Raw genomic sequence first — 72,089 nt, 5'->3', positions numbered from 1 at the left:
AACATGTCCATACCACAATTCATAAGGAGTCTTGTTTCTTATAGCATTAGATGGACATCTATTCTTTATATATGCAGCACATAGAACAGCATCAACCCAAAACATTATCTTTACATTTTTGAAGAAAAGCATGGATCGTACCATATTCAAGATTGTTCTATTCATTCTTTCAGCTACACCATTCTGTTGGGGATTATAAGGCACAGTTGTTTGATGTTTGATCCCATGTTGGCGAAGATAGTTTTCAAATTCATTTGATGTATATTCTTTTCCATTATCAATGCGAATAGACCCAATATGAGATTGTGCATCATTTTCAATCCATTTATGAAAATGCTTGAATGTTTGAAAAGCATCAGATTTGCTCTTCAATAAATAAACCCAACACATTTTGGTGTAATCATCAATAAATGTCATGATATATTTATTTCCATTTGTAGAAGGAACAGGCATTGGACCACATAAATCTGAATGAATGAGTTCAAGCTTCCTATGTGCTCTTGAATGTGAATCATGAAAAGACTGTTTGCTATGCTTTCCTAGAATGCAAGCATCACATTGCTTATGTTTCCTAGGAATTGTAGGCAAACCAGCAACACCATTTTTCTTCCATAAGTGGAGACTGTCATAGTTTAAATGTCCAAATCTAGCATGCCATAATAAACTTGATGGAAGTGTACCTTCTTCATGATGAGAAATATATTAGAAATGTTGTGCATGACCAGAGGTTCCTTGCAGTTTGAGAAGCCTTTCTTCTTCTATTCCCCTCATGACAAGTGAGTGGTCAGATGCTTTTCTTACCTCAAGCTTGCCATCAAACATATGAATGGAGTGACCTTGCTGGCGGATGTGGACCAAGGACAACAAGTTTCTCTTGAGCTGTGGGAGATATAGAACATGATCCAGAAGAAAGTCTGGAAGACCAGGCAGTTTAAGCCTGATTGTGCCAAGCCCTGATGGCTTGATTTTTGACTGATCTGCAAAGTATACTGCTCCATCAACATTATCAGTGAAATCTTCAAAAAAATCTTTTCTATGAGTCATATGACAGGTTGCTCCTGAATCAAGCAACCAATCATTTTTCGAAGAAGCAAGTGAAGCATTAAGCAAATCTTCATTTACTCCAATGTTACATTGTGCCTCAATATAGTGAACGGATTCAGGTGCTTTACCTTTGTTTGTATCATTAGTTTTTCCTTTCTGCTGGTTTCTTTTCTGCTCAATTTTGTCCCATGGTAGCTTGCATGTAGAAGCATCATGTGATCCATTTCGTTTGCAGCGAATGCAATGTAAGTCTGCCTTTTCTGCTTGAGAATGTCTGCCCCCCTGCCTCTGAAGTATCTTCCTCTTCCTCTTCATCCACCTTTTCCTCTTGTAGAATCTTGAGCAGGATGCTTTTCTTTATGAGCAAGGCACATAGTCTCTTCAGAAGATTCAGGAGTTGTCTTCTTTCCAAAGGCTTTCTGTCTTTCAGCAAACTTTTTCACAAGAGAGTCAAAGGTTATATCTTTAAGATTTCCATTTGCTTGTAAAGACTCAAGATAATTGGAGTAGGTAGGATAGAGTGCCTTGAGAAAAGCAATAAGAGGGATATCCAGCTCAACCTTAGTGGATTTAATATCATGCATTATAGACTTTACTTCAGATGCAAGAGCAAGAGGATCATTATTTTTCAGTTCAAGAGTGAAGAGTTTAATCATGAGCTGAACAACTTCAAGTGCAGAATGTGAGTCATAGAGTTCTTTCAGCTTTTGTAAAGCTTCAAAGGTAGTCGAATATGATGAAATATGGCGACTTACTTCTTCATTTACAGATGCTGCAATTAATGCATAGGCTTTGTTGTTCTTGTTTTCCCAAATGACGAGCTCTTTGTCTGATGTAGGCTGCACTGGGTCATTGTCTCCTTCTCCGACACACATTCCTTTCCAAAACTCATTGAAGATGAGGGTGTGTTTTATCATCCGGGACCATTCAGGATAGTTCTCCTTGCCAGTGAGAACTATTCGTACCATAGAGATGATTGAATGCATTCTGTAAAAAAATACTTCTGCTGATAAAAAAACTTTTGCTGATAAAAAGAACTTCTGCTGATAAAAAACTTTCGCTGATAAAAAACTTCTGCTGATAAAAAAAAACTTTCTCTGATAAAAAACTTCTGCTGATAAAAAAAAACTTTCTGCTGATATACAATGAAGTTGTACTCAAGAGGGCAACTCAAAAGATTTCAAATCCACAATGTGACCCCTATAAATCCATCATTGTATAAATTCACCTTACATAAACCTCATATAAGTTTCATATAAGTCCATCATATAACCCTCATAAAACTTCACCTTATAAATCTTATATAAATCTCATAAAACTTCACCTATAAATATCATGGTCATGCGCACTCTTTGAACTGTAATTTACAGCGGTCAACTTCGGCAAAGCATTAAACCAAGTTATGGGTGAACCAAGTTATGGAGGCCAGCGCACAAAACTTATTTTAAATTCGAACTTATTTGAATCAGGCAGCAAGCGTATTTATTGGAAAACTTCAAAATATATGTCAGCAGCATTTATTTGAAACAGGTATTCGATACCATTCTCAACGGAGCAGACTGAAACAAATTGTTTCCATCTCTACTGACCGGAAAAAACTCGATGAATCTGCGATTTCAAAATAAATAAATTCAACTTCTCGATCTCTGTCAAAGATAAAAATTTTCGAATGATGAAGCAATCCCTGAAGAGGAAGGGAATAGAGTTAGCTTGATTAAGCCCGGGGCCCCATGGGGATGATATCCCGCTTCCGAGATTGAACAGTGCGACGATGGGCTGTTGAGGGTTCAGCACCGTTTCTCAGCTTCTGTAAGACGAACTGTCTTCTCCTTTGTTGTTCGATTATTGTGCCAGTATGCCCAATAATCAAATCTAAATACATATACCGTTTTCTTGCTTTTATACCTTGTGATTTCTGTATTTTACAATGGGATTTAACAGAAGTTGACTTGTTTTGAAGTATGGAATAAACTGTACAAAAGCTACGAACCAACATAACCCATTTTCTTTGAAGTACGGAATAAACTGTACAGAAGCTATGAACCAATATAACCCATTTTCTATGATCACTATCCACGCACATTCAGAACTGCATGTGAGAGCATGACAACAACTTGCAGATACGGATAGAAGAACTTACTATACCACCATGCGTTTGCTGATGCTGAATATACGATTTCTGTGTGTCAATGTGAGGGACAGCGTTCAATACCACCATACACAGTCAATTCAACAGCGTTCCAATTGAACAGTGTTTCAATGGAATGGTGCGAATGGGCGCCATAATGGAGATTCGAACCTTGACTGTTCAATTTCAGATGCGGTCAGGCCTATGCATGTCAGAGACAAGCGTTATGGACAGAGCACAGTGGCAGAGGCAGATTATTTCAGAACATAAGGGAATAAAGCAGAGGCAGAGGCAGAGGTCAGGACAGAGGAGTTACAAGGAGCATAATAGCTAAAACAAGGAGCTGGCTCTGATACCATGTCAGGCCAGGAGTAACTCCAGTTTGGTAGAAAACTCAGAAAAATTGATTCAATTTATTACATTAGGTAGCTATTGTTATATACAAGAATGTGACTGCTCAGTTCATCTTCTGATGACTGTTCACATTCCAGGTTCACCCAATCACAGAGGATTAGGTGTCAACACAGCCTTCATGTTATGAGCATGACCATGGCATCCTATCGGTTCTAGGTGGTCAACCACCCAATATGTGTCCCTGTAGACACCCATTTGCATAGAAGAATGAAATAGAAAATGATCATTCATGAACTATCAAAGATTGGAGTCATACATCCCAATAAGATCCCTTCCTCACTAACCATGGTCTTGGTATTTGAGAATGAATTTAGTTGGTGCACGTGCCTTCGATTTTGGGCTCCCAACCAGTGGATCACCAAAGACAAATTTTCCAAACTGGTTATCAACGATCTCTTAGATGAGCTTGATGGAGAAGAGTTCTTCGTTGAACTGGACCTTTACTTAGGATACCACCAAACACAGATGAAGGAAATGGACATCCCTAAAACAACCTTTCACACACATTAACGCCATTATGATTTTTTAGTGATGCCCTTTTGACTTTGTAGTGCTTCATCCACCTTTAGTAGCCTTAGGAACAAGATTTTATGACCCTTCCCGTGCAATTTTGTGCTTACATTCTTTAATGATAGCTTGAACTACAACAAAACTTCGGACTCCCATGTGGAAAATGTTGATACACCCTGTAACTCCTTGAAGGCCACCAGTTGATCCTTACACATTCTGGTAAAGAAGTCTTTGGGGCTTCAAAGGTTAAATACTTCTGTCACACAATCAACGAGAAGGCCCCACAAGTGGACCAAAAGAAAGTTGTAGCTACATAGGATTAGCAACAAACTAAGACTCATACGAGCTTACACGACTTCCTGGGACTAACATGCTACTAAAGCAAGTTTTTGAATAACTATGATAACCACCTTAACAATCGTGCTAAAAACAAATGCGTATGTATGGAATAACATTGCCGAGCAGACCTTTTTAGCTTTAGAGTAAGTTGCAAGCACTACACCCATTTTAGTAGTGCCTGATTTCACTAAGAATTTTGTCTTGGAATGCGGTGCATCACATAGGGGTCGGGGAGCTATGTTGACATAGTTGACATAAATTTGAGTGAATCCGTTTGTGAGAAAGAGATGATGGCCATATTTCATGTAGTTGAGACTTGGAACCCATATTTTATTAGGAGGTGTTTCCAAATCAAGATCATCATCATAGTTTGAAGTATTTTTGGACCATACATTATCATGCATGGGGCAAAACAAATCGGTCACTAAGATGGACTGGTATGATTATGAGATCGTGTACAATAAAGGAAATGTGAATCCATCCCACAACAGCAGAGTGAGCAGCACACCCCTGGGAAAGGGATAAGTGGCAACAAACAAATACATGGATCAGAAGGCTTTGATTCTGACAAAGAACTCTCCTTTTTGGAAATCGTCGATACAAGGGTTATATTTTGTCGGTTCAATCTCCTTTTCACTTGTATATGCTATTTTGCAATTATGTTTCTACAAACAACATGTTCATCAATCAATTTCAAGGGTTGAGGATTATTACAAGCACACTAGTTTAGGTCAACAATTTTAATAGGGATGCCATCCAGGAATATGTGGAAGCATCTCTTCGATCTTCCAACGAGTTATACGCATACATGTATGTATGTATATAACCTTGTCAGCACAGTGGATAGTTTCTCTCTCTCTATCTCTCTAGACGCAAACACACACATCTAGCCACAATAATGTTTTCCTAACCATTCCTGGTATGCATGTTTTTTAGTATATTATTGAACTTATTCTTTATATAATTACTTGAGAAATGTGTTTGGCTCGCCACTTTCATCACCGCCAAGGCACTGGGATATTCTCGTGAATTTTTGGCACATTCCAGCAATGAAACATCCTGCACAACATCCATTTTCCTGGGAATCGATGTGATTTTTCAAGAAGAACATTCGTTGGAAGCTCTAATTCTTCTTCAGAAATCTATGTTGGAGAAGCAATGGCGCATTTCTCTTGATTTAACCAAATTAAGAGAGTTTAGCTCTTCAGAGCACAATGAGAAAGTGGAAGTTGTTTGTTGAGGGAAACCATTTGTTCGGTAGCATCGACTAGCTACAAGAAGCAAATCAACTCAAAATTTGGTTCAAATAGAATACCTCGATCAAAAAATAAATGAAAGAAAGCAAGAATGTGTGTCTCAAAGTGGAAGTTGTCTGTTGAAGGAAACCATCTGCTCGGTAGCATCGACTAGCTACAAGAAGCAAATCAACTCAGAATTTGGTTCAAATAAAATACCTCGATCAGAAAATAAATGAAAGAAAGCAAGAACGTGTGTCTCTGAAAGTAGAATCACTACAACATTAGATGTCGAATTATATGAAGAGCATGCTAAATAAATATTTTTTTACATAGGAACAGGTTGTATGCCTTTCAAACGTAATACAAACTAGCCTTTCTTTAAAGATACACACATCAAGGTTTGTCGATATTTCTGAACCTACTCTGTATAGTTAGGATTACTTGTGCACTACCTTGAAAATAAAGATAAATTTGGATAGGAGAATTGCAAACTTGAAGTTTAAGTTGGAATCTGTCAGTCCCTGTTGTTCTTCATCTATTCATTTATAGGTCCTACAGCTTTTTCTTTTCTTTTTTTATAAGTTTGGCAATGGTGAGGCGACATCATGGTCATGTCCAAGATTAACACCTAAATAGGGTGGGGAATTGAATCAGTGACTTAACATCTAGGATTGCCTTAACAGTGCACCCAATCACCATTTATCCAATACCTCATGGACATGGGTCTTCCTACTTAGTCAGACTTTGTCCAACTTTAAACCATCTAAATTGGTGTATGTAATGGTTTTGTGCAATTTGATCATTAACTATTCAGAGTCCACATTAGGACCAAGAAAGCTAAAAAATGTTTAAGCTATACTCAAGTAGGATGTATTATTGTCAATGGTCACATTTTCTGCCTCCATCGACTAGCTGCAAGAAGCAAATCAACTCAAGATTTGGTTCAAATAAAATACCTCGATCAGAAAATAACTGAAAGAAAGCAAGAATGTGTGTCTCAAAGTGGAAGTTGTCTGTTGAGGGAAACCATCTGCTCGGTAGCATCGACTAGCTGCAAGAAGCAAATCAACTCAAAATTTGGTTCAAATAAAATACCTCGATCAAAAAATAACTGAAAGAAAGCAAGAACGTGTGTCTATGAAAGTAGAATCGCTACAACATTAGATAACGGATTATATGAAGAGCATGCTAAATAAAGATTTTCTTACACATGAACAAGTTGTATGCCTTTCAAACGTAATACAAACTAGCCTTTCTTTAAAGATACACACATCAAGGTTTGTCGATATTTCTGAACCCACTTTGTATAGTTAGGATTACTTGTGCACTCCCTTGAAAATAAAGATAAATTTGGGTAGGAGAATTACAAACTTGAAGCTTAAATTGGAATCTATGAGTCCCTGTTGTTCTTCATTTATTCATTTACAGGTCCTACTACCTCTTCTTTTTTTTGTAAGTTTGGTAATGGTGAGGTGATATCATGGTCATGTCCAAGATTAACACATAAATAGGGTGGGGAATTGAATCAGTGACTTAACATTTAGGAGTGCCTTAACAACGCACCCAATCACCGTCTATCCAATACCCCGTCGACACAGGTCATACTATTTAGTCAAACTTGGTCCAACTTTAACCATCTAAATTGATGTATGCAATGGTTTTGTGCAATTTGATCATTAACTATTCAGTCGAAACTAGGACGAAGAAAGCTAAAAATTGTTTAAGCTATACTCAAGTAGGATGTATTCTTGTCAGTTGTCACATTTTCTGCCTCCATAAAGAGGAAAACTTGTTATTTTCAGTGCAGCTAAAAGGAACAATTAATCACTCGTTGATTTATAGCTTCATAGGTCTAAACCTTTCTTCTTCCTTCAAAGAATTTGGACACTAATCATATTCAATTAACCCTATAGTTATAAGGAAACTATCTTTCAACAATGCAGTATGAAAATGGAAAGCCCCAATCCGTGAATTGGAAATTAAAGAAAGATTTTGAAATGGTTTTGATGCAAAAAGAAGATATCAACTGTAACCATGAGAATTATAGGATTTTGAAATGATTGTAACACAAACAGTTAATATCAAAGTATAACATGTAATTAAAGGTTCTTCTAAAAATGGCTAACAAGATGGAACCACTTGTACAAGGCCATTGTACCTTTGGAAATTGGTCAAGGATTTTGGTGATGTTGTATAAAAACTTCGCAGAATCATACATTTGTCAAAAGGCACATGTACAGTTCTACAGTGGCACTAAAACCAAATCCATGGACGAGTTGTAAGTCCTCGAGAATGAAGGAATCAACAATGGAATTGTAGAATATGAGTGACATGAAATGTGGTCTGTGAGACAAGTATCATGAACATGAAACGATAGTGTGAAAATATTTTCATGTTTTGAATCACTATATTAGGAGCTAAATATATGTAATAAATGAGTTTAACTAAAGGAAAAACAATTTGGTATAAGGGAGAATGATTTTTTCATGAAATAGATGGTTATTCTATACAAGTTTTGGGGCCTTATGAAAGTGCAAGATGATATATAGCCTCCTAAAATTGTAAACTCTTTGTCTCGTTGACCATTTGGCTTTGCGGATGTTTAATAAAATATTTTCTATTCTATTCTTCCCAATGGATATTTAATATTTGTAGAATTAATTGTGCATTATGATCACAAACTTTTACAATGCCAAAGGAGATGTTCAATTTTGGTTCATCTTCTACAAATCCTAACCATTAACTATGGTAACCTTGTTATAGAAAAGGCCTTAAAATTACTATTTTTTATAACTTTTACCAAAATTTACATTGAAAAACTTAGAAAACAATGCATATAATAATGCATATTTGCAATACACACAAATAGAGAGAGTAGAGAGAAGGTTGCCCTTACAACCTTAAAAGGAATCACCCATGTGGACCCATATAACATAAACCAAGAATAATCCATCTGGATCAACATAAGGTAAGCCTTGTGAGTATGCATGTCTCATGCCCACAAAATTTAGAGGGGTTGGATGAGCCCTACACGTTTCAAAAGGATGAGTCCTACAGTCTACATATATGGAAGACGTGAGGATTAGCAGAGCACAAATGATTGAACTTTTTTTGGAATTAAACTCTACATGTTTTCTCCTTTTAAATTTACTACTAAAAATTTGCATGGCTTTTCCTGCTAAATTTACAGATAAAACTCTTGTTCAGAAGAGCATCAAGTGCATCCATCATTACAAAACATATTCAAAAAATAGATCAAAAGCTGTCGTATGGAGTTTTCGTCACACATTCTTTCAATTGTTGATTCCTTTCTTCACCCAACTGCCCACACCTTGTCAAACTCAGATACAAAAGTAATGACCATAATTTAATCTTATTTAGTTGTTGATTCCCTTCTTCACCAGCTGCACACACCATGTCAAACTCGGGTACAAAAGTAATAACCAAATTATAATCTCTGGGAGGTTTGAATTGCTCCAGGATTATTAAAAAAGGTTAATATTATAGAATTAAATGCCATGCTAGAAAAATGAACGATGGAATCCAATCAGATATCTTAAGATGAGAAATGAAGGTAATGGAAAATGGGAGAAATTAGTAATTCACTCATAGAAGTGGTTATCTTCTTAAAAAGTCAAGGTGTTGAATTAAAAAAAATGATAGGAATAAGATGTAAATAAATATGCTTACCAAGAGTTACTTCCCACTTTTATTTATGTAAGAGTAAAATTGTAAATGTGTAGGCATCTCAATTTATTAGTTCCTTAAAAAGCAAGACTATAGGATTTGATCCGACTATTAACCAATGCAAGCTATAATATTATAAAAAAAAAATCAATGTTATTTTATTTACATTGTTTTAATTCCAGGTATGATATGTAAGTCTTTGCTTCTTATTGTTATTATTTATTTTTGTGGGGTAAACACCCACGAGGGATTTGAACTTGTGAATTTTTCACATGGAATCCCTAAACAAAATACTCATTCACTGTCAATCCAAAGCCCTATGGGCTTAAGTCTTTACTTTTTAATTTATTTGTATATAATTACTTAATAAACATAAAACTAAGATAATAATAAAATGTGTATATATTTATGTCTCTATAAATAATAAATAGCGAATATGATATCAAAATAATCATATAATATTTTTTCCTCAAAAAAGAGACTCGTAAATTTATTCATCAAAAAGAGGAACAAAGTTTTCATTTTCTATATGTTGCACGCATTCGAGTATTTTCCTTACAACATAGCAACTGGGCCCAAAGTCCACAGGATGCAAGCCCGCCAAAAGAATACGCAAAAAAGGGCAACCGAAAAACCAGAAGAAGAAAAAAAAAACCTTTTGAGTGCAAACAAAAGAAAGCGAGTAAACCCCAGCAAATGTTGGCCAACATACTAGCCATGGGTTGGGCACAGGTTGCTGAATAATCCTTAAGAAAAATGGGCCACAATAGGCCCCCAAAAAATAAAAAATGAGACGACACCCAAGCGAAAAACTCAAGACATCCCCAGCGAGAAATGACCATAGAGAAATGTCGACTAGGCAAGCGCAATAGAAACGTGGAAAAGGCATCAAACAGGGCATGTGACAAAGACAGGGCCGCCCCCTCAACTCCCCACACACATTCGAGCACCACCGACAAAGCCATAAGACCCCAGGTCGATATCGCACCAGAGAGAAGCATGGAAAAAGGAGGGCGTCAACCCACCGACGACAACAAGAAGCAACGCCAACACCTAGGAAGCACCAAAGCCAAGCCGACTAGCGTAGAGAGGAAGAAGGGGTCGTGGCGCTAGGACCCCCTCATAGATGAAACGTAGAATGTAACTAGTCGATGGAGGAAAAAATTGCTAGAGCCCTCACCACACCATACTTTCAAAATAATCCTATAATATTATTATTATTATTTTCTAATAAAAAAATTAAAATCAAATTACATTAATTAATTATTAAAATAAATAACAATAATTCTGGCTAACTATATGATTATTTAATAAATCTAAAATTAAAATTAGTTAATAATTCTTATCAATAAATACTATAGTTAACACTAAAGTAAATAATGTTATATACATTCATAATATATGCCTACAAGTAACTTCTACCACCAAACCATATAAATAAGGTAATGTAGACCCACTGTCTCTAATTACACAGTTGTCAGAGCTAGTCTTTATATAACAAGAGGAATGTTGGTCACCCTATTGCATCATTTACTGCCCTCATTGTAAAAATAGACTTACATAGTTATTGTGGGATGCAGGCCCATCTAGAGGAACCCAAGGGTTAGTGACAGCTCCAACACACAAATGTGAGTGAAGGAACTCTCATTATCTTGATTACAGTAGTAGTTATGAGAGAGATCAAGGCCAAAAAATTGTCAAGGACATCCCTAAAATTCCATACAACATCGGACGGTAAGCTAAACCAGACAATTCTGCCTACGGGTTGAAAGATGCCCCACTTGAAGGACCTTTAGGACAATGACTATATATAGTTATGTCATGCCTTATTGGTTTGCTTTTGAAAAGGATCTCTTTACTACGCTCACATTTATGGCATAGCTTTATAGATTATGTAGGAGTTAAAAGATTCCTCCCTTATAATTTAAAGATTTCTTAAATGTGTTGCAGTTTAAATTGGTGGTTGTACAACTTATTGTTTTATCTTCCACTCGAAGCATGCAGGTTATGTGATTAATTCGAGGCAGTGTCATTTTTTGAGATGGCATATAGTCATTATCCTTATTATATCGCAGTAAGTGTTTTGCACAATATTTTAACGCGAGCTTCATACACGCTCTCCACTTTTCAATGTAAAATCAATGGCGGCTAGCTGAGCATTCCCAAACCCGTCTGTTTTGGCCGTGCATTTTTCTTTTTTGTTTGATTCTTTTCAATTCGTAGCTCCGTTAATTTTTTCTTTGATGAACTCAATTTTTTTCGCTTCAGAATGAAAGATAAACATCCAATCGAAATTATCCATTGTAATATTGAATGGGTTCTTGTGGTTTATTTGTGATGTAGAGAGGAGTTTAGAAGGAAGTCGAGAAATATCCCTTTGAAACGTTTTGTGCCTCCAATCTATGCTTTAATTCTTCCTCTCGATAAGATTCACTTTTCAATTTCATCTTCGGTCGACCGCTTATCAAAAAGGTTTTGGGTTTTCCTCATACGTTGAGGGGGTCCTCTCAAAACGATGGGCTTCATTGTGATATTACCATTATGTGTGATTCTTATAATTAAGATAACATTGAAGAGGCAACCCGTTTGTATAATATCGCTTATTTGTGAGCTTGTTTATTGTATGTATGTCTATATTCGTGCATGTTTACTACTTGCACATATATATTTGTACGTGTTTATTGTATGCGGAGTTCTCATAGGCATTCACGATAATATCCATTAGATAGGTACACGATCTCTAACACTCTATGAGATGGGAAATTATGACCATTGTTTTTGGATCTCTGTTATTTTAACTAAATTGATCGTACCTAAGATTTTAAGAAAATATAAGTGTGGTAATAGAAAAGCACAAATTGTTGGGAAGCAAAACTAGTGAGGTGAGTTATCGATCTCTAAAAGTTGCATTACATATGATTTCGAATATCATTGTATAATATATAAATCCTACTCTAATAGGATAGTAGGATAGCGCGAAAAAGGTTTGTCTTAAAATTTTATATTGTTTTTAAGGTTAATTAAAGTAGGATTAATTTATAGTGTGAAAGAATACTACAATTATACACACACACACATAATTTGATTGTTTCTATATCTGCATTCTAATACTTTTAATAATAAAATTTATAACAAGTCTTTTTCATTGCAATAAAATTCTTCATAAATTAAAATATTATATGAGTCATTTAAAATTTGAATTTAAATTAATTTTCAATATTAAAGTTTCATTAAAAAAAAAAAATCGAAGTTTAATTTTAAATCAATTTTTATTTTATTAAAGGTTTATATAAATGTTTAATTTAAATTCCCCCGATCGGGATGTGGGTCGATGTCAGAGAGGCTAGGCTGGGAGTTGATATGTGTAGTACGAGGGCCATAACGACCGCCCCGCCCCCACATGCTCAAGGCAGGGGGTGTGGTGTCCTTCGGAATGAATGCATGGATGGTAAGTGGGCAAGGTGGTAGGGAAGGGAATAAGGTAGGGTGGTGGAGAAGGCAAGGCCATTCGACTTGCAGGGCAGGTGAGAATGGCTATGGAGAAGCGAGGTGATTCAGAGCCGGGGAAGGTCGACGGCAAGAGGGGAACCTTGGTCGCGAACAAAAGCCCGAATTCGGGTATGTAATTTGGTCTTGTCTCTGTGTTGACTCTATGACCTGGTTGGGGTTCTGCTGGGGGGAATGGAGGGGCAAGCGCCCGGCGCAATGGGGATTAAAATTTTATGGGTAGCAATGGTGGTGGCAAGGGCATGCCATGGCCTGGTTCTACATTTTTATTCTTTCCCAATTGAGTCAGAACCGTGGGTGCAAAGTGGACAAGTGCGGGCTGCGAAGCTATGCGGGTCTATGCTTAGTTTTTAAGGCCAAGGGGATAAGGGAGAGCGACATTGTAATTCCAGGGGGGTGGGAGCTATAGAGAGAGGCAGGAAAGGGCTGAGGGCAGGGGGATGGGACTACAACTACGACAGTAGGATTCAAAGAAACCATTGGGAGAGTGGGAACCTGCATGGCACTGAAGGCAAAGCTAGGAACCCTATGTGGTAAACTCACCAGAGGGACAAGTGAAGCCATGACTCTCATCTGCTCGCTGAGGGTGCAAGAAGATGGAATAATTGCAGGCGTCTTGCCAGGCTCTGGAAGGGCCTGTGAGCTGGGCTTGAGATGCAACGAGACGACCGACATATAATCCATAGCAAGGGGGAGGGGTACTATGATGGGCCCTGGGAGAAGAGTCTGAAACCCACCCCCCTCTGGCATCTGCAGGCTTTGGGTTACCCTTACACTCACACGGAGAAGTATGGAAGAGAGGAAATTCATGAATGGAAAAGGTGGTGTGTTGAGAAAATTTCGATGAATCTAACTTCGTTTGGGTGTCAACAGGGCTCTACTGAACAGGTTATGGCCCGAGCAACGAGAGGACGTGGGCGCATTAGAAGAGGCACATCCCCTTGGATAGACAAGGGGCTGAGCATGTCAAAAGCTCACAGGGGTCATAAATCTGTAGAGCACCTCATCGCAGAGGCAACAACGGCATACCGAGACGAGACGAACGTGGGAATTCAGAAGTTGATGGAAGACTAGGAAGCAGAGATTAAGCAAGAAAGTGAGTCTGAGGATGAGCTGGACAATTGGAGGGTGGTGGTCCCAGATCCAGGGAATATTCAAGGGAGAATTACTCAGTTTAAACATACACTCTACCTGTATTACTTAATGAAGAGCCTACTTGGTAAGGCAATGGAACAAATCTCTGTGGGGATGGCGGTTACAGTCCAAGGACTGCCGAATTACAAAAAAGATATGGAGAAAATTCTTCTCCAACTACACAAACAGGAAATCAAGATGGATGGGATCGACTGCCACATCCCTTGCATTCTGGAGCTATATGGAATGCCAGGGGCTATTGCTGAAGATCCTACTCCCGTTGCATCTGCCTCTGAGGAGTAGAAAGACTAGATTCCCTCATTTATTGTTGGAATGACTACTTTCTTTGATATTTATAATTTGTGTAATGCTCTATCTTGACATGATAATGAGGGAGGTCAATATTTCCCTCCCAGGGCTGAGGTAAGATGACATAAACACCAATATTTCCAATGTCAACTCGCGCACTAAACTGCATGTTCCCATTAGGAATTCCTAGAGTAAGAGCTTTGACTAGCTTCTTCTTCAACGGATTAAAATATTCCCAGGAATCATTCGAGAATAAAAACTCAACATCCTTTTAGTGAAGTTTATGAATAAATAAAATCAATGCCATAATAACACCTTATGTACTTCCTACAACACCTCGTGTCCTCAACGAGGTTCGGCTTTGCTTTCGGTTTATTGGTGGGATCTTGATCTCAGCCATGTAGTCATATTTCAAATTATCATCACACCTAGCATGGCTAATTAGGATGCTTCTAGAAGTTGCAGATATACACTTGTTGGTCTTCAATGACAAACATCCACTGGGAATCTGGGTTGCGTTGCCTTGGACAAATTCTAGCGATTCGTTGATTAATTGTTGATGCAAACAAACTACAACATCTATGAATTTTTAAAGTTTTAAATTTAAATATCTTTAAAATTACTTCCATTTCTATCTAAATGTGCGTCGTTTTATTTAAATTGATTTGGATACTCAAGTCTCATTAAAGAGCCCCGTGTTCGAGTCCGAGCAAGAGAATCTGTTTCACAAACGCCTTTACAATAGCAAAAAAATCTTCCATTTTAAAGATTTTATGAGGAGGACAACGTTTATTCTAATGCCTTTACAGCAACCGTAAAATCATCACCTTTTGAGCTTTCACAACAAGGGGAATATCTTTTTCCTTGTCTTCTTGTAATGAATAGTTGGATGATGATGTTTTGTTTGCGTTACCGAGGGGACGCTTACTGCTTGTGCTTGATATAAATCCTTTGAGGGGAGACTTTGAATAACCATAGTCATTGTTTACTTCATTGTTTTTATGTTATCTTCTTTTTTTTTGTAAGTCAGATATGTATATTATAGAACAAAATATGTTACAAAAAAGTCTGCCGAAGCAGAACGAGACCTTAGAAAGACCATTTTACCAGGGCTGACAGCAAGCCCTTAACTTTCAAAACCAAGCTGCACACCTCGCAGGGCGGCCTACTCTTAACGCTGTTACTTATTGCCACGACACTATCAAAACTTGGACAGAAGCAGAGTAACATAACGAACTTACATAAGGCCGAAGCCATAATAGAAGACAAACGAAAACAAGAAGAAAGTACTAAGGAAACCCGCCAGGACGAGGAAAACCGCCAATTCGACTGACTGTGTCTAAGCCCACGTCCAGAATATGCTTGTCAACTCTAGCCTGCATATCTTGCATGGATTGGAATTCCTGTGCTTCCTTCATCTTGTTCTGCTGCACCTGGGGATCCGGGCTCAGAGTTTGCCGAAGAAGCCTGATGAGCAGAGTCAATTTCTTGTTGACATTTTCCGCTGCATCTTGCACTGTGGAAATTCTTCGATCCAACAATTCATGGATTTCATGAATTTTTGCTAACTGATCCTCCGATAGGGAGTTCCCCTTCCTAGAATGCTGCTTCCCTTCGTCCTTTGAGTCCAGGGCTTTCGCAAGGAGGGTTTTGATTCTCCAGCTCTCCGCTTTAGTCCGAACATATTGAGTGGCTCTTTTGGAGGGAGTGCCCGGGTCATGTAACCAGTCAACCTCCTCCGCAATGATCCCCTCGGTTCACTGCGCTTCTTCCTCTTTCACAGAAGCTTCCAGTTCCGCGATCTTGCGTTTGCTCCTAGCTGCTGCTCTGGTCTCGTACATATTCTGCATTGTTCGTAGCTCTTGGTTAGCCGCGGAACACCTGCAACTCCCCGCCTCCATACTATGCCCTCTAATCTTATCGCGGTGAACACTTCTACAGACAGGAAAATGGTGGTCTCTTGCAATGCCTTGAACTGAGGTGAAAGAACCAGAGCCTCGACTCTCCGTTAAATAGCTATTTTCCATAAAGTTTCCCATAATGCACTCTCCCCTCCGATGCAGAGTGGAGGTGCTTTCGTTATTAAATCGGAGGATATCCGCACAGATCAAAAAGCTCCTCCCTGACCTGACATAAATGTTGCTGAAATCCTTCCCATCAAGGTTGTGCCAAGTGTCCCTTCCTCTCAAGCGGACTCTACGGTGTCTTTCGTGGCATGAACTATAATGATAGTATCCAAATTTGGCCTTCTCTTGCCATAAAGACCACCGCCGCTTCTGTCTAGTCGTCCAGCTCCCGTGATGAACACCCATGCCGTTACCGGTATCTCCAGTTATACGGCGCCAGAAACAGAAACCGTTGCCGGTCAAGCCCGGTCGGTTTCGTTTAAGTCTTGCTGTGCCAACTGTAAACATCTCGCCTTCAGGTTCGGGCAGTCCACTTCCTGCCAACAACTGTCCCACCCCCTGTCCTGATTGTCCACGCCACAATTCGCCAGGTAGTCCGCCAGCCCGTTTGCCTTACGCCTTACCGTATGAAAGACTAAACCTTTCATTCCAGCCATAAGTTCTGCAATATTCTCCGTCACCTTGGCGAGCCGCCAGTGTTTTGTGGCTTTGTTCGCCTTAGTGCCTCCTTGAATTCTCTTAGCTGTTGATATAACCAGTGACGAATCCCCTTCCACAATTACATTGCATTTTCGAAGGGATTTTAAAATTCTCAAACCATGCTCAAGCGCTGCAAATTCCATCTCATTATTCGTGCTTTCCCCAAGCGCTCTATAATATATATGCAGAATTTCTCCATGCTGGTTTCTTATTGCACCTCCAATTCCTGCCATGCCGGGATTACCTCTCGAGGCCCCATCAAAATTCAGCTTCAAGCCCCCTTCCGGCGGACACTGCCATTTGTCGATCTGTGAGGATGGAAGCATTCTGTGTCTCGAAGCTGTGATGCTGCTGGTGGCTTCCAGTCGAAAGCATTTCAGGATGCGTAAGTCTTGAGCTGAAGGTTTCTCGTTACTTTCCTCTCTGCATTTCGTTTGAATTAACTGTTGAATGTTAGTTAATATACTGTCTTTAGAGAACTCTATGTTCCTATGTTCATCTTGAAATATTCTACGGTTACGTTCCTTCCAAATAGACCATAGTAAGAAGCCTGGAACAGACTTCCATATGTTGTTGACTCTTAGGATGTTGGAGAAGTCTTTTTTCCAATTTAGAATGGTTCTGTGAATGGATTCTCTATCGCGGTCAGAACTGCTGAGAATCCCTTCCATCCAGCTCCATAACTGATTTGCCCATTCACATGCATTAAACAGGTGGTTGATAGTTTCCTCTTCCGCGAGGCACATAGGGCATCTTGAGGGTCCCCTGAATCCTTTCTTGCACAAGTTGTCCCAGGTTAAAGTTTTGTTTCTCATTAGAAGCCAAAGGAAGGTCCTGATTTTCGGCCAGAATAGGCTGTCCCAAACTTTGTTGCACCATGGCACGGCTTCTACCTGTTCTTCCTTTTCTATTATATCCCTAGCTTCTTTTAATGAGAAATTTCCATTTCCTTTTAAACCCCATCTCAGCTTATCATCTTCTTCAGTTTTCCGAATCTTTCTTTTGAGGATTCTCTCATTGAATTGCTGAATGCTTTCGTTGTTCTCCTCTGTGCTCCCAGGATTTAAATTAATCCAGTCCCTCCATATCGGATCCCTACTGCTTTGAATCCAATATTGATTAACTCTATATCTACCCTCGTTTTGACTTATTCGCTTGAGGGTAGATAGCTCTGGGGTGTCCAGTTTAGGGAATTGCTGCCAAGCATCTTCCCAGAACATGGCAAGCCTTCCGTTGCGAATCTCCCAAAAGCTGTGCTCCTGTACTAAGCTCCTATTATTCCTGGCATGGTTCCATATTGACGAACCTTCCGGGACTTCCTGTAGTCTTATGAGGTCCTGAGTATCACAATCTGGAGTGTACTTCTCCTTCCAATGCCTCGCCCAAGGTAAATTGGGTTCTTTAATCCATTTCCACCATATCTTAGCTCCACAGGTTCTGTTGACCACAGAAGGATCTACTAAGTTCAGCCCCCCCATAGATTTTGGCTGGCATAGCTTATTCCACGCCACCAACGCCCATTTCTTCTTATCTCCATTCCCATTCCATAAAAAGGATCTCTGTATGTTTCTCATTTGCTGCAGAATGCCCTTGGGAGCTGGAAGTATAGAAAGTAAATATTGCGGAATTGCCTGTAGAACAGCCTTGGTTAAGATAAGTCTACCCGCCAGGTTTAGAGCTCTGTGCGTCCAGTGCTTGCACTTTTTCTCCATGTTGGCTAGAACCTTCTCCCAGTGAGTTTTCTGCCAAGGTTTTAGAGTCAGGGGAGCACCTAGATATTTCGAAGGCAGGGAACCAATCCTGAATCCAAGAAGCTGGGACAGGTGAGCTTGAATTGCCGGATGAGTGTTGAAAAAAAAGATTGTAGACTTAGAGAAATTAATCTCCATGCCAGAGGCTCGGCTGAAGAGATCAAGGATGCCCCTGTAAGCCAAAGCCTCCTTCACAGTGGGTGTACCGTGTAACATGGTATCGTCCACAAACTGTTGATGTGTTGTGGCTAGTATCGATCTTAATGGTTGCAGACCTTTTATGGATCCTTCTGCTTTCTTCTTGGCTATGATTCTACTTAGTCCTTCCATTAGGATAACGAATAGGAAAGGGGATAGAGGATCCCCCTGTCTTATTCCCCGCGAAGGAGTAAAAGGGGCTGATGGAGCACCATTGACAAGGATTGAATATCTTGGAGATTTGATGAGAGCAAGTATCCACTTGATCCAAGCCCTGCAAAAACCAAATGCATCCAATACAGCTTCAAGGTATCTCCAGCTTACTTTGTCATAGGCTTTTGATAAATCTAATTGCATTAGCATACCTGCTTCTTTTCTCGAATGAAGTGAATGGATCATCTCCTGCGCTAACAAGATGTTATCTAGAATTTGTCTACCCTCAACGTAGCCCGATTACTCTTCCGAAATGATACCAGGAAGAATCGACTTTAGTCTATTAGCTATGACTTTTGAAATAATTTTATAGATAACATTACATAGGGCAATAGGTCTGAATTTTTCAAGTGTCTTTGCTTCTTCAACCTTAGGAATGAGCGCTAAAAAGGTGGAGTTGATGGATTTTAGAATAGTTCCTGAGCGTCTAGAATCCTCAACTACCTCCCAGACCTCCTGCTTAACAGTGTTCCAACAAGCCTTGTAGAAATTGATGGTAAATCCATCTGGACCTGGTGCTTTATCGTTAGGCATACTCCTAATTGCCTCCTCCACCTCCTCCAGAGAGATTTCCCTGCTAAGGGCCCAATTCTGATCTGAGGTGATGGATTTAGGAATGGCTGTTGTGAGTTCCCTGATGGCTTCCTCTCTGTTTATAGGTGGTTCCTGTGCAATTGAGCTGAAGTGATCCGAGAGCAGAGCAGATATGTCATTGTGATTCTTTAATATCTCCCCTGCATTGTTTTTTAACTCAAGAATCTTGTTAGCACCTCTATGGTCTAGAGCCGACCTGTGAAAAAATTTAGTGTTCTGCTCCCCCTCTTTTAGCCACTGGATTCTAGATTTCTGTTTCCAAAGAATCTCTTCTTGCATACATCTGTTGTGCCACTGCTGTGAAAGAACTTTTTCCTGCTCAACAGCTTCGACACTGTGGATGCCTGCTGCCCCATCTCTGTGAATCTGTTCCAATTTGCTCTCTAGAATGGCTTTCTCCTGGAAGATATTTCCAAAAACCGTTCTATTCCACTCTTTTATCTTTTCTTTAGTTGCTTTCAGCCTCTTTTGTAGATTAAACATATTGGAACCTCTTGCCTCCAAAGGTTCAGACCACCATTTTGAGGAAGTTAGGGTGTTCTAACCAAAACTTTTCAAATCTAAATGGTTTATTCCTAGGAGTACCCTAAACTTCGACAATAAGCGAGATTGGCCAATGATCCGACCCACCACTGGGAAGGATATCTGATTCTGTTGTTATACCATCCATAATTATGCTTTCTGAGATCAAAAATCTATCCAAGCGAGAGGCTATCAACCTCTCTCCCCCCCTTCTGTTGTTCCAGGTAAACATGCCACTCTTGGGGTATATGTCCACCAATCTGACAGTCTCAATGAAACTTGTGAAGGCTTCCGCGTCCCTATTAAGTTTCCTAAGACCCCCTTTTTTTTCCAGAAGGGTGGTTATCATATTGAAATCACCCCCCAGAATACACTTAGACCTTGGATATCGTTCAATAAGTCTGGTTATTGAATTCAAAAAATTTATTTTATCTTCTAATTTCTGAGGACCATAAATATTGATGCAAAGGAAGGACCCAGAGTTACCTGTGGGTTGAAATTCCACCGCTATGAAGTGTTTGTTCGCCTCAGCTGATAAAAACTGGATTTCCCTTGCATCCCATAGTGTTGCAAGGCCTCCTTCTCGTCCCTGGCTTTCAATCTCTAAGACTTCTAAATTTCTCCCAAGCTTCTTACATAGACTGTTCATGCTAGAGTTGCTACATTTAGTTTCTTGTAAGAATATAATTTCCGGTCTGTATTTCTGGATTTTCCTCTTTAAGATTCTGTGTTTTGCATGGCTGTTAAGCCCTCTTGCATTCCACGAGATGATCTTCATGTTTAACTAAATTTCTTGGTAGGACGGGAAGGCGCTAAGTGCCTTCATCTTCCCTGAGTTTATCATTATCATGCCTAGCTCCTGTAGAACTTCACCACTAGTTCTACGGCCTCTTCTTTTCTTCATCTTTGAGCTGGATGATTTCCATAGAAGACTTTTCGAGTGGAGGCTATTGCCTTTTACTATACCTAGCTTCCTATTCTGCTTTTTGCCTTGCTATGAACAGGTCGTTTACCTTCTTGATTTCTTCTTCCGGTGCGTTTTATATTCCTCGAGCCTTCCAGTTCTCAGCAATTACTGGTAGATTCATCCCCTCCCTGGCTAGCGCCTCTTCCCACTCTTGATCCTCGCTTCCGCCATCACTGGTGAGCATATCAGTTTCTTCTTCCGTCTCCTCTATTCTCTCCTGCATTTGAACTTCGTTGTTGAGATCTCCTTCATCCGTTCCTTCCCTGGTTGGTTCTTCCTTTTCATCATGCCCTGCATCTGATGTTAGGGTTTTGTGCTTGTCCTCCGAATCTGTTTCAAGATCTAAGATCACAAAAGAGTTGCTGTGGTTGTTTCTGTCTGTATTACCTTTGTTATTCTTCCTTCTGTTAGCTCTCTGTCTAGACTTGGGTTTTATGAAGGTTTCTTTGTCTTTGTTGGCTTGTGCTGTTTCGGTCTCTACTTCCTTCCTAATCATAGGGCAATCTCTCATCAAATGCCCATGTTCATGACATTTGCGGCACCAGAAGGGAATCTGCTCATAGTCTATGGCCTGAAAATAATCCTCGTCCCTATATTCCAGCCAGAGCCCCTCATGCAGTGCCCCGAAAACGTCCATTTCAACACAGATTCTGGCGTAAGATGTGTATCTCTTTTGTAATGTTGCTTCCGAGGCCTTGATGAATGTTCCCAATTGGTCACCAATTTGTTTCAAGGCATTTAGACCCCAATAATCTATTGGGAGAGAGAACAAACGAATCCAGACTGGGACTTGAGTAAAAGATTCTTTCTCTGGGGCGAAGTTTGGTTTCCATGGTCGCATGTACAGACCAGCTGAAGCCAAAAAGTATGGGCCACCCTCAAAAATTCTATCCTTGTCTTCTAGGTTGGAGAATACAACTGTGAAGAATCCCTTGGCTCCCAAATGAAGTTTAACATCCCCCCTCGGCTTCCATTGTTGTCTGATCCAATGACAAAGAGTCCTTTCAGATGGCCAAATACCCATAAATTTGCAAATGACAGCATGTTCTGCCATGTGCTCTCTGTATGCCTGAATCTCTGGGTCAGTTATTACTACCCTGAGGTTATTGGTCTTTTTTGGTTTGCAGACCCCATTTGATGAAGAGTATCTATTGGGGCTTGTGCTTGTCTCCCCCTCCTTTTCCGGCTTTCCTTGCCTATTATCTGTTTGCTCCCTGTCTTCTCCTGCTTGTCGCTCCTCGTTTTCTGATGATTTAATTATTGAGGCGATTTTGTCTTTAGTTCCTGTCAGGCTTTCATCCACTTTGCCTTTGCCTTCCGTTGTGTTGTCTGGCTTGTCAGTTTCCCCTTGTATTTTCTCCTTATTCCTCCTGCCGTTCTGCTTGTTATTGTCAAGCCCAGAAATCCTGACCCCTTCCTTCTTATTTTGCCTCTGCTTCTGCATGATTATCTGTTTGAAAGTAGGGGTCCCACTGGACCCCTCTGCCCCCATCCGGTCGGTCAGCTCTTGACCTTTTCGAAACAGTGCTGCGAAACGAGAGATGACCACTTCCAGCCCTGCAACGGGATCAGCACATCAGAAACCCTAGTTTCGCCCTCGGCTTCTCTGCTTGGATTATATCATTTCAAATCTATTAGTGGAAGGGTTTTACTGGGTTTTCCCCTTGATAAGTGTTTTTTGTTGGTTGAGTCTTTTTATGTTATCAATATGTTGTACCACTATAAATATGTTTCACCTTGAAGGTCAATTTGATCTTGTCCACGTTAGTGAGTGTGCGCTTATGTTTCATCTCCAAAAACATATTGTGGGAATCTTCATCTTGAGATTGAAAGCGGTCCTTTGAGAGTTCTATGTGATGGATAATTTTGAACGAAGCTCGTGCTCTCATAGCCTAAGGGTTATCTCTTCCCCTTTGGAAACTTTTTCTCGAGTCCATGGGGATTTGGTTGTGCCAAGTCAAGGATCATGGATGTTTTTGCAATGTTCAAGACTGTCGTGCACTGAAAGTGGGAAAGTACACTACATGAAAGGAATACGAGCGATCAATTTGTTGATTCCAAGTCATAGGTGCTCGTGATTTGTTTCAAGGCAAAACCTTGTTTTACCTTTGTCTCAAACTTCTCCTTAATTTTAACCACATATCTATAGGTCACTCCCAAGCACATTGAGATGTCCAACAACTACATGTTAATACGCATATACTTTTGCAAGCCACCACTGCACTTGAGAACTCCACACTGGTTTGTTTCGTGTTGGTATAGTCCTATATAGCCTTATCTTGACGTTGGTGGCATTGTAGCCATCTGGGGTATTGGTCCTTGCAGTTCCCCACGTGGTAATATTCCTCCTTGAGGGCACCCTCAAAATCACCCCATGCAATGTATGTGTCTTATTCACACTTCTTCATCTATAGTGCTCGTTGATGATGGTTGTCCCACTAATGGTGGACACGGGGGCGTGGTTCTAATTTTCTCCTCACTCGAGAAGCTATTAGCGACTATAAGTAATTCAACGACTGCTTTAAGGCATATGCATCTCCTTCCTTCAAATAGAGGGATATCCATATTAGCTTATATCTGGAAATGCGTATCTATGTTGATCAGAAGGCTCGATGAAGAAGATGAACCCATGATGGTGGAGAGTGGTTGCAATATCCTAGCTCACTAATTCAACGTCTAGATTCCTTGATTGTTCATGATGCCTTGGAGTAACAACGTTATGGGATATGTCGCTATGTTTTCTTCTACCATAGGATCTTATCTAGGCAAGCAACGTCGATTGACCAGGCTACTTCTACCCTAATCTTGTTAGAGGGGCATGCATCGAGCAGCACGTGTCTCCGACGTCGTTGGTTCAGATTGAGGTGGGAATCCGTGGACACGCACTAATGCATGGAAATTAATCTGTATATGAACAATTAAATAACCTCAATTGTAGAAGTAAGCAAATAGAATGAAACACAACGGACACACATTCGTGGAAGAATGAAAGTATTATTATCAAATGGGCGATTGCATGGTGGTGACAATCTCTAAGGAGAGATGCTTAGCTACTCTCATGTGCAACACCCTCCCCAAAAGGCGAGAATGCATTCATCGTGCTTACAAAGCACTGAGCCATAAATGAAGACAATAAGGGGAGCAGATGAAGCATGGAAGGCCAAGAGTCACATGGGCTAAGGTGGAAAATCGATGGCCAACTTGTCGGGGCCATAACTATTGTGCATGAAACGAGAATCGGGTCCAAAGGTCGTAAAAGAGCTCACAATGAGACCAGGAACGAATAAAATGGTGTGTATTTTAAATAGGACTTTTTGGGGCCGAAAATGATGTTTGATGCCCACAAACGACGCAAGACGTGGAAAGCTCAAATTAGCACTAAGCCGCCGAGAGTTGCTACAATGGTCGACAAGGTCCAAATAGTGGAATGGATCGCATCAGTGGTAATAGATGTGGATGTGTGAATAAGAAATTTTTTCCCCATTTGAGCAGGCAAGGCTTGACACATCTTAATCGAGAATCATTTTTGCTTTCTATGGTGGTGGTGGGAAAAAGAAAAAAGAAGAGGAAAGAACTCTCGCATTAGGTCTTGTTTCATATCTAAGGTTGGTAATGTAGAACTCTCCTCCCACATTGCATCAAGATTTGCATTTGTCTCTAATATCCGGAAAAAATTTCCATCTACTCCTCCATTATTTGCATCCTGGGAAGAGTAACATGGGCCTCACATGGCACATTCAAGATTCTAATGTGGATGGCATTAATGGATTATTTGGGCATAGTGTTGGATAAACTTTTTTTCATTCTTCCAAGTGCATTGCGTGTTTCAAAAGTGAATCAAAGAGGATATTTAACCACCACCAATGAAGCGAAGAGAGTGGAGATGGTAAGAATATTAAAAGCATTAACTTATAAATTTGATGGTAAGAATATTAAAAACATTAACCTATAAAAACCAATCCAATGGTAAGAATATAAAAAACATTAACTTATAAATTTGATGGTACATGGCATGTTTTATTTATTTAAATTATAAGTATTATGGGACAGGGAATATATGTGATGTATATATATACCACATGCAAGGAGGAGTAAATGAGAGGAGAGGGGGAGTAGTAGAAAAGGGAGGGAGAGAGAAGGGATAAAGCATACCTTTCTCGGCTTTTGGCTAAGACCAAGTGTAGTATCTGTTCTTATCAGTTTAATATTTGATACGTGGTTCATAGAACCACATGATATTAAATGTATTTTTCTAGGGGGAGGGCTCACTCACAATAGTTTGCTATTGGGGCTCTCGGGCGTCGCTTGTGCGTTGCACTATAGCACCAGCCCGGCGCACCCCAACAACACCAACACAAATATTTTTTTGTTTTTATTTAGTTATCTGTAAACCTAGGGGGCAGAGGATGGAGGAGAGGCCATTAAATTAGAGGTTCAGGCCGAGTAGACACGGCGAGCCTCATTTTGTAATTATGTATGAATTTGATTTACTGTTGGGAATCGGTGAGTGGGTATTGTAGTATTGAGGTGCAGGTAGAAAGATTATTTTTTGTTACGAATCAACGCATGCATATATTTTCTGCTTTGTTCCCTTTTAATCTTCCAATTTTATCAGAGAGGCTGTGGACTGCAGTTGTCAGTACACCTGAATTAAGAAGTGGATTTCACTCGAGATGAGAGAACTCATATTTGGAAGCTCCCGGCAAATCCTCAAAGACCCCGGCCAAGTCTGTGAGCTCTAGCCACCGAAGGCAGAGCCTGAGGTTGTCGAGAAAGAAGAGTCGAAGCCGTCGCTGAGCATTGAAACACCGAACGCCAAAGAGAAAGCCATCAAGCCGTTTCAAGATTTGAACGAGCCAAGGGTCGAGGCCGAGGCTGAGGTCGAGAAAGAAATCCCCTTCAGGTATCTACTGACATTACCTCGGAGTTGGTTGCACTTCCAGTTCTTTCAGGACTGAGACTCCTTTCTGCGTTTCTTGAAGATTGTATTTCATCCAATTGACTGCGAAGGAAGCCTGTCTCATCAGTCATTTGGCGAACTTGTGCTTGGGGATCTTGCATGCTTCATACATGTTCAGGATTAGTTGATTTTGGTGAAGAACAAGCTGGAGCAGGGTGCCATAATCTGGATGCATATCAACAGGAGGATGAGGGAAAAGTAGGCATACTTCCCGACCTTTGAGAGCCTCATCAGGGCTAGTCTCGCTATTATTTTCCATTTGAAGCAGAGGAATTAACAAGAGATGAAAAGTACATAAAAGAAAAAGCCTAAAGAACACTTCCGATAAGTCTTATGGGCCCATAACCCACAGGCCTCAGAATCGATTATTTAAGGGAAAGGGATTTTGATTAACCCCCAGAATCTCAGTCCCCATCAAGTGGTATCAGAGTGGGAAAAGATTTCCTGTGGAAAATAGTTTTTGCACGTGAAGAAAGAAGAGACTGCAGCAATATAGACCAAGAGAAGTGTGAGAGAAGAACCAGATGTGTTTTCAAAAGCAGAGCAAGTAAAGCACCCTAAAGTGGCAGTGAACCTGAAGAATCCAACAAGAGATTGGACAAAGAGGATAGTTGAAGTGTTCTAAGAGAGAGTGAGAGATTGCGGAAGCCTAGAAGGAGCAAAGGTGTTGCTTAAGAGAAGGTTCGAGATAGAGGACCGTGCTTACCAAAAGACTGAGTGAGGAGAGCTTAGTGAGGTAAGATTGCAGTAAGGAGAACTTGTTATTGTAAGGGCTTGTTGTAGAGGAGAGGAGCTCATGGAAAGAGAGAAGAAGAAGATGACTACAGACAATCAAAGCAGAGGTTCAGGAATAAGCCACAGCATAAGGAAAGATGCCAAAGCGAATGGCATGAGGATGAGTCAAGAAGAGTTTGCCAGAGAGAAAGCTAAGATAGATTTCCAGATTAGAAGACCAGAAGTATGGTTGGACCATGAGGAAGAGAGTAAAGTGGCAGAGGCTACGAGAAAAGAGAAATCAGCAAGTGAAATTAGAGATAGCAGGAGAGTTGAGAAAGATTGAGCAGATGTTGAGTGCTCAAGAGGAACCAGAGGAACTCAGAGAAGCAGAAGCAGAAATGGAAGTTTCCATTTGTAGACCAGAACAAGGTGAAATGTTGGGTGAAAAGGATAATGAGAGATCAGTTGAAGATCTCATGGACTATTGGCATAGTTCAGAACAATTCGAAGATACGTTGATAAGGGAAGCACATGAGGCAATGAAGCCTTGTGATTTTAATTCTCTTAGTTTGTGTATGTTTGCAGGATATGCAGAGGATGTTGGACAGTCTGGTGAAGCTGTCACAAACCGGAATGAAGCTCTTGAGGTGAAGTATGATGGAGAACCCCTTTTAGAGGAAGAAGGTGTTGATCTATTGCAGCAGAAGGAGTTCATCGATGAAATTCTGTTTGGGGTGAAACAGTCAGATGAGGTTGATATAGCCCAGAAGTCTAATAACAATGCCATAGTGGTACTACAAGAAGATAAACCAATGAATTTGGAAATTGATAGTGTAGAAAACAGGACAACTCAGGAGGATGTCCAGGAAAGAGCGGCCACTGCACTTGCGACGTTTGTGGTGATTGATGATGAGACAACAACCGTTGATCCTGCTAGGGCAGAAGCTGTAATGCATGGCGGCGGGATTGGGTTTCTGTTGGATCTCGCAAAATCGTGTCGAGAGGGTGTACAGTCATAAGCAGCAAAGGCCATAGCAAATTTATCAGTCAATGCAGATGTTGCCAAAGCAGTTGCCATGGAAGGGGGCATTAGCATTTTGGTTGCCCTTGCCAGGTCGCCTAACAAATGGGTTGCTGAGGAGGCTGCTGGGGGATTGTGGAACCTATCTGTAGGAGAAGAGCACAAGGGTGCTATTTCAAAGGCAGGTGGAATAAGGGCATTGGTGGATCTTGTATTCAAGTGGCCTTCTAGTGGGGAAGGCGTTCTGGAACGCGCTGCTGGTGCACTTGCTAATTTAGCTGCGGATGACAAATGTAGCATGGATATTGCAATGGCTGGAGGGGTTCACGCTTTGATGATGCTTGCTCGCTTCAACAAACATGAGGGAGTCCAAGAACAGGTTGCTCATGCTTTAGCTAACTTGGCAGCTCATGGGGACAACAATGGCAATAATGTTGTTGTGGGACAAGAAGTAGGTGCACTTGAAGCATTAGTGCATCTCACTGGCTCTCATCATGAAGGAGTCAGACAGGAGGCAGCTGGAGCACTCTGGAATTTGTCTTTAAATGACAGAAATAGAGAGGCAATTGTTGAATTTGGCGGTGTCGAGGCCTTGGTCACCCTCGCACAAAACTGTGGCAATGCATCACAAGGGCTTCAAGAAAGGGTTACAGGAGCCTTGTGGGGATTATCTGTATATGAAGCAAATAGTATTGCTATTGGACAAGGAGGAGGTGTTGCTCCACTAATTACATTGGCTCGTTCTGATGTAGAAGATGTGCATGAGATTGCAGCTGGAGCATTGTGGAATCTTGCATTCAATGTCGGGAATGCTTGGCGAATAGTTGAAGAGGGAGGAGTTCCAACACTTGTGCATCTTTGTTCATCGTCTGGATCAAAGATGGCATGCTTCATGGTTGTGTTAGCACTTGCTTACATGTTTGAAGGCCTGGAAAACTTGAAGGACGACGTGGAGAATGTCTTTGAAGGACAAATGGATGCCAATCTTCAGTCAATTGCAAAAATTGATGCTTTGTGCAATGATGCGGGTATTGCATATACTGGTCATCAATACTGCTCTATTGGCATTCCCACTGAAGCAGCTTTGAAGGTGCTGGTAGAAAATATGAAATTACCAGGTTTGGGGGAGCATGTAAAGGCTCGAAAGGATGATGATCGTTCAATTTTTGCAGAAATCTGATTAGTTTGTTGTGAGTGGTGGAGTGAAAGAGAACACAGAGTTGCTACTTTAGAGTTTGATCGAATGTGCAAGTCAATGGGGGTTATTGTTAAGTCAAATGCAGGAAATAACACATTGCTGGTGAAGAGTGCAGTTGAGAGTCTGTTAGAGAGAAGCTCCAAGATTTAGCTATCTGATGGAACAGTTGTTCAATTAGATGTAGACTTTAGACAGTGCATACTGCAAAAACTCAAAGGGATGACTTCAGGAGCTCTACGATGTTTAGATTTTGCATATAAAGAAGAGCTTAATGAATTCTCTACATATGATGGAGAGGAACATCCTGCCCACAAGCTTTTGCTTGATCTTGATAATTACTCATCAATTGGAAGTGATTTGATCTTTGCTGGTTTTGTAGGAATAAGGGAGCCTCCACGTGCAGAGGTCCATAGAGAAATTAGTGATTGCAGAAAAGCTGGAATTCGTGTGTTGGTTATTAAAGGTGATGACAAGAATACAACAGAAGCCATATGTCATGAAATTGGGATTTTTGAGCCAGAAGTTAATCTTCAAGGCAAAAAGTGTGTGGAACTTGGCTCGGGTTGTGTACTGGTTGGTTGTGTTGCAGCCCTTCTCGGTGCCCAAGTCATTTTGATAGACTTGCCCGACCGATTGAGATTTCTTAAAAAGAACCTGGAAGCCGAAGAGCTCGTAGCAGAACTCGAAACTCTAGAGTTAAATTTAAATAAGAAGTTCGTAGGCGAGGTCATTAATACCCCAGCTGTTAAAACAAAGCAAATAATTAGTTTCCTTCAGTGGGCATTCAAGCAACCTGGTTATATGCCAAGTCCCCATGAATTGACTTCCCTTATTTCAGTTGTGCATAATAAGGGTGGGATTAAGCTAGATTTGTTGAGAAGTTTGATTGAAGAGACCGCAGAAAACCACGAAGGAGTTATTGATAATTCTGTGTTGAATACTTTGATTCAATATCTGGGTCGTTCTGGGGGAGCCAAAGAGGCCCTAGAGGTTTTCAAATAGTTTGATAAGTTCAAATGCCAGCCTAGAAGTAAGTCCTATTACTTAAGAATTCGGGCACTTTGCATGAGTTCTCTTTATGATGAGGCATGGAGTGTTTTTGAAGAAATGGACAAGAATGGCCATTTTCCATGTGCCTCCACTATTGGTAAGATTATCCAGTTGTTTTGTAGAGGCATGCGGCCGAATGAAGCCCATGCGATTTACCTGAAGGCAATGGAGAACAAGAAGTTTCCAAGGCATCTTACCCTCTATGCCCTGGTTCGGTCTCTTTGCGCTGTAGCATAAACACCAGAGGTTGCTGCTGAAATTTTAAAGTCGATCAAGAAGGAAAAGAACCGTCATGCTATAGCAAATGGGGCATTACAACACAAAGAAGGGAGATTTGAAGGACAAACAACAACAGCAGTAACCAAGGACAGATTACCAAACCAAGTAAGGGATCCAGGAGGACACAGATCAGAAGCCCATGATCAGTAGATCATGATTAATTTAAACTTTGGGAGTATGATGCAGGAGCATCTAGGCCTAGCCAGCAATGTGATGGAGTGAGTGGTCACATGTTGCGGCTAATACAAGTTTTGGGAGTCTGATGCAGGAGCATCTAGGCCTAGCCAACAATGTGATGGAGTGAGTGGTCACATGTTGCGGCTAATACAAGTTTAGAGGAGGACTGGTTGTTAAATTTGTTGAATTTAAATAAATGTAAGTGGTTAATTTGTTTCCTAATTCTGAACAGAATTGGAAATCAAAGGCAAATGATCCTCCCTGCGTGGAGATCAAGCCAAGTAGTCTAGGTTGTTTAACTAATCCCTTCATTTTTGGAAAGAAGTAGTTAGTTAGATATGACGTATGTGTAACTTCTTTTGATTTTGCTGAAACGGAGGAGATTAGATTTTTTTGTTTTGTTTTAGTTATCTGTAAGCTTAGGGGGTAGAGGACGGAGGAGAGGCCATTAAATTAGAGGATTAGGCCGAGTAGACACGGCGAGCCTGAGCCTCATTTTGTAATTATGTATGGATTTGATTTATATATGGCCGAGGTTAATTTCCGTTGTGAATAAGTGAGTGGGTATTGTAGTATTGAGGTGCAGGTAGAAAGATTAATTTTTGTTACAAATCAATGCGTGCATATATTTTCTGCTTTGTTCCCTTTTAATCTTCCAATGTTATCAGAGAGGTTGTGGACTGCGGTTGTCGGAGAGCCAATGTTGTTCCACCTGAATTAAGAAGCAGATTTCACTCGAGATGAGAGAACTCGTATTTGGAAGCTCCCGGCAAATCCGCAAAGACCCTGGCCAAGTCCGTGAGCTCTAGCCACCGAAGGCAGAGCCCGAGGTCGTCGAGAAAGAAGAGTTGAAGCCGTCGCTGAGCGTTGAAACACCGAACGCCAAAGAGAAAGTCGTCGAGCCGTTTCAAGATTCGACCGAGACAAGGGTCAAGGGTCGAGGCCGAGGCCGAGGGGGACAAAGAAATCCCCATCAGGTATCTACTGCATTATCTCGGAGTTGGTTGCACTTCCAGTTCTTTCAGGACTGAGACTCCTATCTGCGTTTCTTGAAGATTGTATTTCATCCAATTGACTGTGAAGGAAGCCTGTCTCATCAGTCATTTGGCAAACTTGTGCTTGGGGATCTTGCATGCTTCATGCAGGTTCAGGATTAGTTGATTTTGGTGAAGAACGAGCTGGAGTAGGGTGCCATAATCTGAATGCATATTAGCGAGAGAATGAGGGCAAAGTAGGCATACTTCTCGACCTTTGAGAGCCTCATTAAGGCAAGTCTCGTTGTTATTTTCCATTTGAAGCACAGGGATTAACAAGAGATGAAAATTACATAAAAGCAAAAGCCTAAAGATCGCATCCGATAAGGCTTGTGGGCCCATAACCCATAGGCCTCAGAATCGATTATTTAAGGGAAATGGATTTTGATTAACCCCCAGAATCTCAGTCCCCATCATGAATTATTTGTTTGTTTGTGTAATCGGTTGAAGAGAAGTTATGGTGGTGCTCTGAGCGTTTGGTTTTTTGGAGGGTTTGTCATTTAGTCCCCCGCTTAAATCGTTGCGTGCTTCCTGTTCCTTTCTGCGCTGAATTTAAATCAAGTCATCGCATCTCATTGCTTGCTTTCGGTTCTCTTTTCTGCACTGAATTTATATCAACTCCTCGCCTCTTTCTTTCTGCAAGGAATTTATATCCTCCTTGCTTTCGATTATCAATTGTCTATGGCACGTCTGTCACGCACAGTGATCCTTGTCTCCTAATCTAGATATATGTATGTAGATGTCTCTTAATCCAGATATGTATGTGTATGCCATGAAGCGAATTTTTCTCTGCGCCCTGAAGCCGTCATATGGTTTTCCAGTGTGAATTTGATTGATTTCTGTCAGCAACCTGAAGCTGTCATATTGTTTTCCAGTGTGAATTTGATTGATTTCTATCAGCAACGTGAAGCCGTCATATGGTTTCCCTGTGTGAATTTGATTGATTTCTATCAGCCAGCAATTTCAACTTTCTAGTGTAAATTTGATTGATTTCTATCAGCCAGCAATTTCAAAGTGTTCCAGTGTGAGTTTGATTGATTTCTATCAGCCAGCAATTTCAACGTTCAAGTGTGAATTTGATTTATTTCTATCAGCCAGCAATTTCAACGTTCTAGTGTGAATTTGATTTATTTCTATCAGCCAGCAATTTCAACGTTCTAGTGTGAATTTGATTGATTTCTATCAATCAGCAATTTCAACGTTGATTAATTTCTCTCAGCAATTTCAAGTGTGAATGGGATTTTGATTCCTAACAACAATTTCAAGTGTGAATTTGATTTTGATTCCTATTAGCAATTTCAATGTTTCCAGTGTGAATTTGATTTTAATTCCTATCAGCAATTTCGACGTTTCCAGTGTGAATTTGATTGATTTCTATCAGAAATTTCAACGTATTTAGGGCATTCAATGACTTATTTTTCACTGTCAGTGAGATGCTATTGGGCTGTACAGTGTGGAATGCTTCTTGTTACGAAAAGGCAGAATAGGGGGATTGGCAGGGAGAGTGCAGGGTGCATACTTTTTCATTGTTAGTGAGATGATGCTGGGCTTTACAGCGTGAAATTCTTGTTGTTGCGAAAAGGCAGAATAGGGGGATTCTCAGGGTGCGTGCTCAAGAATACAGGATTGTTAAACTCATTTTGTCCATGTTTAGGATGGGATATACCCATCGTAACATCTGCAGAATAATAATGTCATATTTTGAAGCTCACACGGGTATTGTAAGCCAACTAACTGTAAAGGATAAACTTTTGGCTGTTGTGAATACACATATTTTGGACAGGAAGCGTAAAAAGGGTTGATGACAGGAATGTGAAGTTACCATTTTGAGTGGGGTAATGATCTAGATGTTGTGCTTATGAAGTTTATTGACTCTATTTGGTGCAAGGGTGATTGGACAAAGATCACCCCTGCCCACAACGTCACGCACAGTTCATTGGGAAGTTCAGACACAAACTCGAGCATGCACTCAACAATCTAAAGAAACAGACACGACAGGTTTTTTTGGGAATTTCAGACACAAACTCAAGCATCCACTCAACAATCTAAAGAAACAGACACAGCAGGTTTTCCTTTTTATTAGTTATCATGTTAATGGAAATTACATTGCTTGCAACCTTCAAGGGTTGTTGTTGTTACAACAATTAAAACTCGAAACCACAAACAAAAATTAAAACTGCAACATGACCAAGTCCTCCTTCTCACAAGTTGCCCATTGGTCTCGGTCTCGGTTGCGCTCACACTCGCATTCACTGTTCCAAATAGCTGTCAATGGCTCCTTTTAAAACTAGGAATTATGGTTACCCTGTTTCTGCATTTTCTCCACAAATATAGGATTGCTGAAGTCATTTTGGGCAAAGCCAAATGGCACTTTGAACATCATCCAAACTCGATGGGAACATAGACATGAAAATTTGGAACTTTGGTATTTCCCATTCTTTCAAGATAATCCAAACTCGGTGGGAACATAGACATGAAAATTTGGAACTTTGGTCTTTCCCTTTCTTTCAAGATAAACAAAATCAATTTGACATTGGATTTTTGGTTTCCAATGCAAGTAATATCGCTGAGCCAAATATTGTGACATTGTTGTTTACTCTTCCACCATTAGCCTTGATGATAAGTGAAGTGTTTCTGCAGAATCGAAAACTTACATTTCACGCTGTAAATCCCAAAATTCCAACGAAAGTATGTCCAATTGCGCAAAAGTCTTCATTCTAAAATCCATTTGCATGGGTTCTTCGAGGGGTTTCCTTGGCAATGCAAGCTTTGGGTTTGTAATTAGAAAACACATGGAAGAACCATCCTATGCTGCTATAGGAAATATAGACTAACCCGCCAAGAAGGAACTAAAGTGTCCATAAATTTGCATCTAGAAGCATAAACTTGGAAGGGGATTGTAATATTCCTAACCCAGAATATTCCTCAAACCTCAGCAAAAACTCCAACCAAATATGTGCAAATGATATAATAACCCAGAAGTGATAAAATAACAGTAGAACAACATATAATAATGTAAACGAGAATATAAGCAGATACACAAGAAATGTAGCGAAAAATGCTAGGCCATTTTATTATACTGAGCAATAAGATGAGTACAAGAGGTGATTAGACAGATGACACCTCGACTTGCACAAGGCAAGTGAAGAAATACTCTCAAAATGACAAGAATGGCCTCTCTGCGTGGATGTTGATGATGCTGCTAGAAAATAAATGATGATTTGGGGTTGCTCCCCTCATCAGAAAAAGCTGAAACTTTGGATTTGAGCTCTACTCAAGAAACCCAGTAAAACCCAGAAAGCTTTCCTAGAATGGCTGACCCCGGAAAAACACCCTCTTGGGGTTCTGCGCAGTTCCTCAATACCTTGCACTGCCACTGAAGAAAACCCCTCTAAACTCTGCCTGAAACACTGCCTGAAACCCTGCCAAAATCCTCCAATGAGACAAGAGCTGGACCCCTGCTCAATCTCCGCATAACTCCACCTACAAACCCCTAATCCAACACTACTACCAAAAAGAACTGCGTCCCTTTCCAAGTGTTGTGCAGTCCTCCAAAATGCTGATGAAACTGCTGCTGAAATGCTGATAAAACTACTGCTGAAATACCGATAGAAATACCTTGCCCGAGCAGGCACTCGAAGTCCCCCGGGGCTAAGGGTGAGATCTCCGAACGGAGACACTCAATGCACTAAACAGTGTTGCAGACCAGCTAAACAGCCATCATGCTCAGAAGTCGAAATGACTAGCTCAAAATGTACATAACTGAATGATCCAAAATGAGGGGGATCCTCTCTATTTTATAGCCTTTGCCTCTCACAATCCCTAGGCTCACCTCCTCCTGCGTGCTTCTCCTCTTGCCACGTGTTCTTCCGTCCTGCGCAGTCTCTCCATGTGTATGCGTGGGCTCCATTTCTGCGTCCCCCTTTGGCCCCCTTGGCTCCCCTTTAAGTCACAACATTTTGCTACCTAGGAAGTGACTTTTTATTCTAAAGTGAGTTATGTCCCCCTTTCTCACTTTTATTTACAAATAACTATAGAAGGCAAAAATTGAACAAAATCGAATATTCCAATTAGCCATAGCTAATTAGGAATATCACAGTCTCCCCCGGCAAAATGTTGCTTGTCCTCAAGCAACTGAAGTGATGGATGTTGCAAGATCCTCTCACTCTCCCAAGTGGCATCCTCATCCAGCAAATTCTTCCACCTCACCAAGAATTCCTAGACCGTCCTACTTCGCAGCTACCTCTCCCTGGTATCAATGATAGCCTCCGATTGCAATACCAAATGCCCCTCGTCATCCATGGGTGGTAGCTCGTCTGTCACTGTCACCTGCTGCCCCAATGCCTTTTTAAGGCATGATACATGAAAAACATTATAATCTTGATACCTTGGGGCAGCTCTAGCTCATATGCAACCTGTCCAACCCTGCGTATCACCCTGTACAACCCATAAAAGCGGGGCTTGAGCTTCTTAGCCCCCTTCTGCTTTAGTGACGACTGTCAGTATGGCTATAATCGTAGGTAGACCATGTCCCCTACCTCGAACTGTCTCTCCACCCGACCCCTGTCGTCATACAGCTTCTGCTGATTCTGTGATGTAGCCATGTTATCCTTGAGAGCTCGGAGAATATCCTGACTCTCTTAGATCCAAATCTTAGCTCTGGGAGCCTTGCTATCACCAAACATCACGTCAGCAAAAGATAAAGGATGATACCCATATAAGGCATAGAATGGTGACATACCAATGGACATGTGATGTGAAGTATTGTAGCAGTACTCCCCTAGATGTAGCCACCTCAACCATGCTCGTTGTTGTCCACTGACATAGTTACGCAAGTAGCCCTCTAGCCACTTGTTAACTATCTCTGTCTGCCCATCCATCTGTGGGTGATAACTGGTACTCGGTGTCAACTCTGTCCCCACCAACCGAAAAAGCTCATGCCAAAATTCACCCATGAAACGGTTGTCCCTATCACTGACGATGGTCTTAGGAAGACCATGTAGCCTAAAGATCTCTCTGAAGAACAGCTCGGCCACCTGTGTTGCTGTATACTGTGCGGATATGGCAAAGAAATGTGTGTACTTCGTCAACCGATCAACGACAACAAAGATACAATCCTTGCCTTGTACCATGGGCAACCCTGTGATGAAGTCCTTCGAAATACTCTCCCATTTCCCCTCCGGAATGGGAAGAGGCTGCAATAATCCTACGGGATGGCTCATCTCCCCCTTGTCCCTCTAGCAAACATCGCACTCCCTGACATGCTGGAGTACGTCCTCCTTGAGGCCATTCCATGAGAACCTCTCTCTGATGGCCCTGTAGGTTTTGGTAAACCCCTAATGGCTTGCTAATGGTGAGTCATGTGATGCCTGGAGTATCTTCTTCTTGAGCTGAGATCCCTCAATCAAGAAGATCCGATCCCTGTAATAGATGATCTCATCAATCACCCTGTACCTGTCATCTGCCACCTGTCCGTCCAGAATCTCACATGCAAACCTGTCCTTGGAGTACTCTACTAAGATTCGAGCCCTCCAGTCTGTATCCAAGCTCATAAGAGACAATGTGGCTGGTCTACGTGAAAGGGCATCTGCTGCCACATGGTTCTTACCCTTGACATACTCAATGTCAAAGTCATATGCTTGGATCTTGCTGATCCACTTCTGCTACCTCTCCTGTAGCTGCTTCTGCTCCAAAAAGAACTTGAGGCTGTTGTGGTCAGTCCTCACCCTGAACCTGTTACCCACCATATACTGTCGGTACTTAGCCAATGCATGCATGATGGCCAGCATCTCCTTGTCGTATATAGAATACAAACTCTCGTGCGGAAGGAGTTTCCGGCTCTCGAAGGCTACAGGGTGACCTCCCTGCATCAATACTATGCTGATCCCCTCTCCCAACGCATCACACTCCAAAACAAAAGGCTACGTAAAATCTGGCAACGCAAGCACTGGACAGCTGATCATAACCTCCTTGAGCTTGTCAAAGGCTCACTGTGTTGTATCTAACCGACTGAATGCCCCCTTCCTCATCAAATCTGTTAGGGGTGCAGCAAGCTGCGAGAAACCTTTGATGAACTTCTGGTAGTAAGTACAAATGCCAATGAATCCTCGAAGTTCCGTCACATTTCTCGGCTCAGACCATTCTTTGATGGCCCTGATCTTCTCCTCGTGGACCCTCACTCCGTCCACCCCTATGATGTGTCCCAAATACAACATCTCTGTCAACCCAAACTCACACTTGGAGAGTTTGGCATAGAACCGTTGCTCCCGTAAGATACGCAATACTGTCTCAATGTGCTGGATATGCTCCTCCCAAGTCCTGCTATAAATGAGAATGTCATCAAAGAATACCAACACAAACTTCCTCAAGTGACTACAGAAGATGTGATTCATGCAGGACTAAAATGTAGCTGGGGCGTTGGTTAGCCCAAAAGGCGTCACCAAGAACTCAAAGTGCCCATGGTGACACCTGAAGGCGGTTTTGGGAATGTCCTATTCCCTCACGCAAATCTGATGGTACCCAGATCTCAAATCAATCTTTGAGAAGAAACGTGCCCCTCTCAACTCGTCCATCAACTCATCGATCCTGGGTATGGGGTACCTGTTCTTCAGGGTCTTCTTGTTCAGGGCCCTGTAGTCAATGCACATCCTCAATGTATGTCCTTCTTCTTCACCAACACCATAGAAGAAACAAAAGGACTCATGCTCAGTCGGATATGCCCAAGAGCCAACAACTCCTGGATAGCCCGCTCAATCTCATCCCGATAGGCCTTGGGGTGCCTATAGGGGGTGGTGATCACGGCCTGTATGCCCTGCTCAAGCTGGATGGTGTGCTCAAACCCCCGATCCGATGGCTGTCCTGGTGGAATCTCCCCAAACACTATGGCATGCCAATCAAGGATAGACTGTATCTCTGGATGTACCATCTGCCCTGAAGTCCTTGCCTCTGATGGACGCAACTCCACTGCCCACTCTATGTCCCCCTTTCGGAAGACTGCCTCCATCCGATGAGCTGAAACAGTTTGAGGCGGACATGTGTGTTGTCCTTGTATCTTCTCATGCCTTCCTATCTTCTCATCATCCCACTCCATCGCTAGGGTCTTCCAATCTGTCGTGACCTTCCCTAGAGTGATAAGGCATTGAACACCTAGTATTATGTTAGTGTCCGAAATATAGACCACGAAAAAGTGGTCAGTCAATGTGTAGGTGCCCATTGTCACTGAAAGCTCTGGAACATATTGAGCACACGTCATGGTCTGATCTCCTGGGACCAAGACTGAAAACCCATCGAAGCTCTCTGTCTGTATACCTCTCCGCTGAACCATCTGGGAATCAATGAAGTTGTGGGTCGCCCCACTGTCCACCAAAACTGATACTCGCTAGCCACGTACTGTCCCCCGTACGCGTAGCGTCAGATATTTGGGTACTCCTCGCAATGCTGCAAGGGCCCCTCTGGAAGGTGCAAATGATGCACCTCCTACTGCTGGTGGTGGAGGTGGTAAAGGTCCCTGTATGGCATGGCTATCTCCTACCTCCCCATCATCCTCGTCATCTTCTTCTCCACTACTCTCAGAGAAGACCTCAATAAAATGTGCTTTACCAGCAGCACATCTATGCCCCGGTGCCCACGGCTCCTGACATGTGAAGCACAACCGCTTCTTCTTCAACTCCCTCCTGGCGTCATCATCAAGCTGTACTCGTCCTGGATTCCCCTTTGGGTGGAATCCTCACATCCTTCCCTTTAGACTGGAAAGTCTATCTCTGGGGGTAAGGTGTCCGGGTCCTGGGTAAGACATCCTGTAAGTCCCGGGTCCTTTTGATAGCGTCCTGGAGTGTGGCTGGTCTAGTGGATCGAACTAGACCCCGAAGTGGCTCTACTAACCCCTCAACATAAATATAGACCCTTTGTGTGGTGGATAGGTCTGGCACCATCACGGAGACCCTCAAGAAAACTGCAATGTAGGTCATTGGGCTCCCTGTCTGTTTGAGCCTCGTCAGCTCAATGAAATGTTGCTCTGGATCCCTCCGATCAAATCACTCCATCAGTCCCCTGGTAAACTCGGCATATGTCGTCACTGTGGAGTGCCCCAATGTAACCATCCCATGAAACCACCAATCCTGGGCTTTGCCATCCAAATGCAATGTTGCCACCTTGGTGGCCTCTGCCTCTGCCATCTAGTTAAGCTGGAAATAAATGTCCAGCTTCTCCACCCAAGACTTTGTCGAACTATTTGATGAGCCATCAAACGTAGGCAAGTAGAATCTACTCGCTGCACCGTGGGTGTCGCCATCATGGTAATGTCGGTACCCTCTGTGATGGTCGCGGGGTATGCTATCCCACTGAAGCTAAACAAAATCTCTGAATGAGAGGGCTTCCCTAAACTCCTGCCCATAGGCCTAGTACTCTACAAACTAATCGCCCATATGTCCAGGCTCTGCCTCCTGCTGGGCTACGGCCCCCATGTCTACTCCTAAGAAAGTGGGCATGGTAGAGCGTGTAGGGGCATGTGAGACAACCTGCTGCGCAGTATCACGCTGCTCTGGCAAGTGATGGGATGCACCTAATCCCTCACCAAATCAAAAAAACTTGTGGGCTCTCACGTTGTCTGGCCTCTACTTCCGTGAATCTCTACCCCATCACCTCAATCTACCTCGACAGATCCTACACTAATTTGAGGAGCATATCCGCAAATATCTTCCCGTCCTCGTCGGCCATCTGTTCTGCGTCCACTACTCGCTCTCACTGTTCTTCGTCTACCACAGGCTCCACCTGCTCTGCGTCCACCACAGGAACACAGTCTCCCTCCCCGTAGGTATTCTCCAACCTACGTCTAGTGTCTGTGTACCTCCTACCTCTGTAACGAATGTAGGGTTTTTCCCCTGGTGTCATAGATTGCTAGCTCCACAGGTTGAGCCAGATCTATGCTCTGATACCACTGTAATATTCCTAACCCAGAATATTCCTCAAACCCCAGCAAAAACTCCAACCAAATATGTGCAAATGATATAATAACCCAGAAGTGATAAAATAACAGTGGAACAGCATATAATAATGTAAACGGGAAATATAAGTAGATACACAAGAAATGCAACGAGAAATGCTAAGCCATTTTATTATACTGAGCAATAAGATGAGTACAAGAGGTGATTAGACAGATGGCACCTCGACTTGCACAAGGCAAGTGAAGAAATACTCTCAGAATGACAAGGATGGCTTCTTTGCGTGGATGTTGCTGCTGTGCTGTTGTTGCTGCTAGAAAACAAATGATGATTTGGGGCAACTCGCCTCCTCAGAAAAAGTTGAAACTCTGGATTCGGGCTCTACTAAAGAAACCCAGAAAGCTTTCCTAGAATGGTCGACCCCTGAAAAACACCCTCTTGGGGTTCTGCGCAGTTCCTCAATGCCTTGCGCTGCCACTGAAGAAAACCCCTCTAAACTCTACCTGAAACACTGCCTGAAACCCTGCCAAAATCCTCCAATGAGACAAGAGTTGGACCCCTGCTCAATCTCCCCGCATAACTCCACCTGCAAACCCCCAATCCAGCACTACTACCAAAAAGAACTGCGTCCCTCTCCAAGTGTTGCGCAGTCCTCCAAAATGCTGATGAAACTGCTGTTGAAATGCTGATAAAACTACTGCTGAAATACCGATAGAAATACCTTGCTCGAGTAGGCACTCGAAGTCCCCCGAAGCTAAGGGTGAGATCTCCAAATGGAGACACTCAATGCACTAAACAGTGTTGCAGACCAGCTAAACAGCCAGCGTGCTCAGAAGTCGAAACGACTAGCTCAAAATGCATATAACTGAATAATCCAAAATGAGGGGCCTCCTCTCTATTTTATAGCCTCTGCCTCTCACAATCCCTAGGCTCACCTCCTCCTGCGTGCTTCTCCTCTTGCCACGTGTTCTTCCCTCCTGCGTGCCTCTCCTCTTGCCACGTGTTCTTCCCTCCTGCGCAATCTCTCCATGTGTCTGCGTGGGCTCCATTTCTGTGTCCCCCTTTGGCCCCCTTGGCTCCCCTTTAAGTCACAACGTTGTGCTACCTAGGAAGTGACTTTTTATTCTAAAGTGAGTTATGTCCCCCTTCCTCACTTTTATTTACAAATAACTATAGAAGGCAAAAATTGAACAAAATTGAACAAAATCGAATATTCCAATTAGCCATAGCTAATTAGGAATATCACAGGGCTCCTCTCTATTTTATAGCCTCTGCCTCTCACAATCCCTAGGCTCACATCCTCCTGCGTGCTTCTCCTCTTGCCACGTGTTCTTCCCTCCTGCGCAGTCTCTCCACGTGTCTGTGTGGGCTCCATTTTTGCGTCCCCCTTTGGCCCCCTTGGCTCCCCTTTAAGTCACAATGTTGTGCTACCTAGGAAGTGACTTTTTATTCTAAAGTGAATTATGTCCCCCTTCCTCACTTTTATTTACAAATAACTATAGAAGGCAAAAATTGAACAAAATCGAATATTCCAATTAGCTATGGCTAATTAGGAATATCACAAGGACTCTAAACTCAACCAGGATCAATTAAGGAATCAAGAACCTTTCATGAATCATTGGAGGTTGGAGTCCATCCATCATGGCACTTGAGAGCATTTTAGAGGCGGCATGGAAACCCCTTGATCAAATTAATCATCACTGGAGAAGGAAATACAGAGTGGAGCACAATGAGTGGTCTAATGCGTAAAGTCGATGACAAGGAGATATTTAAGATGTACGCCTTAGTATCCCCACATGATCTACACAAGCTCCCCGGCTTATGGAACTCCACTCGCATATTGTGCTTCTCTTGACATAATATTGTCCATCTCTGTCTCTGTTTGAGCAAGTGTTTTGTGATTGTTATCATGCAGGATCCCATCTAGATTTCCTTCCTTAGTGTATTAGCGAATGATTGAATCTTCCTCTTTCCTCCAGGCATTTGTTTAGATCTTGGAAGCATCCCTTCCTTATTGGTACTTGAGATAGAATTTTATCATTCATTGCCAACAAATAGAACGATACCACTCCTAACCAGATTTTTGGGAGCTATACATACCCTCTTCTTGAGCTCCTCATTTGACAAAACCCAATCTTGACATGATTGCTAGGTCTCCCTCCTTTACTGGGAATCTGTCCTATTTCTTCAGCTTTCCAACAATTCTGTATCATCCATATTTATAAAATCACCTTTCTCTTTCCAAGTTCAACATTGATGATTTTGACTTGCTTTGATTTCAAGGACATGGAGCATTGCTCCAACACTTTTCATTTTAGCTTTATTTAACATGACCGTATTTCTGAAGACCAGCGAGATTTATTTTCTCTTTTTGTTTTTAATTAGAACATTATGCACTCGCATTGTAGCTGGAAAATTTGAAGTCTCCTTGCATAAAAATTGCATTACAATGAGACATAGCAGGGGGAGGTGGGAAGGTGGCATTTGCCAAGAAATGATCCTGCACCCAAACTTTGTGGAGTTAGTACATGCTTACACTAAAAAGATCATATCAAAAAGGAAAACCATTGCATATCAATCTGGGAATTGATGGATACTTGAATTGCATTACAATGAGACAAAGCAGGGGGAGGTGGGAAGGTGGCGTTTGCCAAGAAATGATCCTGCACCCAAACTCTGTGGAGTTATTACATGCACACACTAAAAATATCAGATTAAAAAGGCAAACCATTGCATATCAATCTGGGAATTGATGGACACTTATATTTTTGTAGCTACTATAGGAATTGATGGACACTTAAATTGCATTACAATGAGACAAAGCAGGGGGAGGTGGGAAGGTGGCATTTGCCAAGAAATGATCCTGCATCCAAACTCTGTGGAGTTATTAGACGCATACACTAAAAAGATCAGAGCAAAAAGGCAAACCATTGCATATCAATCTGGGAATTGATGGACACTTATATTTTCGTAGCTACTCTTGTCAAGTCTTCCTATCCTCGCGAGAGGTGAGTACATAGCTATGTGATTGGAACTTACATAACATAACCACAATCACAAGCTTATTCTCCATACGATGCACATGCAATACAGACCCAAATGCTGAACACCGACCACCCAGAGGCGAGTACATAGCTATGTGATTGGAACTTACATAACATAACCACAATCACAAGCTTATTCTCCATGCGATGCACATGCAATACAGACCCAAATGCTGAACACCGACCACCCATGATGGCACGATCAATCCGTTGCATGTGGGTTGATCACATTCAAACCACAGTGCAAGCTCCAAGTACAGTAATATGATTTGGCCATTCCCAGTCAAATATAGGTGAGAAAATCAACCACAACATGTGCTAGTAACCATGGTTTCCAATCTCTCTTTGTTGGCTACATGCTCCACAACATAGTTGTGAGTGCCATCAGAGGTTCAAGAATGGAAAAATGTCTACTCATGGCCTTTACCAAACGATAAGAAATCTATAGCCAGAAGATAATGCACATGTTTTGTCGGCAAAAAAAAATCTATGTATCTAAATAGAAGGATTGAGAAAGAATCCAAATAAAAGGGAGCAAGACACACTAAGTTGGGGCGGGACTCAGGAGGAGTTTTATATTCGGACGAAGATTAAAAAGAAATTGTTTCAAATAAGCATTGGGAGAGGGCACACATAACTAGGCAAAACTGAATTCTCTGTGGTTGCGGATAAGGGTGGCAACGGGAAAAGGGGTGTACATAATTCAAATTTTGGGAGATTCCAAGATAACTGACTAGATCAATATTAAAGTGTAATTTGGGAGATTCCAAGATAGCTGTCTAGATCAATAGCAACGTGTAAATCTCCAGAATTAGATCATTTCAACTAGTTTTGATTCTTGGAAAGGATCAAGCAACTAAAAGAAAAATTCAACACGCATATGTAGAGTTCAATCTTTCCGCTGGTAAGCATCCTAAGCAAGCTTTATCTGTTTGGACAGGTGTGGTGAGCATCTTAAGCAACGTTTATCTGTTTGGACAGGTGTGGTTTTACCACATAGGGATGGGATGGGATGGGATGAGAGAGGAGGGGCCTATCATGTTAACACCCAACGAGGAGACTAGCCACAACAACCGACCTAAAACTGCAGGACAGATGCTGATAAATCTGCGCTGTTTCATTCTTTTGGCTTTTCCACAGGGAAGATCTGGATCCAAGCTTTTGTTAGAGGAGCCTATATGGCAAAATCAGTTTGATGTGTGAAGTAATTGGGCTTTCTGGAGGAAGAACAACAAGCAGTATTATAGCCCTTTTGGGTTAGGCTTTAACATTAACACAACTTTTTCTCAATGCTCGGCGCATCGCAATGTATGTTCAAATTTCGATTTAAAACAGTGAATATACAATCGATATTCAAATTCAAATTTCGATTTGAAACAATAAATATACAATCGATATTAAAATTCAAATTTTGATTTAAAACAGTAAATATACAATCGATATTCACATTCCTATTTCGATTTAAAACAGTAAATATGTAATCGATATTCAAATTTCTATTTGAAATAGTAAATATACTATATATATATAGATATATATATATATATATATATATATATATACAAATTTCTATTTCAAATAGGAATTAGAAATATCGTGTTTTTTTCCTTGAAAAGGATTAGGAGCAGAAACACTGTGTCCCCTTAACACGGAAAACACATCATGATGATCCAACAGTTTGCTAGGAAAATGCAAACAAACAAGAAACGTTAGCCTTGTTGTGAAATTTTTCGGGTTACAACGTACAAAAAAATAAATTGCAGCATTTCTAGGACTTGAACCCGCGTCTCCCAGGGGAGAGAGCTAACCAAGTAGACTACGGTTGAGTGACAAGTGTAAGAAGTAATATTGAATTTTTACTCTAAATTGTAATTAGTTGGGGATAGAAAACAAAACAGATTCAAACACCGATATCAATCTAAAACCAGAATAATAGATTGGAACACAGGTATTATCAATCTATGAATGGAAGTAACTAACTGCTGCACATGGCATGTCGTTCATGGCGTTGGTACCCTCTCACGCAGCAACCTAACAATAACGAACAACATTCTCTCAACCATTCAAGGATTTTGAGTTGGTTTCCTCTGGCACCTCATCAAAATCAGAGACCACGTAGTTGTCACGATTTTATACACTAACCAGATGTTAGATCACGTCCAAGATCTTGGTAACTTTAGCCCCAATGCTTTGCGCAATCCATGGGACCATCTGCCAAAGGCATGTTGTCAATAGGGACCATCTGCCAAAGGCATGTTGTCAAAAGGCAGATCACATGTTCAAATCAAGGTGAGTCCCTTAGAGTTATTAGTAACTCTTATGATTAGTGGTTCGCGCCATTCCTCATCGAGACGTTATGGTGCAAAAGGGGATCCTCCAAAGGCTTCCTTCGTCTTTACACACACACGCGCAGAAGTAATTCCATAGGAGACAACACAGACACAATCGACAATGAACCAAAAAGAAAAGTAGTCTTAAGCCAAAAGGAGGGAAGAAGATAAGAAAGAAATAAAAAATAAAAAAATCCAAAGTCAACTAGGGATAACGTTTTTACGAATTTACACTTTGCCAGGAGAAAGCGGGAAAAGTTGTTGTCATTCTCAACCATACAGATGCTTCCAATTTAGAGATTGAAGAATTTTATAAGACAATCATCCAAGATTGGAACAAGAGAACAAGGGTAGTGAAACGGAACACCCTCTTCGATTCCCATTTACTGGGCAGAAATGGTAGAACACCAATGCCTCAAACTTTGTTGCAATCGCGATGGGTAGCAATTTCCCCAAGCATAAATGTAAAGGACATGAACTATTTCAAACATGTGTTTCCTTCAAATACTAATCACGCTACACTCGTGACCTTGAGTTCCAATGACTGGGGCCCTCCTCCTTGGGAATAAACAACTTCATAAGCTCCTCATAACGATCCTCAAACTTTCCCCTCTGCCTTATCCGACATTTTTTCGCACCCCAAACTTTTGAAGTTGATTGGTTGCGTCAACAACCGCAAGGTGATTGTTTTCATTCACCGCAGCGGCACCCATAATTTTATCCATAGAAGAGTGGCGAAGGAAACCAATTGTTATGTCCACGTCGTGCATGGATTTCGTTCAAGTTAGTCGTTTTTAGTGGGGTCACTTAAAATTGCTCAAATTTGGTGGTAATCCACTTGAAATAATTGTGGTGACTAACTTGTCTAGTCATGTAGTCACTAATCTCTCATTTTGTAAGTTAGTGAAGTGTGGAGGGCGATGTGAAAATGTAAAACTTCATATCATAGGCTAGTAGCTCAAATCTCACATGTTTGTTGTTGAAATGGGTCACTGCCACACAATGCCCGGTGTCGAATGATCACATACTTTGGGCCATGTTACAATGGACTTTAAGGAATCATACATGATCTTCGATAAGGAAGGGCATGAGCACGCACTCAAAGGGATTAAGTTTGACTCCCTCGAAATCATCAACTATCGTTGTATGGAGAAGCTATTGGAGAAAGGCCACTCCAATTTCACTGCCCAATTCAATGTCGTATGAGTTGTGAGTGGTCCCCCACAAGAGATTCCCAATGATTTGCAATGATACTAATTAAACATTGATAGGTATTTGAAATGCCATGTGCATTGCCACCTTCATGTGGTGGCCATGACCATGGCATCCTATCGGTTCTAGGTGGTCAACCACCCAATATGTGTCCCGATAGACACCCATTTGCATAGAAGAATGAAATAGAAAATGATCATTCATGAACTATCAGAGATTGGAGTCATACATCCCAATAAGATCCCTTCCTCACTAACCGTGGTCTTGGTATTTGAGAATGAAGTTAGTTGGCACACGAGCCTTGGCTTTTGGGCTCCCAACCAGTTGATCACCAAAGACAAATTTGCCAGACTGGTTATCAACGATCTCCTAAATGAGCTTCATGGAGATGAGTTCTTTGTTGAACTGGGCCTTTACTTAGGATACCACCAAACACAGATGAAGGAAATGGACATCCCTAAAACAACCTTTCACACACATGAATGCCATTATGATTTTTCAGTGATGCCCTTTTGACTTTGTAGTGCTTTGTCCACCTTTAGGAGCCTCATGAACAAGATTTTATGAACCTTCCCGTGCACTTTTGTGCTTGAATTCTTTAATGATATCTTGATCTACAACAAAACTTGGGACTCCCATGTGGAACATGTTGATATGCCCTGTAACTCCTTGAAGGCCACCAGTTGATCCTTACACATTCTGGAAAATATGTCTTTAGGTCTTCAAAGGTCAAATATTGCTGCCACAGTGTCAATGGGAAGGCCCTGCAAGTGGACCCAAAGAAAGCTGTAGCTACATAGGATTGGCAAAAGACTAAGACTTCGAAGGGCTTGCACCGCTTCCTCGGACTAACATGCTACTAAAGGAAGTTTGTGAATAACTATGGTAACCACCTTAACAACCGTGCTAAATAAACGCGTCTATATGGAATAACGTTGCCGAGTAGACCTTTTTAGCTTTAGAGTAAGTCCCAAGCACTGCACCCATTTTAGTAGTGCCTGATTTCACTAAGAATTTTTTCCTAGAATGCGATGCATCACGTAGGGGTCGGGGAGCTTTGTTGACACAGTTGACGTAAATTTGGGTGAATCCGTCTGTGAGAAAGAGATGATGGTCGTCTTTCATGTAGTTGAGACTTAGAACACATATCTTATCAGGAGGCGTTTCCAAATCAAGATCATCATCATAGTTTGAAGTATTTTTGGACCGTACATTATCATGCATGGGGAAACACAAATGGGTCACTAAGATGGATTGATGTGATTATGAGATCGTAGATAAGAAAGGCAATGTGAATCCATCCCACAACAACACAGTGAGAAGCACACCCCTCGGAAAGGGGTAAGTGGCAACAAACGAATACATGGATCATACGGCTCTGATTCTCACAAAGAACTCCCAGCAACTACAAAAGAGAATCAAATGGTCTATTGTAACATCCACACACAACGCTGGCGATTGGCGAAAAGTGGTAATAAAGAAAGGTAGAAAAGAATAGATTAGTTTGTTGGATGATTTTCTGTAGATCCTGAGAAATCGGGATCTGGTCATTATGCATATGCTCTTTAGCGTCTACAACCTGTGATTTTTCTCATTATGAATAAAATTACCATTTTTCCTTGGGGAAAATTAAAGGTAATGTGAAGTCTGCTTTATTGTTGAATTATGAGGAGAAAGGAAATCATTACCAAATTGGTTGGTTAAAGGTTGTCAAGAATGGTTGGTAATCGACACAATGGCTCGACCCATGCAACTATTTTAGGAGGGTCCCAATCCTCCCAAGGGATATACATGGAAACAAGATACCTCCAAGTACAAAGGGTGCGTCCTTTTGGTGCAAAATTCCGCTTTGAAACAACGAGTCTTAATGGAGCCACATTCATCTCTTACCATGGTCACTTTGGTTATAGCAAACCTATGAAGGAGCTATGTGCTCTTTCTTCAGGGAAGGGATGGAATCACACATCTTGTTAAAGGAAAATGGGTGAGATAATGAGGATCGTTGGGGTAGTACAACCACTGCCAATATTGGCCAATATCTGGACCGAAATCTCCATGGATTTCATAATGGGATTTCTGAAAGCATATAACAAATCAATCATCACAATGTTTGTTAGCCACCTTTCCAAATGTGCATGCTTTTATACCCTATCACACCCACCCATGCCTTCTACAATTATCCATGTTTTCATGGACCCAATTTTCAAGTTACATTGCATGTCCGCTTCCATTGTGTCACATCGAGATCCCACATTTGCTGACAAATTTATATACGAGCAATTTGAACTTTAGGTTATACGCTCGGAAATGAGCATCGATTATCAACCTCAAATCGATGGCCAAGAAAAGGTGGTCAATAAGTGCCTGGAAACTTATCCAAGATGCTTCGCTTCAAATAGATAACACCAATGAGCAAAGTGGTTGCCCCTCACAGAATGGTGGTTTAATGCCTCTTAGCATGGCGCTACTAAAATAACACCTTATGAAGTTGTCTATTGCCAAAAACTACTAGTAGTGGCTTCATATTTACAAAGCACATCGGAACTCCATGAACCAGATTGCACATACAAATGCTTCGCACCAAAGTAGCTATTCTCCACATGCTTAAGGACAATTTGGTTCTGGCTCAAAAAATGGCATGAAACAAAAACCCGACTCGCATCGCTCCAAGAAGGGGACTAGGTGTTTCTTCACCTTCAACCCTATAAATAAACAACTCTCAAAGGCAGAGGCTCTCGCTAAAATTCTAGGGACCCTATTGAACCCTCTGGTAGATTGGACAAGTTTCTTGCAGATTGGCTCTTGCAACCCACTTCAAGATACATGTCGTGTTTCACGTGCCTTGTTTGAAGATGAAAGTGTGATTGGACCGCAAATTGCAAAATAGTCCATTGGAACTTGATGAAGAAGGGTCCATTTGGATATAGCCAGAAGTAGTATTGGCCACCATATAATGTCGACTATGCTACCACATCGTTTGAGATGTACATATCCAATGGAAAGATATGCAGCCAAAAGATGGCACATAGGAATAAACAATGATTTTGCAGTAGTTTTTATGCCTCCAACCTTAAGGACAATGTTGCATCTAAAGGAGGGCGACATGTTAGGGTATTGACCCAACCTACCTACATTAGGGGTACTTAGGAGTTAGTCAATTCAAGTATGAGGCCAACTTTGTCTAATAAGGCCCATAAGATAGTTTGTGAGTAGTTACTTAATCTAAAAGAGTCGTGCTTACCAAATATGAAACACTGGGTGGTTGGAACTCATTAATGACGGGACCATAAGTAGTTATGGTTTTGTCATTAAGAATTTATTAATAGCGTTGAAATGCTTTCTTGAATTGATATTGTAATTGGAGCTCTGCTCATAATAGGTTACCTGCTCAAACACGGTAATGAAAATTACTCTCCCTTTTGGAAATCGTCGATACGAGGGTTATATTTTGTCGGTTCAATCTCCTTTTCACTTGTATATGCTATTTTTCATTTATGTTTCTACAAACAACCTGTTCATCGCTCAATTTCAAGGGTTGAGGATTATTACAAGCACACTAGTTTAGGTCAACAATTTTAATAGGGATGCCATCCACGAATATGGGGAAGCATCTCTTCGATATTCCATCGAGTTATACGCATACATGTATGTATGTATATAACCTTGTCAACACATTGGAGGGTTGCTCTCTCTCTATCTCTCTAGACGCAAACACACACATATAGCCGCAGCGATGTTTTACTAACCATCACTGATATGCATGTTTTTTGGTATATTATTGAACTAATTCTTTATATAATTACTTGAGAAATGTGTAATTAATATGAATATGTGCTATTATCAATAGAAACAATAACTACCAATAATTATATTTACATTGAAGGCGTTTATAAGGGGAAGTTTCTCTCGCAGGTTTCGTCGTTTGTCCAAAGCTTATAAGAGTAAGCCATGTGTCTATAATTTATTGTATTTTTTTAACAATTTCATGGCGCGAGAGATGTGGTCATCATATGGCTTCGGCCCTGCTCGTCAGCAAGATACTCATGTAGTAATTTGTATTCTTCTATACCATCACCCTTAATCTTTGACGCACTTCTAACCTCTCAAAGATGAGCAAACGTAGGCATTGCAGATAAGTCACGGAGTAGGCATGTGGTAAATTTGCAATTGAAATCGGCGTGGGTTTAACTCGCCACTTTCATCACTGCCAGGGCACTGGGAGATTCTCGTGAATTTTTGGCACCTTCCAGCAATGAAACAACATGCACAACATCCATTTTCCTGGGAATCGATGTGATTTTTCAGGAAGAACATTCATTGGAGGCTCTAATTCTTCTTCAGAAGTCTATGTTGGAGAAACAATGGGGCCTTTCTCTTGATTTAGCCAAATTAAGAGAGATTAGCTCTTCAGAGCACCATGAGAAAGTGGAAGTTGTCTGTTGAGGGAAACCATCTGCTCGGTAGCATCGACTAGCTGCAAGAAGCAAATCAACTTAGAATTTGGTTCAAATAAAATACCTCCATCAGAAAATAACTGAAAGAAAGCAAGAACGTGTGTCTCTGAAAGTAGAATCGCTGCAACATTAGATGTCGGATTATATGAAGAGCATGCTAAATAAAGATTTTCTTACACAGGAACAGGTTGTACGCCTTTCAAACGTAATACAAACTGGCCTTTCTTTAAAGATACGCACATCAAGGTTTGTCGATATTTCTGAACCCGCTCTGTATAGTTAGGATTACTTGTGCACTCCCTTGAAAATAAAGATAAATTTGGATAGGAGAATTGCAAACTTGAAGCTTAAGTTGGAATCTGAGAGTCCCTATTGTTCTTCATCTATTCATTTACAGGTCTTAATACTTGTTTTCTTTTTGTAAGTTCGGCAATGGTGAGGTGACATCATGGTCATGTCCAAGATTAACACCTAAATAGGGTGGGGAATTGAATCAGTGACTTAACATCTAGGAGTGCCTTAACAGCGCACCTGATCACCGTCTATCCAATACCCCGTGGACACGGGTCATACTTGGTCCAACTTTGAACCATCTAAATTGATGTATGCAATGGTTTTGTGCAATTTGATCATTAACTATTCTGAGTCCAGACTAGGACCAAGAAAGCTAAAAATTGTTTAAGCTATACTCAAGTAGGATGTATTCTTGTGAGTTGTCACATTTTCTGCCTCCATAAAGAGGAAAACTTGCTATTTTCAGTGCAGCTAAAAGGACCAATTAATCACTCCTTGATTTATAGCTTCATAGGTCTAAACCTTTCTTCTTGCTTCAGACAATTTGGACACTAATCATATTCAATTAACCCTATAGTTATAAGGAAACTATCTTTCAACAATGCAGTATGAAAAAAAGGAAAACCCCAATCCGTGAATTGGAAATTAAAGAAAGATTTTGATGCAACAAGAAGATATCAACTGTAACCATGAGAATTATAGGATTTTGAAATGATTGTAACACAAACAATTAATATCAAAGTATAACATGTAATTAAAGGTTCTTCTAAAAATGGCTAACAAGATGGAGCCACTTGTACAAGGCCACTGTACCTTTGGAAATTGGTCAAGGATTTTGGTGATGTTGTATAAAAACTTGGCAGAATCATACATTTGTCAAAAGGCACATGTACAGTTCTACAGTGGCACTAAAACCAAATCCATGGACGAGTTGTAAGTTCCCAAGAATGAAGGAATCAACAATGGAATTGTAGAATATGAGTGACATGAAATGTGGTCTGTGAGACAAGCATGATGAACACGAAACGAGAGTATGAAAATATTTTCATGTTTTGAATCACTATATTAGGAGCTAAATATATGTAATAAACGAGTTTAGCTAAAGGAAAAACAATGTGGTAGAAGGGAGAATGGTTTTTTCATGAAATAGATGGTTATTCTATACAAGCTTTGCGGCCTTATGAAAGTGCAAGATGATATATAGCCTCCTAAAACTGTAAACTCTTTGTCTCGTTGACCATCTGGCTTTGCGGGCGTTTACTAAAATATTTTCTATTCTATTCTTCCCAATGGATATTTAATATTTGTAGAATTAATTGTGCATTATGATCACAAAATTTTACAGTGCTAAAAGAGATGTTCAATTTTGGTTCGTCTTTTGCAATTCCTGACCACTAACTGTGGTAGCTTTGTTATAGAAAAGGCCTTAAAATTACTATATTTTATAACTTTCACCAAAATTTACATTGAAAAACTTGGAAAACAATGCATATAATAACGCATATTTACAATACACACAAATAGAGAGAGTAGAGAGAAGGTTGCCCTTACAACCTTAAAAGGAATCACCCATGTGGACCCATATAACATAAACCGAGAATAATCCATCTGGATCAACATAAGGTAAGCCTTGCGGGTATGCATGTCTCATGCCCTTCTAACCACACAAAATTTAGAGGGGTTGGATGAGCCCTACACGTTTCAAAAGGATGAGTCCTACAGTCTACATATATGGACGACGCGAGGATTAGCAAAGCACAAATGATTGAACTTTTTTTGGAATTAAACTCTACATGTCTTTTTCCTTTTAAATTTACTGATAAAAATCTGCATGGCTTTTCCCGCTAAATTTACAGATAAAACTCTTGTTCAGAAGAGCATCAGGTGCATCCATCATTTCAAAACATATTCAAAAAATAGATCAAAAGCTACCAGATGGAGTTTTCTTCACACATTCTTTCAATTGTTGATTCCTTTCTTCACCCAACTGCCCACACCTTGTCAAACTCAGATACAAAAGTAATGACCATAATTTAATCTTATTTAATTGTTGATTCCCTTCTTCACCAGCTACCCACACTGTGTCAAACTCGGCTACAAAAGTAATAACCAAATTATAATCTCTGGGAGGTTTGAATTGCTCCGGGATTATAAAAAAAGGTTAATAGTATAGAATTAAATGCCATGCTAGAAAAATGAACGGTGGAATCCAATCAGAAATGGAATGAGATATTTAAGATGAGAAATGAAGGTAATGGAAAATGGGAGAAATCACCAATTCACTCATAGAAGTGGTTATCTTCTTAAAAAGTCAAGGTGTTGAATTAAAAAAAATGATAGGAATAAGATGTAAATAAATATGCTTACCAAGAGTTACTTCCCACTTTTATTTATGTAAGAGTAAAATTGTAAATGTGTAGGCATCTCAATTTATTAGTTCCTTAAAAGGCAAGACTATAGGATTTGATCTGGCTATTAACCAATGCAAGTTATAATATTATAAAAAAAAGTTCAATGTTATTTTATTCACATTGTTTTAATTCCCAGGTATGATATGTAAGTCTTTGCTTCTTATTGTTATTATTTATTTTTGTGGGGTAAACACCCACGCGGGATTTGAACTTGTGAATTTTTCACATGGAGTCCCTAAACAAAATACTCATTCACCGTCAATCCAAAGCCCTGTGGGCTTAAGTATTTACTTTTTAATTTATTTGTATATAATTACTTAATAAACATAAACTTAAGATAATAATAAAATATGTATATATTTATGTCTCTATAAATAATAAATAGCGAATATGATATCAAAATAATCCTATAATATCTTTTTCCTCAGAAAAGAGACTCGTAAATTTATTCATCGAAAAGAGGAACAAAGTTTTCATTTTCTATATGTTGCACGCATTCGAGTATCTGCCTTACAACATAGCAACTGGGCCAAAAGTCCACAGGACGCAAGCCCGCCAAAAGAATACGCAAAAAAGGGCAACCGAAAAACCAGAAGAAGAAGAAAAAAAACCTTTTGAGTGCAAACAAAAACAAGCGAGTAAACCCTAGCAAATGTTAGCCAACATACTAGCCATTGGTTGGGCATAGGCCGCCGAATAATCCTTAAGAAAAATGGGCCGCAACAGCCCCCCAACAAATAAAAAATGAGACGGCACCCAAGCGAAAACCCCAGGACATCCCCAGCGAGAAATGACCATAGAGAAATGTCGACGAGGCAAGCACAATAGAAATGTGGAAAAGGCACGAAACAGGGCATGTGACAAAGGCAGGGCCACCCCCTCAACTCCCCACATGCATTTGAGCACCACCGACAAACCCATAAGACCCAAGGTCGATACCGCACAAGAGGGAAGTATGGAAAAAGGAGGATGTCAACCCACCGACGACAACAACAACCAACGCCAACACCTAGGAAGCACCAACCAGCCAGGCCGACTAGCGTAGAGAGGAAGAAGGGGTCGTGGCGCTAGGGCCCCCTCATAGACGAAACGTAGAATGTAACTAGCCGACGGAGGAAAAAATTGCTAGAGCCCTCAACACCCCATACTTTCAAAATAATCCTATAATATTATTATTATTATTATTATTTAACTAAAAAAAATCAAGTTACATTAATTAATTATTAAAATAAATAATAATAATTATGGTTAACTATATGATTATTTAATAAATCTAAATGTAAAATTAGTTAATAGTTCTTATCAATAAATACTATAGTTAACACTAAAGTAAATAATGTTATATACATTCATAATACATGCCTACAAGTAACTTCTACCACCAAACCATATAAATAAGGTAACGTAGACCCACTATCTCTAATTACACAGTTGTGAGAGCTAGTCTTTATATAACAAGAGGAATGTCGGTCGCCCTATTGCATCATTTACTGCCCTCGTTGTATCAATAGACTTACATAGTTATTGTGGGATGCAGGCCCATCTAGAGGAACTCAAGGGTGAGTGACATCTCCCACTCATAAATGTGAGTGAAGGAACTCTAAAGATCTTGATTATAGTAGCAGTTACGAGAGAGGTCAAGGTCAAAAAATTGTCAAGGACATCCCTAAAATTCCATACAACATCGGACAGTAAGCTAAACCAGACAATTCTGCCTACGGGTTGAAAGATGCCCCACTTGAAGTACCTTTAGGACAATGACTATATATAGTTATGTCATCTCTTATTGGTTTTCTTTTGAAAAGGATCTCTTCACTACGCTCACATTTATGGCATAGCTTTATAGATTATGTAGGAGTTAAAAGATTCCTCCCTTATAATTTAAGGATTTCTTGAATGTGTTGCAGTTTAAATTGGTGGTTGTACAACTTATTGTTTTATCTTCCACTCGAAGCATGCAGGTTATGTGATTAATTCGAGGCAGTGTCATTTTTTGAGATGGCATATAGTCATTATCCTTATTGTATCGTGGAAAGTGTTTTGCACAATATTTTAACGCGAGCTTCGTACACGCTCTCTACTTTTCAATGTAAAATCAATGGCGGCTAGCTGAGCGTTGCCAGACCCGTCTGTTTTGGCCGTGCATTTTTCTTTTTTGTTTGATTCTTTTCAATTCGTAGCTCCGTTAATTTTTTCTGTGATGAACTCGATTTTTTTTCGCTTCAGAATGAAAGATAAACATCCAATGGAAATTATCCATTGTAATATTGAGAGGGTTCTTGTGGTTTATTTGTGATGTAGAGAGGAGTTTAGAAGGAAGTCGAGAAAGATCCCTTTGAAACGTTTTGTGCCTCCAATCTATGCTTTAATTCTTCCTCTCGGTAAGATTCACTTTTCAATTTCATCTTCGGTTGGCCATTTATCAAAAAGGTTTTGGGTTTTCCTCATACGTTGAGGGGGTCCTCTCAAAATGATGGGCTTCATTGTGATATTACCGTCATGTGTGATTCTTATAATTAAGATAACATTGAAGAGGCAACCCGTTTGTACGAGATCACTTATTTGTGAGCTTGTTTATTGTATGTATGTGTATATCCGTGCATGTTTACTGCTTGCACATATATATTTGTACACGTTTATTGTATGCGGAGTTCTCATAGGCATTCACGATAATATCCATTAGATAGGTACACGATCTCTAACACTCTATGAGATGGGAAATTATGACCATTGTTTTTGGAAGTCTGTTATTTGAAGTGAATTGATCATACCTAAGATTTTAAGACAATATAAGTGTGGTAATAGAAAAGCGCAAATAGTTGGGAAGCAAAACTAGTGAGGTGAGTTATAGATCTCTAAAACTTGCATTACATATGATTTCGAATATCATTGTATCATATATAAATCCTACTCTAATAGGATAGTGAGATAGCGCGAAAAAGGTTTGTCTTAAAATTTTATATTGTTTTTAAGGTTAATTAAAGTAGGATTAATTTATAATGTGAAAGAATACTACAAAATTATACACACACACACACACACATAATTTGATTGTTTCTATATCTGTGTTCTAATACTTTTAATAATAAAATTTATAATACATCTTTTTCAATGCAATAAAATTCTTCATAAATTAAAATATTATAAGAGTCATTTAAAATTTGAATTTAAATTAATTTTCAATATTAAAGTTTCATACAAAAAAAATCAAAGTTTAATTTTATTAAAGGTTTATATAAATGTTTAATTTAAATTCCCCCGATCGGGATGCGGGTCGATGCCAGAGAGGCCAAGCTGGGAGTTGATATGCGTAGTACGAGGGCCACAACGACTGTCACCCCCCACATGCTCAAGGCAGGGGGTGCGGTGTCCTTCGGAATGAATGCATGGATGGTAAGTGGGCAAGGTGGCGGGGAAGGGAATAAGGTAGGGTGGTGGAGAAGGCAAGGCCATTCAACTTGCAGGGCAGGTGTGAACGAGTGTGGAGAAGCGAGGCGATTCAATCCTGGGAAGGTCGACGGCAAGAGTGGAGCCTTGGTCGCAAACAAAAGCCTGAATTCGGGTATGTAATTTGGTCTTGTCTCTGTGTTGATTCTATGATCTGGTTGGGGTTCTGTTGGGGGGAATGGAGGGGCAAGCGCCCGACGCAATGGGGATTAGAATTTTATGGGTGGCAATGGTGGCGACAAGGGCATGCCATGGCCGAGTTCTACATTTTTATTCTTTCCCAATTGAGTCAGAACCATGGGTGCGAAGTGGTCAAGTGCGGGCTGCGAAGCTATGCGGGTCTATGCTTTGTTTGTAAGGCCAGGGGGATAAGGGAGAGTGACATTGCAATTCCAGGGGGGGCGAGAGATATAGAGAGAGGCAGGAAAGAGCTGAGGGCAAGGGGATGGGACTATAACCACGACAGTAGGATTCATAGAAACCATTGGGAGAGTGGGAACCGGCATTGCACTGAAGGCAAAGCTAGGAACCCTGTGTGGCAAACTTACAGGAGGGACAAGCGAAGCCATGACTCTCATTTGCTGGCTGAGGGTGCAAGGAGATGGAATAATTGCAGGAGTCTTGCCAGGCTCTGGAAGGGCTTGTGAGCTCGGCTTGAGATGCAGCGGGACGACCGACATATAATCCATAGCAGGGGGGGATACTATGACGGGCCGTGGGAGAAGAGTCTGAAACCAACCCTCCTCTGGCATCTACGGGCTTTGGGTTACAATTACACTCTTGCAAACAAGTATGGAAGAGAGGAAATTCATGAATGGAAAAGGTGATGTGTTGAGAAAAGTTCGATGAATCTAACTTCGTTTGGGTGTCAACAGGGTTGTACTGAATAGGTTATGGCCCGAGCAACGAGAGGACGTGGGCGCTGTAGAAGAGGCCCAACCCCCCGGATAAACAAGGGGTCGAGCACGTCAGAAGCTCACAGGGGTCGTAAATCTGTAGAGCACCTCATCACAGAGGAAACAACGGCATGCCGAGAAGGGACGGACGCGGGAATTCAGAGGTTGATGGAAGACTCGGAAGCAGAGATTAAGCAAGAAAGCGAGTCCGAGGATGAGCTGGATAATTGGAGGGAGTTGGTCCCAGATCCAGGGAATACTCGAGGGAGAATTACTCAGTTTAAACATATACTCTACCTATATTACTTAATGAAGAGCCTACTTGGTAAGGCGATGGAACAAATCTCTGTGGGGATGGCGGTTATAGTCCAGTGACTGCCGAATTACAAAAAAGCTAGGTTGCACGAAACGGGGAAACGGGTACGAGTTTCTGAAACGGGAACCGATACAAAACGCGACCTCCCCAAATTTTGGAAACGAGGAAATGCGAATATATATATATATATATATATATATATATATATATATATATATATATATATATAAGGACATTTAAGAAATATGTGCAATCATAAAGCATATATGATACATTCTAATTTATTACATTATGATAAAATTGTCAATTGTCAATGCATAAACTATAAGTCTTTAAATTTACATCACATTTGCTCATGAATGATCACATAATTAAAATAGAAATATCCAAAATCAGCTACGAGAAATTTCTAATTTCATGTCTTGTGCTTGATTGGGAGTCTCCTCCTACGTAGTCGAACGACCTTAGTGCTCTTGATTAAATACAAGTTTCATACGCTAGTACCCTACATGTTCTTCATTACTGGGAGTCTCCCCTGTATAGAGGGCTTGGTTCTCTTGATTAAATACAAGTTCCATACCCTAGTGCATGATAAAATCCAATGGAAACATTGCAATCCCCCGAATCCGGAAATCCTGAAAAACAGATAAGTCTGCTGGATTTTGAGTGAGATCTAAAATTCTACTTTCTCCATATGAAATCCAATGAGGGGGGAACCACTCTCAAACATCCTGAGTCATTTCATGGTAATGTTAAAAATTTAAGTAAAACGACGAAAATGAAAAATAAAGGAGAATATCACTTTTACTTTAAGAATGTAACATTACCATGAACTGCATATCAACATTAGGGCAAAAGTTCACTTTTATAACTTTAGACAGGCATCTAGAAGCAACTAGAAGTCACTAGGATAACCTAAAAATAAATTAGAAAACAAATTTAAAAAAAAACACAAGTAAAAAGCTGAAACGTGAGTCGTACGGCCACGAAACGCGTTTCAGGCCGTACTGGCCACGTTTTAGTTTCGTGAAACATTGCAGTACGGCCTGAAACGCGTTTCAGGGCCGTAGCACACGTGTTTCAGCGTTTCGTACTCATTTCCGTACGGAAACGCCCCCTTGCCCTACGTTTCCTGCAACATAGCAAAAAAGATATGCAGAAAATTCTTTTCTAGCTACACAAACAGGACATCGGGATGGATAGGATCGACCGCCACATACCTTGTGTCACGCCCCCAAGCCGGCGGTAGTCTTTCAACCGCTCTTGGCGAGGTGCAGCACCACCGAACACTTTCTTTTCACCAATACTTATGTTCGTGGACTACGCCTAACCACTTATCCTACTTAGTTTGTGTTTCGCAACCAAGTATTATTAATGTTTCCTTTATACCAATGAACACCCATACACATTCATTATCATCAGTAATTATAAATGAGAACACAATTTCATAGTATAAAGGGAGGGGCAACTCCCTGAACAATGAGTCTGCCCGAATAGTATATTATACAGTCTTTCAATATTACAAAGCTTTACAAGTATACTTGGAAACACCAAGTTTCATACTTAGCCAATTTTACAACTTCATCACACCTCCATGTGATAACCAAGATTTCCTTGCCCAAGGCGGGCGGGCGCGCCCCCACACGAGCTGCCTTCTGCACTTCACAACCGAACCTTGTTTTCGTGCACTACGGGCGGGTGACTCCACGAAGTCACCAAGACACCCCCTTCCTACGCACAACCAGCTTCACCAACGTTTCATCGTTCACCCGGCTTCACCAACGTTCCACCGTTTTATGTTTACACGACGGTCGGGCGCTCACCCGAGCCACCCAAGAACCTGTGTCAACCTTCACCCGAGCGGCAGGCGACCTCTACCCGCGCCCTCACTCAAAACCGAGACAATGCGTTCTTCTTCGTGTAGTCTCGCCCAAGGTTGGGCGCATCACCGTTCTGCGCCTTCCCTTCTATTCCTGCGGCTATACTTGTTCTGTGCACTTCTCCTTCGTTGGATGAGCAAAGTTCGAATGATGCCCAAATGCCATCCTTAACGCGCCAATATATACGCTTCATGGATGGTCGTGCCATTGATGGCCGACCTGTATTTTCTTATCCAGTCGACTCATCGTTTAGCTAATTCATCGGGCCGGCCTATCCAACCAATGCCCGAACATGCAAAATTCCATCGTCGGCTTATCAAGGATGAATGCCCTCATCCATCCTATATAAATATATGCGACCGCTCATTACTTGTACGCGCGCTCCAAGTGTTCATTTGGTTGTATTTGCCAGCTCGTGTGCACTTTTTCTTGCCAAACCTTCGCACTTTGCATTTCATTCGTGGTAAGAACTGCAGGTCCTTGCATCCTCCTCCACCTGAAGTCGTTGTCGTCCTCGACAACATGCCATCTGGGTAGCCATCCACGAAGATCAAGATTTTCATATCCGAACAGTCTTATCCATGATATCAACTCCTCCACATACTACAAGCATCCCTGCAACATATGTAGAACTACCGTCTCTGTCATGCCTCGTCCTCATCCTGTAGTCTTTCAACAGATGCCAACACACTTCTACCATGTGCCAACTTTGCCTCGTCCTGATGCCAACATACCTCTGCACACTGGTACCCCTCATGACTCGAACTAGTAGGGTAGCTAATCCAACCATACGCCCAAACCACAAGAATGCACATCCTTATGCCACCATCAGTCTTTCCCTGACTTCTGCCACATCTCAGACTCATCAAGATCCTGTCCAATTCCCATGCTCAGGTCCATGGAAACTCCATCCCATCTGCAACATGTTCAGCCCATGGCCTTGTTGCACAAGAGTGTACAACCTCTCCACTGGCTCATACATCTCCATGTCACAACAGCATCTGCACAACATCCTTTGCTTTGGCATTCCCCATAGAATGTCCATGAATGACACATCTACTCATGCTCCTGCATAATGTCCCTGCGTAACTGTCATGCTCCATGTCTCCAACTTGATGTCCATGACTCTAGTTGTCCATGATGTCCAACCCATATAGACTCCATCCCAACATTTGGTCATCCGCATCCAAGTCTGCAAATCTGTCATAAAGAAGCCTCCTCGCAAGGCCCCTTGCTAAGGTGGTGCAGCCCCTTCCTATCAAGGTCACTGCACCAACCCATCTCCAAGGTTGTCTAAAGAGAAAGGAGGGCCAGGAAGTTTCCTCCCTGACTCTCATCCACCCATGTATCAGATTGATAATGTGTCTTCAAATATCTATGCACCGCCTCAACCTCCTCACATGTGCACCCAAGCTCACTTAGCTTGTCCTTCGTCAACTGAAAGTCATATATGCCCATGGCATACTTGAAAAAATCCACTATACCAGCCAGATCTCTACCTGCATAATCTTCTCCAACCATTGCTTCTGAAGTAGTACTCAGACTCCCTTCATCTGCAACTCCATTGTGAAGATCATCAGTAGAAGATGTCTCTGTCAAGTGCTCCCTGATTCATGAGATTTTCCTCTCACTTCCTTCCTTCTTCCTCGCTCTTGCAACGAAGTCAATCAACTTCCCTTCCTTCATTGTTTGAGTCATACTCCCAAGTCCTCTTTGCTCCACATCCTCATGCTTCACATTCGGATCTTTGGGATACAAAGTCATAGAATTCATCCTCGGTCTATACCCCAAGCAACTCCTTCTATTCATCGGAACCAACATAGTTCTTCCTCCAGCTGTGATCAAGAGAATGTCCCGGTCCACCATTGGTATGGCTTGTGCAAGCCTCATGAAATCTTGCCCCAGCACCATAGAATGATCATCCATGTCCACGATCCTCAAGTCCAACTTTCCAAACCACGATCCCACTCTCACCTGAGTGTTCTCCATTACACCAATAACAACTTTCATGGTAGAGTTGACTGCTTTGAAAGCACTCCATTCCCTCTCCATCTTTGCTTTCTTCCCAAAAGACTTTGCTGCTTTCCTGCTTAAGAAGCTATGAGTAGCCCCTGTATCCACCAAAGCTGCAAATCTCTTGCCTTTCACGGTCACCTGCACAAAACTCAGCTTCAAGGCATCACCTCCTTCTGTTGGCTTTATCTTGTGTCTCACATCAGCAACCTTCTTCAAGAATTTGACCTCAGAAGTGTCAATTGGCTTGTGCTCCAACTTGACATTCCTCCTAAGGTACTTCACTTCCTTGCTTGGCTCTTCTAAGCAACTCGATCCTGGATCAGCTTGACTTCCTTCAAGCTTGTCCTCCATCGCATCCTGCTTAAGTGCACCAACCAAGTGTCCATCGACTGCCTTCATGGAACTAAGCTTCCGAACATCCTCTGGATTGTCTCGGTAGTGAGTCCCCAGCCTGTCAATGTAGTCGAGCTCATCCTGCTCAATTACAACCTTCTTACCAAGAAGTTTCTTCTTCATCTCGTCCTCAAGTTGCTTGATTTCGGTCTCCACCATGGCACTTTCTTTCCTCAACCAGGCTCTTTCATCCAAGAGCTCTTGAAGATCAAGTCCATTCTGTTGGATCTCCTTGTCAAGTTCCTTGAGTTCATCATCCTTCGTACCTTTGCATTGGGACCTGAGTTCTTCAAGTTCCTTCCTTAGCTTCGAACAGCTTTCCCGAATCTTCATATTCTCAGCCTTCATCGAAACCCAGTTAGAACTCCATCTACTCATCTGTTCCAACACTTTGTACCGGAAGACTTCAACTGCATTATGGCTAGATTCACCTATCATAGGATCATCCACCATCTTCGCCTTTCAGCCTTCTCCAAGTTCCCTGCAAAACATGAACTAGCTCTTGTTCCACTTGTATGTGAAATCGGCTTCCTTCACTTGCAAGTACCTGTCACGAGCAACCTTGCTCAATCACCAACTATCAAGCTTCCTCAACCCTGAATCAGCTTCAATACCATCTGTCACTTCGTCACGAACAACCTTGCTCTGATACCAACTGTCACGCCCCCAAGCCGACGGTAGTCTTTCAACCGCTCTTGGCGAGGTGCGGCACCACCGAACACTTTCTTTTCACCAATACTTATGTTCGTGGACTACGCCTAACCACTTATCCTACTTAGTTTGTGTTTCACAACCAAGTATTATTAATGTTTCCTTTATACCAATGAACACCCATACACATTCATTATCATCAGCAATTATAAATGAGAACACAATTGCATAGTATAAAGGGAGGGGCAACTCCCTGAACAATGAGTCTGCCTGAATAATATATTATACAGTCTTTCAATATTACAAAGCTTTACAAGTATACTTGGAAACACCAAGTTTCATACTTAGCCAATTTTACAACTTCATCACACCTCCGTGTGATAACCAAGATTTCCTTGCCCAAGGCGGGCGGGCGCGCCCTCACACGAGCTGCCTTCTGCACTTCACAACCGAACCTTGTTTTCGTGCACGACGGGCGGGTGACTCCACCAAGTCACCAAGACACCCCCTTCCTACGCACAACCAGCTTCACCAACGTTCCACCGTTCACCCAGCTTCACCAACGTTCCACCGTTCACCCGGCTTCACCAACGTTCCACCGTTTTATGTTTACACGACGGGCGGGCACTCACCCGAGCCACCCAAGAACCCGTGTCAACCTTCACCCGAGTGGCAGGCCACCTCTACCCGTGCCCTCACCCAAAACCGAGACAATGCGTTCTTCTTTGTGTAGCCTCGCCCAAGGTTGGGCGCATCACCGTTCTGCGCCTTCCCTTCTATTTCTACGGCTATACTTGTTCTGCACACTTCTCCTTCGCTGGATGAGCGAAGTTCGAATGATGCCCAAATGCCATCCTTAACGCGCCAAAATATACGCTTCATGGATGGTCGTGCCATTGATGGCCGACCTGTATTTTCTTATCCAGTCGACTCGTCGTTTAGCTAATTCATCCGGTCGGCCTATCCAACCAACGCCCGAACTTGCAAACTTCCATCGTCGGCTTATCAAGGATGAATGCCCTCGTCCATCCTTATAAATATATGCAACCGCTCCTTAGTTGTACGCGCGCTCCAAGTGTTCATTCGGTTGTATTTGCCAGCTCGTGCGCACTTTTGCTTGCCAAACCTTCGCATTTCGTTCGCGGTAAGAACCGCGGGTCCTTACACCTTGACTCTGGAGCTATATGGAATGCCAGGGGCTATTGCTGAAGATCCTGCTCCCGTTGCATCTGCCTCTAACATGCAGAAAGACTAGATTCCCTCATTTATTGTTGGAGTGTCTACTTTCTTTGATATTTAAAATTCGTGTAATGCTCTATCTTGACATGATAATGAGGGAGGTCAATATTTCCCTCCCGGGGCTGAGGTAAGATGACATAAACACCAATATCCCCAACGTCAACTCGCGCACTAAAGTGGACGTCCACATTAGGAATTCCTAGAGTGAGAGCTTTGACTAGCTTCTTCTTCAACGAATCAAAAGATTCCGAGGAGTCATTCGAGAATAAAAACTCAACATCCTTTTAGTGAAGTTTATGCATAAATAAAAGCAATGCCATAATAACACCTTATGTACTTCCTACAACGCCTCGTGTCCTCGACGAGGTTCGGCTTTGCTTTCGGTTTGTTGGTGGGATCTTCATCTCAGCCATGTAGTCATATTTCAAATCATCGTCGCACCTAGCATGGCCTATTAGGATGCTTCCAGAAGTTGCAGATATACACTTGTTGGTCTTCAATGACAAACATCCACTGGGAATCTGGGTTGCGTTGCCTTGGACAAATTCTAGCGATTCGCTGATTAATTATTGATGCAAACAAACTACAACATCTATGAATTTTTAAAGTTTTAAATTTAAATGTCTTTTAAATTACTTCCATTTACATCTAAATGTGCGTCGTTGTATTTAAATTGATTTGGATACTCAAGTCTCATTAAAGAGACCCATGTTCGAGTCCAAGCAAGAGAATCTGTTTCAAAAACGCCTTTACAATACCGAAAGAATCTTCCATTTTAAAGCTTTTACGAGGAGGACAACGTTTATTCCAATGCCTTTATAGTGACCGTAAACTCATCACCTTTTGAGCTTTCACAACAAGGGGAATATATTTTTCCTTGTCTTCTTGTAATGAATAGTTGGATGATGATGTTGTGTTTGCGTTACCGAGGGGACGCTTACTGTTTGTGCTTGATACAAATCCTTTGAGGGGAGACTTTGAATAACCATAGTCATTGTTTACTTCATTGTTTTTATGTTATCAATATGTTGTACCACTGTAAATATGTTGCACCTTGAAGGTCAATTTGATCTTGTCCACGTTAGTGAGCGTGCGCTTATATTTCATCTCCAAAGACATATTGTGGGAATCTTCATCTTCAGATTGAAAGTGGTCCTTTGAGATTTCTATGTGATGGATAACTTTGAACGGAGCTCGTGCTCTCATAGCCCAAGGGTTATCTCTTCCCCTCTGGAGCCTTTTTCTTGAGTCCGCGGGGATTTGGTTGTGCCAAGTCAAGGATCATGGATGTTTTTGCAATGTTCAAGACTGTCGTGCGCTGAAAGTGGGAAAGTACACTACGTGAAAGGAATACGAGCGATCAAGTTGTTGATTCCAAGTCATAGGTGCTCGTGATTTGTTTCAAGGCAAAACCTTGTTTTACCTTTGTCTCAAACTTTTTCTTAATTTTAACCACATATCTATAGGTCGCTCCCAAGCACATTGAGATGTCCAACGACTACATGATAATACGCATATACTTTTGCAAGCCTCCACCGCACTTGAGAACTCCACACCGGTTTGTTTTGTGGTTTTGTAGGCGAGCTATAGAAGTTGTTGGTATATTCCTATATAGCCTTATCTCGACGTTGGTGGCGTTGTAGTCATCTGGGGTATTGCTCCTTGCAGTTCCCCACATGGTAATATTCCTCCTTGAGGGCACCCTCAAAATCACCCCATGCAATGTATGTGCCTTATTCGCACTTCCTCGTCTACAGTGCTCGTTGACGATGGGTGTCCCACTAATGTTGGACACAGGGGGCGTGGTTCTAATTTTCTCCTCACCCGAGAAGCTATTAGCGACTATAGGTAATTCAACGACTGCTTTAAGGCATATGCATCTCCTTCCTTCAAATAGAGGGATGTCCATATTAGCTTATATCTGGAAATGCGTATCTTTGTTGATGGGAAGGCTCGATGAAGAAGAGGAACCCATGATGGTGGAGAGTTGTTGCAATATCCTAGCTCACTAATTCAACGTCTAGATTCCTTGAGTGTTCACGATGCCTTGGAGTAACAACGTGATGGGATATGTCGCTCTGTTTTCCTCTACGCAGGATGTTATCTAGGCAAGCAACGTCGATTGGCCAAGCTACTTCTACCCTAATCTTGTTAGAGGGGCATGCATCGAGCAGCACGTGTCTCCGACGCCGTTGGTTCAGATGGAGGTGGATATCCGCGGACACACACTAATTGATGGAAATTAATCTGTGTATGAACAATTAAATAACCTGGATGGTAGAAGCAAGGAAATAGAATGAAGCACAACTGACACACATTCGTGGGAGAATGAAAGTATTATTATCAAATGGGCGATTGCATGGCAGTGACGATCTCTAAGGAGAGATGCTTAGCTACTCTCATGCGCGACACCCTCCCCAAAAGGCGAGAATGCGTTCATCGTGCTTACAAAGAACTGAGCCATAAATGAAGACAAGAAGGGGAGCAGATGAAGCATGCAAGGCCAAGAGTCACATGGGCTAAGGTGGAAAATCGATGGCCAACCACTGCTTCTGAAGTAGTACTCGGACTCCCTTCATCTGCAACTCCATTGTGAAGATCATCAGTAGAAGATGTCTCTGTCAAGTGCTCCCTGATTCGTGAGATTGTCCTCTCACTTCCTTCCTTCTTCCTCACTCTTGCAACGAAGTCAATCAACTTCCCTTCCTTCGTTGTTTGAGTCATACTCCCAAGTCCTCTTTGCTCCACATCCTCATGCTTCACATTCGGATCTTTGGGATACAAAGTCATAGAATTCATCCTCGGTCTATACCCCAAGCAACTCCTTCTATTCATCGGAACCAACATAGTTCTTCCTCCAGCTGTGATCAAGAGAATGTCCCGGTCTACCATTGGTATGGCTTGTGCAAGCCTCATGAAATCTTGCCCCAGTACCATAGAATGATCATCCATGTCCACGATCCTCAAGTCCAACTTTCCAAACCACGATCCCACTCTCACCTGAGTGTTCTCCATTACACCAATAACAGCTTTCATGGTAGAGTTGACTGCTTTGAAAGCACTCCATTCCCTCTCCATCTTTGCTTTCTTCCCAAAAGACTTTGCTGCTTTCCTGCTTAAGAAGCTATGAGTAGCCCCTGTATCCACCAAAGCTGCAAATCTCTTGCCTTTCACAGTCACCTGCACAAAACTCAGCTTCAAGGCATCACCTCCTTCTGTCGGCTTTATCTTGTGTCTCACATCAGCAACCTTCTTCAAGAATTCGACCTCAAAAGTGTCAATTGGCTTGTGCTCCAACTTGACATTCCTCCTAAGGTACTTCACTTCCTTACTTGGCTCTTCTAAGCAACTCGATCCTGGATGTCATCCATCGCATCCTGCTTAAGTGCACCAACCAAGTGTCCATCGACTGCCTTCATGGAACTAAGCTTCCGAACATCCTCTGGATTGTCTCGGTAGTGAGTCCCCAGCCTGTCAATGTAGTCGAGCTCATCCTGCTCAATTATAACCTTCTTACCAAGAAGTTTCTTCTTCATCTCCTCCTCAAGTCGCTTGATTTCGATCTCCACCATGGCACTTTCTTTCCTCAACCGGGCTCTTTCATCCAAGAGCTCTTGAAGATCAAGTCCATTCTGTTGGATCTCCTTGTCAAGTTCCTTGAGTTCATCATCCATCGTACCTTTGCATTGGGACCTGAGTTCTTCAAGTTCCTTCCTTAGCTTCGAACAACTTTCTCGAATCTTCATATTCTTAGCCTTCATCGAAACCCAGTTAGAACTCCATCTACTCATTTGTTCCAACACTTTGTACCAGAAGACTTCACCTGCATTATGGCTAGATTCACCTATCATAGGTTCATCCACCATCTTCGCCTTTCAGCCTTCTCCAAGTTCCCTGCAAAACATAAACCAGCTCTTGTTCCACTTGTATGTGAAATCGGCTTCCTTCACTTGCAAGTACCTGTCACGAGCAACCTTGCTCAATCACCAACTATCAAGCTTCCTCAACCCCGAATCAGCTTCAATACCATCTGTCACTTCGTCACGAGCAACCTTGCTCTGATACCAATTGTCACGCCCCCAAGCCGGCGGTAGTCTTTCAACCGCTTTGGTGAGGTGCGGCACCACAGAACACTTTCTTTTCACCAATACTTATGTTCGTGGACTACGCCTAACCACTTATCCTACTTAGTTTGTGTTTCGCAACCAAGTATTATTAATGTTTCCTTTATACCAATGAACACCCATACACATTCATTATCATCAGCAATTATAAATGAGAACACAATTTCACAGTATAAAGGGAGGGGCAACCCCCTGAACAATGAGTCTGCCAAAATAACATATTATGCAGTCTTTCAATATTACAAAGCTTTACAAGTATACTTGGAAACACCAAGTTTCATACTTAGCCAATTTTACAACTTCATCACACCTTCGTGTGATAACCAAGATTTCCTTGCCCAAGGCGGGCAGGCGCACCCTCACACAAGCTGCTTTCTGCACTTCACAACCGAACCTTGTTTTCGTGCACGACGGGTTGGTGACTCCACCAAGTCACCAAGACACCCCCTTCCTACGCACAACCGGCTTCACCAACGTTCCACCGTTCACCCGGCTTCACCAACGTTCCACCGGCTTCACCAACGTTCCACCATTTTATGTTTACACGACGGGCGGGCGCTCACCCGAGCCACCCAAGAACCCGTGTCAACCTTCACCCGAGCGGCAGGCCACCTCTACCCGCGCCCTCACCCAAAACCGAGACAATGCGTTCTTCTTCGTGTAGCCTCGCCCAAGGTTGGGCGCATCACCGTTCTGCGCCTTCCCTTCTATTGCTGCGGCTATACTTGTTCTGCGCACTTCTCCTTCATTGGATGAGCGAAGTTCGAATGATGCCCAAATGCCATCCTTAACGCGCCAATATATACGCTTCATGGATGGTCGTGCCATTGATGGCCGACCTGTATTTTCTTATCCAGTCGACTCGTCGTTTAGCTAATTCATCCGGTCGGCCTATCCAACCAACGCCCGAACTTGCAAACTTCCATCGTCGGCTTATCAAGGATGAATGCCCTCGTCCATCCTTATAAATATATGCAACCGCTCCTTACTTGTACGCGCGCTCCAAGTGTTCATTCGGTTGTATTTGCCAGCTCGTGCGCACTTTTGCTTGCCAAACCTTCGCACTTCGCATTTCGTTCGTGGTAAGAACCGCAGGTCCTTACACCTTGACTCTGGAGCTATATGGAATGCCAGGGGCTATTGCTGAAGATCCTGCTCCCGTTGCATCTGCCTCTAACAAGCAGAAAGACTAGATTCCCTCATTTATTGTTGGAATGACTACTTTCTTTGATATTTATAATTCGTGTAATGCTCTATCTTGACATGATAATGAGGGAGGTCAATATTTCCCTCCCGGGGCTGAGGTAAGATGACATAAACACCAATATTCCCAACGTCAACTCGCGCACTAAACTGGACGTCCACATTAGGAATTCCTAGAGTGAGAGCTTTGACTAGCTTCTTCTTCAACGAATCAAAAGATTCCCAGGAGTCATTCGAGAATAAAAACTCAACATCCTTTTAGTGAAGTTTATGCATAAATAAGAGCAGTGCCATAATAACACCTTATGTACTTCCTACAAAGCCTCGTGTCCTCGACGAGGTTCGGCTTTGCTTTTGGTTTGTTGGTGGGATCTTCATCTCAGCCATGTAGTCATATTTCAAATCATCATCGCACCTAGCATGGCCGATTAGGATGCTTCCAGAAGTTGCAGATATACACTTGTTGGTCTTCAATGACAAACATCCATTGGGAATCTGGGTTGCGTTGCCTTGGACAAATTCTAGCGATTCGGTGATTAATTATTGATGCAAAAAAACTACAACATCTATGAATTTTTAAAGTTTTAAATTTAAATGCCTTTTAAATTACTTCCATTTACATCTAAATGTGCGTCGTTGTATTTAAATTGATTTGGATACTCAAGTCTCATTAAAGAGACCCATGTTCGAGTCCAAGCAAGAGAATCTGTTTCAAAAACGCCTTTACAATACCAAAAAAATCTTCCATTTTAAAGCTTTTACGAGGAGGACAACGTTTATTCTAATGCCTTTACAGTGACCGTAAACTCATCACCTTTTGAGCTTTCACAACAAGGGGAATATCTTTTTCCTTGTCTTCTTGTAATGAATAGTTGGATGATGATGTTGTGTTTGCGTTACCGAGGGGACGCTTACTGTTTGTGCTCGATACAAATCCTTTGAGGGGAGACTTTGAACAACCATAGTCATTGTTTACTTCATTGTTTTTATGTTATCAATATGTTGTACTACTGTAAATGTGTTGCACCTTGAAGGTCAATTTGATCTTGTCCACGTCAGTGAGCGTGCGCTTATATTTCATCTCCAAAGACATATTGTGGGAATCTTCATCTTCAGATTGAAAGTGGTCCTTTGAGGTTTCTATGTGATGGATAGCTTTGAACGGAGCTCATGCTCTCATAGCCCAAGGGTTATCTCTTCCCCTCTGGAGCCTTTTTCTTGAGTCCGCGGGGATTTGGTTGTGCCAAGTCAAGGATCATGGATGTTTTTGCAATGTTCAAGACTGTCGTGCGCTGAAAGTGGGAAAGTACACTACGTGAAAGGAATACGAGCGATCGAGTTGTTGATTCCAAGTCATAGGTGCTCGTGATTTGTTTCAAGGCAAAACCTTGTTTTACCTTTGTCTCAAACTTCTCCTTAATTTTAACCACATGTCTATAGGTCGCTCCCAAGCACATTGAGATGTCCAACGACTACATGATAATACGCATATACTTTTGCAAGCCTCCACTGCACTTGAGAACTCCACACTGGTTTGTTTTGTGGTTTTGTAGGCGAGCTATAGAAGTTGTTGGTATAGTCCTATATAGCCTTATCTTGACGTTGGTGGCGTTGTAGCCATCTGGGGTATTGGTCCTTGCAGT

General features: G+C 41.5%; 1 non-coding gene and 1 pseudogene across 1 annotated transcript; both read left to right on the top strand.

Moving 5' to 3' along the window:
• Window positions 1-25,309: 25,309 nt before the first annotated feature.
• LOC149205853 (U2 spliceosomal RNA) lies at window positions 25,310-25,505 on the top strand. Its single transcript, XR_016253144.1, has one exon. It is a non-coding gene; the product is annotated as a U2 spliceosomal RNA (small nuclear RNA).
• Window positions 25,506-26,917: 1,412 nt separating this feature from the next.
• On the top strand, window positions 26,918-29,039 carry LOC149205852 (protein ARABIDILLO 1 pseudogene; annotated as a pseudogene).
• The last annotated feature ends 43,050 nt before the right edge of the window (window positions 29,040-72,089 follow it).

Source organism: Pinus tabuliformis, chromosome 1_2, assembly GCF_031772625.1.
Source record: "Pinus tabuliformis cultivar Carrire ecotype Pingquan chromosome 1_2, CPIR1, whole genome shotgun sequence".
Classification (NCBI taxonomy): domain Eukaryota; kingdom Viridiplantae; phylum Streptophyta; class Pinopsida; order Pinales; family Pinaceae; genus Pinus; species Pinus tabuliformis.
This window is presented reverse-complemented; position numbering and strand designations above follow the sequence as displayed.